At 43.5% G+C, this 72,089-nt stretch overlaps 1 protein-coding gene across 1 annotated transcript; it reads left to right on the top strand.

The window, feature by feature from the left end:
* The first annotated feature begins 19,811 nt into the window (after positions 1 to 19,811).
* Positions 19,812 to 59,277, top strand: LOC147616736 (mediator of RNA polymerase II transcription subunit 7b-like). Its single transcript, XM_086777801.1, has 5 exons — positions 19,812 to 20,037; positions 20,609 to 20,678; positions 58,225 to 58,391; positions 58,764 to 58,837; positions 58,918 to 59,277. Exons 1-5 carry the CDS (start codon positions 19,900 to 19,902, stop codon positions 58,982 to 58,984), a joined length of 516 nt encoding a protein of 171 aa, XP_086633927.1. The 5' UTR covers positions 19,812 to 19,899; the 3' UTR covers positions 58,985 to 59,277.
* Positions 59,278 to 72,089: the final 12,812 nt, after the last annotated feature.

The following is a 72,089-nucleotide window of genomic DNA, read 5'->3' as shown; positions in this document are numbered from 1 at the left end:
AAACTAATAAGACACCCAAAAATGCGAGCCTCAAAATACAAGAGTGCACCCAACCATGATTGAGCAGACTGCACAATCATGGCCCCCATCCCCGTGACTACATAATCACATCACATAATCACGACACTAATTTGCCACATCACTAATCATGATTCCATGTCATCAATCACACCTCAAAAATCATGGTGCCACATTACCAATCAGAATGCCTTCATCACCAACCATGCCACCCAATCATGCCGCTGACTACCACATCATCAATCATGTCTCTTATGCCATGTCGACAATCATGATTGCTAATCACGCTTGTGATTGGCCACGTTATCTATGCATAATCACATCACCACGTGACTGCACAATCACAAAATGTTATTCTCCATGCACAACCCCAAATCTTCACCATTGATACTTCTTCCTGTGCTTTGCTGCTACAAATGATTAAAATCATGGAAGTTCTCACGCCGTGATACTGCAATTTGCTAAATCACAATCGTGACTATGAAAACAAAGACATGTATTCATTTCTCCCCCCTCACATAGTTATGTGCTCACACATAATTCTAACATTTAACCTCTAACAAGGGACCATGATGCTCCTACCAATCAGTGTGGACCTATTTCAACATCATGGTGGCAAGCAAAGATACCAACCCAAATCCACTATACGAGGACCTAGGGTCACCCATTTCCTCGGGAGGAAATGACAAAACCCTAAGAAGTGTCCCAAGGGAAATGCCAAGTAGGTCCACCAAAAATCAAGCTATCTCAAACCACTCATGGACCAATACCATGGCATAATCCTCAACCACTCATAGACAGCAAAAAAGTTTACTTTCAATACCATTCACCTAGATGCATGCAATCGGTGAATGACACCAAGGTAAAAGAGAAGCTAGAGCAAACATGGCATGGGAACCCAGCAGAGGCTATGCAAGGCAAGATCAACACAAAACTCTATGCACAGTTTCTCGCGTGCTCCCACAATAGGGCACCAATAGGGGCATGGTTACAGGTGCAGATCGATCCAATTGGCCCATTTTAATGATAGAAAAGCTTATTAGGGATCGCCTCCAAACCTTCACAAAATTCTAGATTTCTTTGACATTTGGCCCCCACTAAGGTCAACAACAGTGGCACTGAGTTTGCTACCCTCAAAGATCCCAAGCTGGAGAAGGGTTATAGGGTTGCCTCCATGATCATGCAAGTGAAGCCCATAGACATGTATAATAGAGTGGATATATACAAGGTCTATCGCTTACACAAGGGTGAACAAGATGATTGGACATGCATGCTCCAAAGGGATTTCACATACTACCTCAGGAAGCATAGCAATAAGGTGGTTCCATTACCAGAAGGTCAGCCACCAGGAGGACTTTTGGATGCTTGTTGTTCTAATTTCATGTAAGGTGGCCACCTTGGAATAGGAAGTAATGCAAAGAGACATGGCAGAGGGTGCAATAGGATGCAAAGAAGTTGGTGGAACAACTTGTCTTAAGCTTTTTGGAACATGCACCAACAAAGAAGAGAGTAAAGGAAACTCCTAGATGACCCCTTTCTATTTCCCCGCCCACTTCCACTCATGTTGAAGGACACAAGAGTATTGCAGAAAAGCCCCCATACCTCCACCACCACCTTCTCCAATCCCGCAAGAACCTACCACTCTAGAAGTGTACGAAGAAGCCACTAGACCCAGCATGCATCTCCAAGAGTTAGATGAGTGAAGAACAAAGCCAACATCATTGCCAACCTCTACCACACCATCAAGTTCCCTTTGTCCCTCCTTGAGATTTGGTGGACCCATTCGAATTCAAAGATATGATTGCCCAAGTCCAAACTCAAGCCTCTATCAAACCCTCATCTTCCAAGAAGCATGCACGAGAGAGCATTCAAGTTAGTTCTGGTAAGGAAGAGGTGGATACTACAGCTAAGCGCCAAAAAGCGAGCGACAACACATAGCAAAGAAGAAAGCTTCAAGCCACTCTACCTATAGCTACTGCTATAAGATATGGATGCCATAGCCAAATGGGTGGTAGTCCACGAACTGGAAAAGTGCCTTCTCCAGACGAAGTATAACAAAGTGAAGGAATACCTGCAAGGAGAGAAGGAAGATTACGAGATGGAGGATACATCTCTGACCTTAACATCATTTCTTCCCAAATGATGGAGCACAATTTTCATATGCAAACTTCTGCCATGAAAGCATAACAACAAGGTGGCTCAATGTGCAAGTGATTGGCAGAAATGGATCAGGTCACGAGAGGCAGAGCAAAGGCAAAAGGATATCACAAAACCCAACCATGCCCTCACCCAATATGTTAAAGAACTTCTCGAGCAACTAGAATCCTAGAGGCAAGAGGTGATTGAAGATCTCGCCAGCAGACGCAAGTGCAAATCTAGGTGGACGGTCTCGTTAAGAAGCACAAAACTAAAGTGGTGGTAGAGCTACAGGTTAAAGCACAAACACAAGTGCTAGATCTATAAACAAAGCTTTCTAATGCCAAGGATAATTGCAAGGCCCTAGAGAAATAGTTAGAAGAAAAAGACAGAGAACTCAAGGGCTATCGAGTCTGGGCTCAAAGCATAAATGGTGGCATTGGAAGGGCAGTTAGCACAAGAAGCAAATGATATTTATGAAATCAGCCACCGCTAAAACTATGAAATCCAGGTTAAAATGATCTCAAGGACACATTTCAAGGTTGACAAACCGAACGGATGACAATGTTGGATAGCTACCAAAAAGTCATTTCTCACCTAAATGAGAAAATACTTGATGATCAATGTGATAGAAGGCTTACAGGTAGAAATGGGAGTGCTCCACAAAGACAAGAATAACCTCATCCTATAAAATCTCCAGCTCTAAGATGCCACCAGCATAGGAAAATGGACATAGCCAGGGCTTTGGCTACTCATGAAGAACAAGCTACCACCCTCCACCTGCGTCCACATAGGGAACCTGTTGCGGCGATCAAAGACTACAATCGAAGAGGATGATACTTACTACAAGCTAGTGGATAGGGCACCCCCATTTGTTGACCTTCCAATGGTTCCCCAAGCCCCTCATAAAACATTTTCCCTCTTTTTTACTTCACTAACCCTCTCTTTGTGTCATTATAACATTAACCTAAGTGAGTAACTAACCGAAGGGGATCTAATGCTCATTCAACATAATACTACTCGATATGCCAATCTAACCATCATAACGGGGGCCCTCAAAACTCGACGAGGGTCACTCCATGTATATTTAGCCCTCTTACACCCTATTATCCTTAATTTCAGGTCTTAGTGCTAGGTACTCATTGCTAGGTACTCATTGCTAAGTTTAGCAACAAGGGGGAAGAGCCTCTAGAACTAATGAAACCATCTAACATAAATTTCTTTATAACTCCCCTTCCCAAAATACGCATAGAACTTATTAACAACATTAGTCTATGATTTCGAGCAAGTGCACATTGAGAACCCCTCATTCCTTAAAAAAGAGGATTTTCATGCTCTACATGATTTCTTTATCACAAAGAAACCACCATTGCCTTCCAATGATGGGGATAGGGATAAAAGGGAAGAAGAGGAGGATAACATCTATCCAATGTTTAGTCTAATCACTTTTTATCTATCTAACATTTATGATCACAAAAGTAAAGATGATACTAACACACCATTAACTACGAGATACTTTCCCTCTTCTTCTTTTGATTTTCGTGCTAACACTCTCGACCCTAAGGAACCATGGCTAGCCAGAGGCCAAGGCCCGCACTCTGCACCACGAACAAGATGCGGGTGGGTTCTACCTTCGATACCATACTTGATCTCATGGCTATAGAATATGAGTGAATCATCATGAGCAGGAATCCCCTGCTAATAAAGCCTCATCTAGTGCGACAAGCTCTCTTAGAAATCACTCCATTCGACCCCACCACTCCAATCTCTTAGAAATCACTCCATTCCCACCACTCCAATCTAAAGCAAAAGCCTATGTAACAGGGGTCCATCCAACTATTGTACCATACCCTTTAGTGGGTGAGATAGGCTGGAAACAAGAGAGCTAGGGAAAATGGATCACCTAGAATCACTGTGGTCCAATGTAGCCAAAGGATCAAGTCTTGCCAAACCGTGCGCTGGTTGACTTGCTTGAGATAAGAATCATCACATTTTTATCACCCATGCCTACAAGCAGTGGTGGTGATGCAAGCATTTAATCAAGTCATGGGGCGGTTATAAAGAGATACTTGGCTATCCTGATGGCCAAGTTGAGATCAACAACTTTGGTATCCAGTAGGCTTGTAGATTACCCTTCCTCACCATTCAAAGAATATATTGATCTATACAAAGCATTTCCAAGGCACCTTCATATTGACCCACTGTTTATGCCAATCAAATGAAGGTTTACTACTCAGGAATTTCGCGAAAGACATGCTCTTGATTCTCACTTGATCTACAACTTTCCTTACTTCGAGCATAGCTTCTTCGATACATTGAACCCAACAAAGGCAGATCATGCTTACTATTGTCCATGCATGGCAAGCAATCCCCCAATCCCGCCATCGTAGCTACTCTCAGGTTCTTGAAGTTAATCATTCTTCTGTGATTGAAATTCAAGATGATTATGCCCACAACTATAATAGGGAAGGCATGTGCTTTGACCTTAACAAAGGGCCCTCAGAAAGCGTCATCATGTACTACTATCATCGCCTCCACTACCTACCCCCTGATACATGCATACGACATTTGAGGATATGATTGACACAAATTTATGGAGGTCACTCCTACACCACACCCTTTGTTTCTTTCAAACCAAAAAGAGCCACTATAAGGAGAAATATCTAGGGCAATAAGCTCCGCACAAATAGATTCTGATGAAAAAAGCAATGTATGCTTCCCTAATATTCAAGGAAAGGATTCAAAAAGAAAAAAAGTTGATTCAAATCCAAGGTAGAAAAAACCAAAAGATCTATTCTCAAACAATAAGGGTGATAGGAAGCATATATTGCTACAGAATCTCTATCAGGTAAGAGGGGATGTTAACCCCCCACCATTTTGGGTTAACTTAGCATCTCTCCAATACATAAAAGAGACAACACAATAAGTGTGATGAAACGGCACTTGAAACATTGTAATTATGAGAATGGTTGGCAATACTACAAAACTATATGTCTTATAAGCTTGTAGTTCATCTTTCATTAAGTTTTGAGCTCCCAAGTGTGAATAAGGGCCAATTGTATAAATAACAACATTCTCATAATGCAAGACACAATCCTTCTTTGTGCCAATTGAGTCTAGTTTTATCTCCTTACTCTCTGGTTTCTATGATGTGTGAGAGAGAGAGTTGAGAGGAGAGAGAGCTACATTCTTGGTGCAAGTTTCTCTTATGATTATGTTATTGAGTTTGAGAGTAGTAGAGAGGAGTGAGTGTCTTTATATGGATAAAGACAACCTTATGGTAACAGTTTGAGGGGGAGGTAAGAGAGTGGAGCAAGTTATAACTAGAAAAGCTTGGAGTCTATAGAGATACAAGCTTAGACACCGGCAAGTTCCCCACGATAAGTTAAGGTAAGCATTGTCCGTTGCACTATGAGAGGGATGGCGTAAAGGTACTATACAATTGCAATCCCTACAGAGCAGGAGAAATCCCTACAAATAGAGTCTCTATAGGAGAAGTACACCATCATCGATGCCTATTCTAAAGATGGGTTCCATCTACCATACAAAATGTAGTCCTACATGCGGGTGCTTAATGTGATCCCTCTAGCCTCTTCTATGCATGGTGCCCCTCTCCCTCCTACCCTCTCTTTTTGATACACGTAGATGATTCTCAAATCAGATGACAGCATTCTTTTTGTGACTACTGGGGGGATACTTCACATCTGGGAGGTATAGCCAACAACTTTTTATAATGTAACATCTCATACCAAAGCCTGAGTAATAGATTGCATTAAACTACATCCTAAGAAATATCTTGGGCTTGGAATTTGGGTATGTTTTTCATTATCCTCAGAGGCATGGAGAAGTACTTGATTCTACATCCAAAATAATGGGTCAACTTGAGTCCACTCGCACTCAACCTGTCAGTGTATCTAGTTTGCCATGAATGGCAGTTTTATTATTCTATTAATAGTCTTGTAACCAACACTAAATGCAAGAAGTAATATGAGAATATCATCTTGTTCTAGTTCTATCACTATGCACATTATGTTTCTCTTTGTCTTAGTATTATCTTTCATACATATAGTTTAGAAATTTGTATATTTCATTCCCATGCAATTATGTGCCAATAATAAAGATATTTCTTTCCTTACAAACATGGCATCTTATATAAGAAATTACAGTGAAAAACTCTTACAACTAACCATAGTTTTAAACTGATTATTAAGATTCAAAAATCCAACAATGGTTGAGGAATTGATAGAGAAATCAGTAAACAAAGGAATGAGCTTGGTCCTATAGATGGTTGGGAAAATGACAAGGAATGCCTCAAAGCAACCACAAATCTCAAATAACACTAACATGGTTTGCTATGGTTAGACAACAAAGTGGTAAAGACCATGGATCTAAGCATCATCAAGGGTGCAAGATCATAAGTCAAAAAAACCAATCGGGGGACAAATTGGTATATACTTAGTGGGTAAGAACCAATGATGAAGAAGCAATCCAAGAATTACCCCCACTAGGAGGACAAATAGGCAGCTAATGCCATATGTTGTAAAATCTATGTAAAGACATTGTCTAATGTTGTAATGGTTTGTTGTACCAAGTACCCTATCTTGCTATCTAGCAATCCTAGGCCCAAGTTCACAATAGACAAGTTGTATGGCCATCTCAGACCCGTGCCCTATCCGATTGAAGGTGGACATCAATGTTATAAAGGTATGACCTAATGTTATAAAGGTATGACCTAATGTTGTAATCATAAGTTTATTATACCAAGTACCCTATCTCATTGTTTGGTGATCTTGCCACTTTGCCGCTGATGTGAGTGTTATCCAAGCTCTTGTTGTTTTGGTGTACTCCTTATGAGTTCCAAGCCATCCGCCATTAGTTCCAAACTCGCTCCTTCGCGAATACCCCACTGTTGTATTTTAATCTCTTCAATAATTAGTTTAAAACTATGACTGAAGATGAGATATCAATTCATTATCCATGTCCATCATGGCTACTTTTACTCTTCTAGTCTACCTGCTGCTAACATAATGATCCAAAAGATTGGCTTATCTAATGGTATATGTGTTAGATTCACAGAAAGAGGTGGTAAACATTCCTCACCTCTTTATCAATTACATTACCAACATATCTTTAGGACTTGGTCCACTATATCATCCATCATGTTCATGCCTACTCCTTGAACATGAACGAGATACTCCTTGGCTTCTCTTGCACCCTTTTTGGAATAGTAGAGCCTCAGCTATGTGAGCAATCCTAGGGGATACTAGACTAAGGTTTGGAATTAGGTTCAAAACCACCAAAATGCAAGTTAACACTTGGCACATGTTGTGGGTTGCAAGTGGACCAAAGAATGGACCCACAATTTTGGACCAGGCACTTCTACATGCCTTCGAAGATTTTGAAAAATATAACCAGGATCATGAAACTTAATTTTTTTATTGGGAAGTCGTTTAATGTAATCCACTAGTAGGGGCCTCAATATGAACTGTTGCATAAGAAAAAAAACTACTGTTGAATAAATTGGGGCAAATTAGTTCCCATCACCCTTGACCTTTCATTTACACCTCCCAAAACTTCACCATCCATTTAGTCATTTGACATGAGAATATGCTATGGATCAATGAGAGAGAGGGTGGGGAGGGAGAGGAGTAAGCATAGAAGAGGCTAGAGGGATCACATTAAGACTACATGGTATGGTAGATGGGACCCATCTTTGGAATAGGCTTTGCGAGGCCAAACTACTCCTAGAGGGATTCCAATTGCATGACATAGTTCTTGATGTAATTATAGGGATGCATGAGGCTGCCTTTCTAAGCTATCAATCAGGCTTAGCCACCCACTCCTTTTGTTGGTGGTTAATGGTGCGTGTTATCACCTGAACATGGACCTTGGATAAATTATTTTGGAATTCTTGGCTGACTTGTACATTTCATTTAGAGGCTACCTTTAGCTTCTTGATGTGTCCCACCACTACCTACTTCTCAAGCTTGGCATTCTCTTCCATCAACTCTTGATGGACATAATCAGGGCGGCAAGATATGATCTTGGAACTCCTGGATTGGCTTAACATGTATTGTTACCTACTCTTGAAGGATGTGCACATCATCTACATGTGTTTGATCTAAAATTGACCTCTTAAACTGAGCCACAACTTCCCTATACTTGGCATGAGGATAGAGAAGTTACATACTCTTGAAGGATGTTGACATCAACATCTACATGTGTTTGCTCTAAAATTGGCCTCTTCAATTGAGCCACAACTTCCTTGTACTTGGCCTTGAGCCATCATGGCTTTGTACCTCCTGTTCGAACTATGGATCCATCGAAGTAGAGCCCGGTGTGGGGTTTCTTTTAGATTTATTATATTTGATTGGTCTAGGCATAACGAATTCACCAGACCCAGCCCAATGGAAGATTCAGCTAGAACCACCACCCAAAGATATGCTCGTACCATCACCCAAACCATCATCTCGATTCCCTGTAATCTATAATGACCTTCCGATTATAGCAACGGGCTGATCCTACATAATGGCTTTCAACTTCTCCATATACTGAGAGAAGGAATCTTTTAAAGCTTGCACATTTATCTCCTCAAGGGATCCACCTCAATAGGAGAGAAAATGTATCCTTCCACACTATATAGATTCTCCTTCATGTTGTTGTTCCACCACTTTAGCTTCCAAGTTCATAAGTTGCCATTCAAGACTTGGCATTATAAACCTATATGCATACCCTAGAGCTTTTGCATTGTCTTTGTCAACTCAAAGACATGGCCGTCTAGCAGAGCAGAACCTATGTTGTGGCTAGTAGGGCTAATGTTGACATGTTTTTTTTACCTCCATTGTGCATAGTCATTGAATTTTCGTAATCTAGCCAAGTCCTTAGACAACTTGTCAACATAGTCACTACTCACGTCACTACTAGAGCGTCATTCAAAGACATGGCCCTCTAGCACAATGAACGTATGTTGTGGATACTTGAGCCACTACTGACATGTTTTTTTTAACCTCCATCATGCATAGTCACTGAATTGTCGCAATGTAGCTAACTCCTTAGACGACATAGCATAATAGATTAGGTAGTTAGAACATGCTTGGATATAAATTGGGTATGAAAAATCCACAAACTAAATAGAAATAGAAATCCACAACTCCTTAGACGACATGTCAGCATAATAGATTAGGTAGTTGGAATATGCATGGATATAATTCGGGTATGCAAAATACACAAACTAAATAGAAATAGCACCTATAATCACAACGGATGTCATCCACTTCTCATGCAACCTCTTTGCTTCTTCTCCTTCTTTTAACAAATTAATAGGAGAATCCAAAACCACCATTGGTTTAGATAGTAAACTTGGTGCCTGCTCCATGTACACCTCCTTTTTTAGATATTCATTAAAAAAGGAGGACTTATGTCCATTAGCCACACCACTTCTCATGAGTAGCCAAGGCTACTCCATACGAATGGTAGTCAATCTAGCTATGTGGGTGAATGTCTCCTAGAAGTTGAATCCCTCAACCTTTGTGCAAATCCCCCTTCGTCACTCATGAGTCATGCCTTGTTTTTCTCTAATATACCATCAGATTTGTAATTAACCTTCCAAATGCACTTGGTGCTCATGACATTGTGTTTCTTTGGACAATCCACAAGATCCCAAGTGTTGTTTCTCATAATGGACTCATACTGACTTTAGATCCCCCCTCCTCTAGTTTGGATCTACATGTGCTTCCCAAGTGTTGTTTCTCATAATGGACTCATACTAACTTTAGATCCCCCCTCCTCTAGTTTGGATCTACATGTGCTTCCTCTAAACTTTCTCTCTCCTACACCTTCATTATCTCAGGGTTATCAAGGCCATATTAACAATGTGTGCTCTCTTCTACTTCTATTCTCTTTGACTAGAAAACATTGCTGACTAATCATCCAAAGCAATGGAAGATTTCCTACTTTATCCTATTATTGTCTCCTCAATGGGACTATCATCTTCGTCTTTAGATTTCACCTCCTATGAAACGGGTGTGGGCCTCCCCTTCACCATTGAAGCAAGAGCTTGCAAAATTGTATTTTGTGGGTTGCATTGGCTAGGCTACATCTTTGTTGATGGATAAAGTAGATGATAAGAGCTTCCTCCTTCACCTATTGATGGGGATGTTCCACAAACACCATATTATGGTTAGCAATAATCTTCCTTACCTCAAGATTATATAGTTAGTAACCCTTGAAATGTATACTATACCCCCTAGGAAGATACACTTTCTGCTTTTAGAATCCCATTTGGTCATTGATGAGTATGGAACATGTATATACACTCATATCCAAATGTTCTAAAATATGACACCGAAGGTTTTTTACCCCAGAGTAAGCCTATGTCATCCTCTTTATCACCATAGTGTAACTGCTATTGACTTTAGTGTTTGTTACCTTGGCCAAGAAGGTATTCAACAATCCTTTCCCCTTTAGCATACTTTGCATCATCTCCACAACATGTGGTTCTTGCATTCCAACAACACCATTTTTGTTGAGGAGTATTGAGCAATGGTCCTCGTGACCCCATGCTCCTTGTAGTAGGCATTGATTCACCTCCCAATATAAATTCTCCACCCTAGTCTATTCAAAACTTCTTTAACTTCTTTAACTTCTTTCTTGTCTCATACTTGACCAACTTATGCCATAATTTAAACTTTCCAAATGCATTTGCCTTCTTTAGCTTCTTTCTTGTCTCATTCTCGAACAACTTATGCCATGATTTTCCAAATGCATTTGCCTTATCCTCCTTAAAAAAATATACCATCTTCCTACCAAAATCATTGATCAGTAGAAAGGACCACCCCTAGTGCAGTGATATGCATCTTACCACAAAAATCTCCATGTTCAAGCTTTAGAGGAGACTTAACTCTATTGCTCTTCTCTTGAAAAACAGGTGGTCAATGCTGCTTGCCAAAAAACAAGCTTTGTATATATTTGACATCTTTGAAAATTCTGGTACGTGTGTTGCCAAAATTCCAAACTTCTACATCTCTTTCAAGCCCACATATGTCAAGTGCCTAAATCTACCTACTTCGGCTACCTACATTGGCTTGGGTAGAAAAGGCTGCACCTGGTACCTCTCTTAACAATATTGCCGCTAGTATCCAAGATGAATGCACTAACCCAATAAAAGTGAACCCTTAGATGTCAAGGTCCTTTCCATAGCTATAGCAAACCCTTAGATGTCACGGTCCTTTCCATAGCTATAGCAAACAAAGAGTAGATTCTACTTCATATATTCTATTTGTTAATACATAGAGGACATTAGTAGTATCACCATTTCTTTACACAAAAGAAATAGTACATTCGCCTTTTGTTGAGCATTTGGCATCATTATCAACAAATAGCAAGATAGACTCCCTTAGTCGCTATAGGGAGTTATATCAATACTTTTAATTAGTCATGTGTTGGGACACTCCATTATCAATGATCCGTAAATCATGGGATGCTATTATAATGCTCTAATTCCACTTTAGCATATTACTTAACTCCTTCTGTGCCATTCTTCTTATCTGCTTCCCGCAATTTACATTTGCTTGCATGTAGCCAGGCTTGTTACATTAGAAGCATTTCCAGAAGAACATGGGTTATCAGAGTCCTTTCCCATCCACAACCACCAATAGGGGAGCTTGATAGAGGTGATGTGATTGAAGACTTGTAGAGCAACATGTAAGAGAGAGAGAGAGTGTGTAAGAGAAGGTGGTAAACTTTGCATGTTGATGATTTTGGGCAAGGGATGCTTGTGAGAACACATTAGAAAGCACAATGGAAGGGAACACAAAAAGATTGCATGGGAAGGAACTCTCCTCATCAAAAATCTCAATAAGCGCAGCTAAATTACCGAACATAGAAGAGGTACCACATGCTTTCCATAGGTGCACCATAATTGATGAAGCATAATGGAACAGGTCGTCCAGGCAAGGAGGAACGTGGATCCAATTTGATGAAGAGGGATTTACATGAGAAATCGAGCACGTGCCAAAATAAATCTTAGAAAAACTTAGAAGGTAAACTTTAGTGAAACATTCTCTAAAGTTAAGCACTAAAGTTATGCCCTTATATTTTGCATGACTCTTTATGTTTCTTCACCTCTACATGAAGTAATTAATTAAGGAAACAAAGATCACTTTTTTTACCACATGCTTTCCATAGGTGCACCATCATCGATGAAGCATAATGGAACATGTCACGAGGCGTGTGAGGGGGAACATGGATCCAATTTGATGAGCTGGGATTTGCATGAGAAATTGAGCATGTGATCAAAACAATCCCAAAAAACCTTAGAAGTTAAACTTTGGTGAAACATTCTCTAAAGTTAAGCACGAAAGTTAAACCCTTATATTTTACAACATTGCTTCACTGTTGTGTGAAGTAATTTAATTAAGGAAACAAAAGATTTTCGTTGCTTATTTTACTCTTCCCTTTACTTTAGCACTTAGAGCCCTATCCCCTGTCACTAAGAGAGGAGGAACATGTATCCAATTTAATGAAGAGGGTTTTGCCAGGCGAGGAGACATGTGGATCCAATTTGATGAGAAGAGGGATTTCCATGATAAATTGAAGCAATCTCAAAAAACCTTAGAAGAGGGATCCAATTTGAGAAGAGGGATTTCCATGATAAATTGAAGCAATTTTAAAAAACCTTAGAAGTTAAACTTTAACATTCTCTAAAGCTATGCACTGAAATTAAACCCTTATTAAGGAAATGAAAGTTCCCCTCTTTTTTATTTAAATGAGTTGAGGAGAGCGGTCAATTGTGTGACAACGGAGTGGGGTAGTGGGCGGTACACCTATTCATGTTACATGTGTTGGGCGCATGTGCTCGTATGTCGACGGAAGGTCAACTTGTGGGGGTTTGCATGCTTAAGATGGCATGTCTTTGGCAGCAAGGGGTGGTAGAAACTGTGAGCGAATGGGGGGACTGGGAAGTTGATAGCCCATAAGAGATAAAGCGGCTCTGTGAAGAGGAAGGTGGTGAGAGTGCGAGGATGAAGAACGTTGTGGATTGGATGAATGCAAAGCTGAGTGCACAAGCCCAGATCGAGGGAAGAAGGTATGCTTGAAGGTCAACCCTGAGTTGATAATTAGGTTGGGCTCTTTTCTATGTGTAGCGTTATTATCTTTTGTCTTGGGAAAGTGCTTGCTCTACTGTTGAGGTGGGCAAGTGGCTCCAAGAGGATATCCTGCACGATAAGATAGTCTCCAAAGTGTTTTACCTGGGTAAGGGTTTCTTTAATGTGCTTTTTGTAAAAGGACCGTCTGTTTCAGAACTATTCGCGCGAAAGGCCCCCTCTTCATGCAGCAAAGGCTGGTGCATGTGTTTCCATTTGATCCTTTGTTTGATGTTAATAAAAGCCTACAAAATGTTTGTCCAGTATGGGTAGAGATAGTTGGGCTTCCTCCATGGCTTAGGCCAGCTCTTGGGGATATTGTATGCTCATTGGGTCTGGTGTTACACCTTCCAAATGACGAGGCTGGGGGTAGACAAGCTAATAGCATATGCATCTCTTGGAATACTATGATTGAAACCCCGAAAACTATTGAGGTTGATTTATGGGATTTGGGAATATTAGAATTGCATCTAAAATTTGGTCCTTTTCTGGGAGCGTGTTTTAAATATGGGGGAGCCAAAAACTGTGTAGGACAGCCACATGGTATACTTCAGGAGGAAAATGAGACAAGTCAAAATAATGCTAAAAAGACTAATTTGGTTGATAACCAGGGGAAAGAAGTAAAAGGTAAATATAAATTGCAGGATGGGGGAGGAGGTTGATATGAAGGGGAGTGGGTTAGAGTAAAAGGGAAGACTAGTGTTAGGCAAGCCAAAGAGGAAGCCAGAAAAAACCATGCTACTCCTAGGGGAGAAGGAAAAGAAAATAAACCTCAAGGTAGGTTGAGCCCTTTAATGTACTCCAATCCTTATAGCCCTCTGAGAGAAGAGGATAGTGGCACTTCTTCTATTCAAAGGTTTAACTATCAGGTTAAGGAAGCTTGGAAGGAGATCCAGAAGGAGGAAATGTGACCAAGGGAAGGTGAGGAAGTTGATATGGTACCCAAAACTGCTCTGCCGTCGTGAATAAGTCAGTAGAACTCTCAGGCTGTACATGGAATATCAAATGGATTAAGGATTAAAAAAAAGAATGCTTCTTTTTGGAGGTTAATTAAAGAATGGGGTAATCTATTATAAGAACATGATCTTTTTGGTAATATTCTAAGGCGAGATAGATTTAGGGATTAGGTTGTGATGTATGGGGGGGTGAAAACTGGGTATAGAGGTGTTATGACTATAGTTAGAAATGATCTTAACCCCATTATTATAGCCAATCATCCTAATGGTAGGATTATTGTGGTAGAAATCTTGGTTAGGGGGGAAAGAGTTTGGTTTAGTAACATTTATGGGGCTCATAATCATAAGATTAGGAGTGAGATGTGGAATTGGATTGCCAATTTGAACATGTAGGTTCCTTGCATCATTTTGGTGATTTTAATATGGTTGAGAGACTATTAGATAGGTGTGGGGGAAGTACCATTCTAATGGGTCAAGAGAAAGGAAAATGGGAGGAGTTGAGAGGTAAACTGAAAACAGAATCTTTCTCTAGGATAGCTTGTGGAACACTTGAGAAATTCAACACATAAATTCAACCATGAAAACACATGCTTTGCAGGTTTCAACAAAATCAAATAAATTAAACAAAAGCATAGCAAACATAATACTTAGCTCCAAGACAAACATGCTGGGTGCAATCTTCCCCCCCTCCTTGTGTGTGGCCTTTCCCACACAAGAGTATTTTTATTAGCTTTCAACCAAAAAATAGGCCATAGCCCCCAAAAATATACAAAGTGTGCTTTTAGAGAGCACGACACTCTTCCACAACAAAAATAGAGTGTCCCGAAAATTGGGGCTAGGGTAAAGCCTTTAGGCTTTAATAAATTCAACATTATAAATGTATTTTTTCCAATGTATCAAAATGTTAAAATCAACTACTAAGGTTACAAGCTACGCTTGTAAAAATAAATATGATGCGCATAAGAAACATTCTCCTCGACATTATTCATCAATCCTCGTAATCTTCATCATCTGAAAATATAAGCCCAATTAATAATTAAATTAATCCCACAAATATTAAACAGGCAGCACAAACCATCACCAACTCATGACTACCAGGCGTAAGTACCCCAGGAATCACCCTGCCATACAAACCTAACTGAAATAATCATAGACAGTCCCAAGCATACGTCATATACCGCATGTATTAATATTTATAGTGGTGTCACCCACGATATTAACCTCGCCGGCATGACGAAAGAGTAACCTAGGCGTCCCCAAATTACTCAAGAGGGAAAAATAATATTCTTAAAGAGGACTTAAAATATATTCTCATGACATCCCTCTTGCTTGAGTTTGCAATTGCCCTCAATTGCAGGTTTGCTAGGTTTGAAAAGAATGAAGGATCTCAGGAATGTCATGAGAATATATTTTAAGTCCTCTTTAAAATATATTTTAAGTCCTCTTTAAAATATATTCTCATGACATAAACTGGGATTGGTTGATAGTTGGAATCTAGGGGATTAGCCTGTAATACATCACTTCTTCCTCCATAATTGACAAAGTGTTCCTCAGCCATCAAGCATCATGGGTCCCTCATACTCTGAGGGTTTTTATAAACTCTAGCACTGCCATCTCCAACCATATGCCCTGTCAAATGGATCATGGAGGAAGTTTGCTAATGAAATGCAAGGAATCATTAGAGCTATTGGCAAACTGAGGGCTGAGGAGAGGAGGCAGGTAAGGAAGAACTGTGTAATGCAATTGGAGAGCCTACAAAAGAAAAGGCAAGTTGATGAATTCACTGCTGAGAAGACTAATCTATATTTTAGATGCCGATTTGGATTAAAACAAGAGGATGATAGGTGTGTTAAAGAGGAGAAAAACTGGGCAAAATGGAAATCTTTCAATAATAAAAGGAAACCAGAGAGCTACCTCTTTAGACTTGCCAAAGGGAGAAGTAGTAGGAAAGTGGTGGGGAGAATTTTAGATCAGAATGGACAACAATTGGAGAATGTTGTGCAAATGGCAAGAAAATGGGTAGAGTTCCTGGGTTCCACCCTTAGCCTGAAGGAGGACTATTCTCATAGGAGGTTTTAGGCAGAAGATAAATTGCTAGGTCGAATTAAGCATAGTGTGGACCCTAACAAGGCTAGATGGCTAGAGAGGGATGTTGATATTGAGGAATGCTTGGTAGCTCTCTTGAAATTGGGAAGGGACAAAGCTCCTAGATGGGATGGTTTGTCTATGGAATTCTTTATTGCTTTTTGGCCGTCCCTGAAGGATATTGTTGGGGAAGTATGTAAAAAGGCCTTCAATTATGGCAATTTCAAAGAAGGTTTAGTGAATTTAATCCCTAAGCAATTTGCCTGCACAGTAGGTTTGGTCATTGGAGCCCTATCACCATGTTGGAGAAGTATGTAAAAAGGCCTTCAATTATGGCAATTTCAAAGAAGGTTTAGTGAATTTAATCCCTAAGCAATTTGCCTGCACAATAGGTTTGGTCATTGGAGCCCTATCACCATGTTGATTGTTATCTATAAAATCTTGGCCAAAGTGATTATTCTCAAAATCACTCCTGTTTTGCAAGAAGTCATTTCTAAGAAACAACATGGGTTTATTAAGGGCAGACCAATATATGATAATATATGTGCAGCCATGTTAGGGAGAGATGTAGTCCTTAAAACCTAACAAAAATGTATCATGCTGTTTGGAAAAGGCCTATGGTAGGGTGCATTGGTCCTTTGTTGCTGCAAGAGTGATGGAAAAACTTGGATTTGGAACTAAAATGGTAGCATGTATTTACACTCTGACTTGGGGTGGGCATTCTAATGTTCTATTAAATGGGAGGGTGATGGGAGGTTTGAAGTAAATAGACATATGAGGCAAGGATGCCGTCTTGCACTCCTCTTATTTGCTATTGCTTCCCATCCCCTGGTGGTGTCTCTAGAAGATGCATGTAGAAATGGGAGCCTCAATGGTCAGAAATTGAGATACAGTGAGCAATTTGTTGTTTTTGAAAGTTGAGAATAATAATATGAGACAGGCTCTAGCTATCATACATGACTTTGCTGTAGCCTCTGGATCCAGATGTAACATTCAGAAATCTAGAATCATAAGCTTGATTGAGAATAGGGATTTGAATTGCAGAGGTGGGGGTGTGAAGTGGTCCAAAAAGGACAAATTGTTAGACTTGTGGGAATCCCATTTCGGGTTAATGTTACAAACAAATAGATGATTGACTAGGCAATAAACAGATCCTTAGAAAAGTTAAAGAAGTGGGAGGGGATTAGAGTTCCTTTTCATAACAGAATAGCAATATGCAATGCTGTGCTGAATGCTTATATTATGTTTTTATGTCATGTGATGGAGTTTGGAAAGAGTCATTGGAAAAAGATAGTGAGTCCCATCAAAGACTTTTTATGGAGGAATGGCAGAGCTACCAGAAGAGTTCCAATGTGGTTAGCCTGGCACAAGCTATTTGTTCCAAAAGGGGAAGGGGGCATTGGAATTTTGCATTTGCCAACCCAAACCCTTGCAAGGGTTTCCTTGCTTCTTCCCAAATGCCTTCATCATCAGGATGATACATGGTCTGTGCTGCTGAGAGAGTTAGTAGAATTATCACTGGTTCAAACTAAAGGTAATTGGCAGGGATTGGGATGGAATGACAAACTATTCTCCTATACTCCTTTGAAGTTGACAGGTTCCCCTTTACGCAGGATGCTATGCAAGAGGTGGAAGGAATGCTTGAGTCTTATGGCTTGGGATGGGGGATGTAGAGCATCATGCAACTCTATGCTTAGCTTGGGGCTTTGGGGGACCCATAAATTTAACCCCCCTTTAGGCCTACTTGATACCTACTCAGCAAGGAAGTAGAGCATCATGCAACTCTATGCTTAGCTTGGGGCTTTGGGGGACCCATAAATTTAACCCCCCTTTAGGCCTACTTGCCTACTCAGCAACAAGGAAGTTGAATAATAAAGGCTTAAAGAGGCTAAATGATTGTTGGGTTTGGACAGTAAGGTGGAAGGAGTTGGGACCAGCTATCACTGGAATTTCAATTGTCTATTAGGGAGAGGGATTTAATGGCTCATGTGCTTGTTCATATCCACATTGGGTGGTTTTCCACTACTGATGCAGATGAGTCATGCTGGATTAAGGACTAGGCTTGGTTTAATGGGGCTAAACTGGCAAAAGGTAAAACTAGAGACCTGTACACTGAGTTGAGAAAAGGAGAAAGCAATGTGGAATATTGTAATAAGATTTGGAGGGTGAACTGGAGTTCTAGTTGTTGGAAAAAGAGATGGAAGTTGATGTGGGAAAGCCAACTATCTGTTAAGTTTCAGGTCTTTTTGTGAGAGTATGTATGTGGGCTTTGCCCATTGGATCTAAACTGATATAAAAGAACTTCACTAGTGGATGTTGTCCTAGGTGTAGAACTGCATTGGAAGATGGCAAACATACATTATGGGATTGCCTAGACATCAGAGGTGCATGGGGAAAAATTAGAAAGTGGGTTGAGCAGTGCTTAGGAATTCAGGCTCATTGGGGTGATTGGATCTTAGGGAAGCGGGCTTTCAATGATGAAGGTACATAAGTACTTTTCAATATTATCAGAGCAAGCTGTCTGTGGGAAATCTAGATTACTAGGAATGCTATTGTATTTCAAGATGGATCTCTTATTGGACTTGATTTGATAGATGTAATGCATAAATGTGTGTGTATGTGTTGGTTTGTAACTTGTGTGAATAAGCTGGAAAAAGAGGGGATGAGTCAGCTAATGCAGAAACTTTAGGTGAGCATCACTTGATTTATGTATCTACTTGGGGGAACCTTCAAGCATACTAGGGTAACCTAACCCATGATTCATATCTTGTAGGTTAGTATTGCTGAGGGTTTGAAGACCAAGCTACCCAAATTTGGACCCAAAACCAGAAGATGGTACCTTAAAGAGAAACAAGTGGATCATACTTTTGTTGCTTTCATAGAAAATCCTGTGGGGACCAAACCTACAGTAAAAAATTGATCCAAAAAGGGGGACATATTGGAAAAACAAATCCCTAGAGGGTGTAACATTGAGGCTATGATGGAGGCTTGCATCATGTTGGGATATCAGATCTCTTAGGAGCAATCCAGTTTTCTTTTGAAGGATGATAGAGACTTTGTTGTGTAATTTACTAAATGAAGTGAAATGTGGTAAGCAATGGGTTAGTTTGTAGTTTTGGGGCAGCAAGTAGTTTTGATGGATGTAAAAGACATAGTTGTGAACTCAGCTTTCAGTTAATATATACTAGTACTCAACCCGCGCGTTGCTGCGGTACGTAAAAGACATTAAGATACGAAACGCAAGAATGAAAGTCGGAATACGAAGGGCCAATCGAAAGAATTGGAAGCCAAAATACAAAGGGTCAATCGAAAGGATTTTTTACTCTTATTTTAAAAAAATCTAGAATTTCTCTTTTCTCTCGTCTCCTTATACCTTGGTTGTTCATGGTTAATATGTAATATATAGATACTTATTATTTAAAAAAAAAAGGAAACGAAAGATTTTTTGTTCCTTATTTTACTCTTCTCTTTACTTTAGCCATCACTCTCTGAGACACACTTTCTCTCTCTTACACGCACACACTGAGCTTGAACGCAAAAGCCTCTTGTTTGCGAGAGGGATGGCGACGTCCTCTGCTTATCCTCCCCCGCCTCCCTACTACAGGCTATATAGGGACTACCTGGATGACCCGGACTCTGCTCCTCTCCCTCCACCTCCTATCGAGGGTACCTACACCATGTTCGGGGCCAATTACACAGTGAGTCATGCCTGATCTCTTGTTCTCTTTGTGCTCGTATCCGCGTATGCGGAGTTTCATGCCCTTCTTCATAGCATTGGTCGTACGAACCTTTTATACATACGATGGTCGTATACATGCTTTTTTTTGCGCTGAATGACCTCAATCTATGCAAGGGAATCGGTGTTATTCTGAGCTTATCATGGCATTCAAAATCAAATGCAGTTTACTATGTAAAAATTCTCTTATTCAGTTTTGATGCCATATAAGGTTGCTTACACATAAGGTCTGTGTACATGGGGTCTGCTTTGGGCTGCACCCATATGTTTATTTGATGTACATTGTTGAGCGCTTAGTGGTAGTTGCTCGGGAAACACCTATACTTGCTCATGCCCAAGCTCAACACATAGGTGTCATTGTGTTTATGCCATATGGAAAGCTGGCTATGTGGTCATTCAATCTCCTTGGGATTAGTTCAAGCTGTAAAAGGCCATACGCTTCTTGGAGTTTGCAAGTTCTTGTTCCATATCTTTTTTCTTATTGTTGGCACCTTTTTGTGAAAGAAATTTGAAACCTTGACCTTTATGTGCAGACAAATGATTTGCTTCCAAGCTTAGAGGAGCAAGGCTTGCGTCAATTGTACCCCAAAGGACACAACGTAGGTGCGCTTCTGGTTATGTTTCATCTTTTCAAAAATGTGCATCTTTGTTTTGAATTTAAGGGTTGTAGCACTTACATATTTTGAATTATTGTTGCACATGCTTTTATTGGATATATAAGGATGTCTTGGCTCAAGTTTATTTTAGGATTCTCCAAACTATATTGTATTCATGGCTTAGAGAATCTTCTCTTGTCATGGTTATTTTTTTGTTATTTACATAGCTTCGTCTTTCTTCTGGCTTAAGGGTGTAGATACTACAAATTGAGAGTGGTTACGGGGGATGAAACTTGCCTGATGCATGCTTTCAAACCCTTGTTCAACCCCAGCTCCATGTGTTTTGCTAAGGCAGTGAGGAAACTTTGAGGCAAAAGAGTTGGGTAATTTGTTGGGAAGCTCTTGGAGTTGTCAATTGCTGCAAGATCAGAAAATTTGTCGATTGTGAATTGTGTGCTTGACAGAGAGCTACAAAAGAGCGGATTTCCTAAGCATTTTTGGAAACATCCCATTCCCTTACTTTTTCAGGGGCGAGGCTAATTACGTGTGCACTGATTACATATCCCAGATAGTGAATTTCTTCTACTCCAAATTCACTCTTTTTTGCATTGATTTAGAGCTCATTGTCTCGCAATCGTTGCAAGACCTTTTTAACATCGTTCTCATGCTGCTTTGCAGTAGCAGAAAAGATGAGTATATTATTTAGAAAGATGAACACACACTTTCCTATGAGCTCCACAAAAACCTGAGACATCATCTTGTTAAACGTCGCCGGTGCATTGGTGAGGCGAAATGGCATCACCACAAACTCGTAGTGGCCACATTCAGTCTGAAGGCTGTTTTTGGAGTGTCAACTAGAAAGATCCGAATTGACGATAGCCACTCTTGAGATCTATCTTTGAAAAGAACTTTGTACCATTGAGTCGCTCAAGGATATACTCAAACCTGGGCATTGGGAACTTGTTTTTCACTGTGAGCTTATTGAGTGCCCTGTAGGCTACGCATAATCTTGCGTCAAAGGGGTTGTTGGTTGAACAACAGACTGTTGGCCATGGACATAGATCAAAGCACACATTCGGCTCCTTTTCTGATGGCTCTTTGGGCCTTGATATATGAGATGAGTTGAATACCGGGGATGCTCCTATCCTCGCAATTCAAGACAGGCTCATCGACAATTGTGAACGTGTCATGCCTCCAATTAGGAATGGGTACATAATTCCTAAGCCACTGAATGTCGAGAATCATATCAGACCCAAAAAAGGTGATACAAAGAAGTCTCGCTGAAATGTGGCCTTTTGAACCTTTAATTCAAACTGTTGAGCCTTATGGGAAATGTGAGTGTGAACATCGGGTGTGAACCTGTCCATGTCTAGATGATGGGCTACGTGTCAGAATATGCAGCGGAAATGATAACCAAACTTGGGTAGACAAGAGCAAGTAGAATGCAGAAAATAGACAGCACAAGAAACACAGAGAGATAGGTGTGTAAACTCTACTCTATACACAAGATCCCGCAAAAGACTGAATGAGGAAGTGGTGGGGGCATGGGGCCTATTTATATGCCCCATGTGAGCAGTCGGCCAGCATTGAAGGGCCTCCACGACTGCATGAGCAGTCGGCCAGAAATGAAAAGGTCCACGACTGCATACATCTAGTCGGCCAGCAATCCAGAAGCCCACGAATGATGTGTGGGCAGTCGGCCAGCCACAGGACTGCAGATGGGACAGTCGGCCAACCACTAAGTGCTCCTGCCAACCTCTGGCATCCCTCCACACCACTGGAAAAAACGGAAAAAATAGGGAAAAATACGGGGAGTGAGGAAAAATGATAAAACACCTTATACAGGGCGGGCACACCCACAACAGAGGCCCTGGTGTATAAATATAGACAGGAGATGACTTCTAACACCCCCTCTCAGCTCTTGGCCTTGAAACCAACCCAAGGGAGCTGGAGTGCCGCCTGAGCGTAGCCTGAGGTAGAGACTTCGTGAAGAGGTCCGCCGCGTTGTCCTCCGTCGAACAATAAAGTAGCAAGATGTCACTAGCCTAGATCTTCTCACGTACAAAGTGATACTGTATCTCTATATGCTTGGTCCGGGCATGGAAGACCGGGTTCCGAGCAATAGCTATACAACTCTGGTTATCGCACTGGATGATTGTGGGCTCCTTCTGTGGAAACCCAATCTCGCCTAGCAGCCTCCGCAGCCACACAACCTCACAAGCAGCACCACAAGCAGCCGGGTACTCTGCCTCTGTCGAAGAAAGGGCAATAGTTGGCTGCCTCTTGCTACTCCAAGAAACTGCTCCTGAGCTGAGGGTAAAACTGTATCCTGAAGTAGATCTCCTCATGTCCGGATCTCCTCCCCAATTTGAGTCACTCCAACCTTGGAGCCTGACTCCATTCCCTCCTGTGTAAAAGAGTCCCAGATCCTTCGTACTCTGTAGATACCGCAAGATCCGCAATCCTGCATCCCAATGAGTCTTCAATGGTGTCTGCATAAAAGAGCTCAATAGTCCCACGGAGAAGCTCAAGTCCAATCTGGTGTTCAACAACCAGATCAATGAACCAACCAACTTCCGGTACTGCGAGGCATCAACTGGCTCACAAGGATTAGTAACGGTTAACTTTGTGTTCGGGTCCATCGGCGAAGTAATAGGCTTGCAGTTCTCCATCCCAAAGGCCTCAAGCAACTCATGAACATACCGCTGCTGAGAGACGAAAAACCCCCTCTGGGTTTGCCAGATCTCCAATCCCAAAAAGAAGTGGAGTAAGCCTAAGTCGGTCATCTCAAACTCCTTTGACAAGGCAGCCTTCGTCACTCTAATGTGCTCCACATGACCGCCAGTGAGAATGAGATCATCCACATAAAGGATGAAAAGCCGCGTTCCCGAAAGAGATACAGGTTCGGATCTGCAACCGATCTCTGAAATCCAGTCTGAATAAAGAAGGAATCAATCTTCTGATTCCAAGCCCTGGGAGCCTGCTTAAGACCATACAAGGCCTTACGTAACCTGTAAACCATCCCTTCAGATCCTGGAACAATAAAGCTTGGAGGCTACTCAACGTACACCTCCTCCTGCAGGTTACCATTAAGGAACGTAGATTTTACATCCATTTGATACACGGGCCACCTCTGAGAAGAAGCAAGGGCAAGAATGGTCCGAATCGTGAACATCCGCGCTGTCAGTGCAAAGGTATCCTCGTAGTTGATGCCTAGCCGCTGAGCATAACCTTTAGCCACAAGTCTGGCTTTGTGTTTGTCCACCGACCCATCAGACGCATATTTGGTTTTAAAGACCCATTTGACACCAATGACTGACTGCTTCGACGGCCTCGGTACCAACTCCCAAGTGTTGTTCTTCTCGATGGCATCAAGTTCCACCTGCATGGCTTTCCTCCAAGTATCCTGTGAACCTGGCCAGTCTCTCGGTCCTGTAGAGCAACTGAATGCTCCTCAAATTCCACCCAAAAGCCAGTCTTGCATACTTCATGCACTGACAGAAGATGAAAACCCAGAGCAGGGACATAAAGAACACGGGAAGCATGCTTGCCCCCCTTGCCATCGGGAATAATCTCCATCCGGCCCTCGCTATGTATCGGAATAGTGGAGTTATCACCAATAAAGATGCGACCTGATTGCCGTTTCAGATCCAGAAAGAAGTCACGGGATGGAGTCATGTGCTTGGAAGCACCACTGTCAAGAATCCATTCCTGGGTATCCTTTGCGGTGAAGCCAACTGCCTCCTCGCTCGAAGATGATGAAGCATCGGAGTCCACCATCTCTAAGTGCACAAATGCCGGAGTCTTTTCAGCTTGAGGCTGAGGAATCAGCACTCTTCCCTGTCCGCTTAGGGCACTTCCTCCAATAGTGGCCTTTCTTGCCACAATCATTACAGGATCTTTCGGCCTTCAGCTTCTCTCGTTCTGAATCAGGCTTCTTCTCAGAAGACTTCTCCGGTGAAGCCTTCCCTCTACCCTTTTGTAAATTCAGCATTAAATGCTCAAATAAATCCTAATAAATGCTGTGTTTTTCCCCTAGCAAGCTGGGGAGGCAGGCGCTTGCTTCTAGAAGGCTGGGCATAGCCTTTGCCCACAATCCATGGGCTGGGCAGCCCCATACTTGCCCTACAGCCCTATGAAGGCTGTAACCTCCTGAAAATAGCCTTATTCTTGCCTTAGGACTGTCCTACAGCCCTTCCATGGCTGGTGGGTCCAGCCTGGGCCTTCTTGGCCCTCATGGGGGTGGTTGTACACCATTCCCATGCCCACACTCAGCTCCGGGGTAGCCCTATGGGCTGGCCCCTTGTCCTAACCATTATCTACTCAGTGATCTGGCATCCGGTACCATACCAAATACACAGAACCACTGACATCATTCTAGAGGGAGACTCATAGCGCGGACTGGCACTGTTTCATGTGCAGGACAGTGCACATCTGACCTTGGACTCATGTGCAGGACAATGCACACCTGACCTCGGATGACTGAGATGGATCCCTGGTTGACTCGTCCCGGACTGGGCTCACATGGGACCAGTTCACCATCCCAGATCCTGCACCTTCTGTACAGAAATGTCTACGTGGCATCCAAGTGCGGGATGCACGTGACATCCCCTTCTGCTTAACTTGACGGAAGCTGCATAGCCTCCAAATAATCCGTCAATAGTGCCGGATAGTCTTCGAAAAATTCTTTGTCGAGCCATACCGCTTCATGAGTTCCTCGGTCCTGAAACTTCGTGAGGAACTGTCTTAGTCTTCGGCCTGAGCCATGCTTGAAACGGTGCAAAAGGATCTGTTCTGGAACCATTACTTTTGCTTCATCAACAATGTCTGGTTCCGCTTCGTCTTTGACCTCTGAAGGGAGTGGACCTGCATATGGCTTTAACCAACTGACATGAAATACATCGTGCATAGTCCAACTCGGAGGTAGCTTTAACTGCATAGACACCTCATTAATCTTTTTCTGGATGGGAAATGGTCCGAAGCTCCTGAAAGACAACTTTGGGCATCGCTTACCCACCTGTTTTAATCTTTGCTTCATTATCCGAAGATAAACCCAATCTCCTTCCGAAAACTTCATATCCCTTCGGTCTGTATTGGCCTGTCGAGTGTAGACCTCTTGTGCTTTAGCCAATCTGTCTTTTACTGACTCTAGGATCTCCTGGTAAGACGTCGTCACTCTGTTCGCCTCCGGTACTGAAGACGAAGTCCTGGTTAACAACGACTGGAAAGGTCTTCCAAACGCTGCCTCATATGGAGTCCTGCCAATAGCTGAAGAAAAAGAGTCATTAAAAACAAGTTGAACTAAAGGCAAAAACGATTCCCACTTACCTTACTGATCGTGGACATAACACTTCAGCACATCAAAGGCCAACTGGTTGTATATCTCTGTCTGGCCATTTGTCTGTGGGTAGAATACACTGGAAAAATTCAACTTAGTACCAAAATTATCAAACAATGCCCTCCCAAAATGACTGGTAAACTTGGCATCTCAGTCTGACACTATGGTCCTAGGAATCCCGCCAATCGGGTACCAATGCCGAATGAATAACTGGGCAACATCCTCGGCGGTCACATTGGCCCTGCAAGGAATAAGTATAACAAATTTGCTAAACCTATCAACAATAGTTAAGCACTGCATATTACGCTTACTCGGACTGGGAGGCAGGTTTGTGACAAAGTTCATCGAAATGTCCTGGAAAGGACCCTCAGGAATTGGCAAGGGCTGTAACAACCCTATCTTCTTTCCACGAGGAGCTTTCACCTTTTGACAAATGTCACAGCGTTGTACATATGTAAACACATCACGCCTCATCTTTGGCCAATAGTGTTGCCCGTATCAGAAAATGGCATGGTTCTGTGGCATCCAATGCCTGTTCCCACTGAGTACCAAATTCCTCGGAATCCGCGTACGTGTGCTTCATGTCCTCTAGTCTTGTACTAACAAGGTCAAGTCTAGTGGTCTGAATTGTAGATACTTGTCCCTTCCTGCTCAAAGCATCGGCCACTGGATTGGCCTTTCCTGGAAGGTACTCAATCATACCACCGAACTGCTGGAATATCTGACTCCAGCGGTGTTGTCGATCACTCCACTGTGCACTTGGCATCGTCTGAATCCAGCGCAATGCCTGATGGTCAGTGCAAACCTCAAAGTCACGGCCATACAGGAAATGTTTCCAATGTTTCAAGGCCTATATAAGTGCTAGGAGTTCACGATCATAGTCTGAGTAGTTCTTTTCGGCGGGCAATAACTTACGAGACATGTAAGCTACTGGATGACCATTCTGTTGTAATACACCTCCAATTGCGATGTTACTCGCATCGGTGATCACTTGAAATGGTTCGTCCCACGAGGCAAGGGCTAAACAAGGCGCTTCTGACAAAGCTACCTTGAGGTTCTGGAATGCCTCCAACGCTCGTGGAGTCATTCGAATCTTTTGCCTTCTTGTTTTTCCTCCCTTTAGCAGATCGGTGAGATCTGCCGAGAGATCCGAAAACTTGTCGATGTGGGTGGAATATGCCTGGCATATACCCACAAATGATCTAATGTCATAAGCTGTCTGAGATACTTCCCAGTTAACAATCTCGGCCACTTTAGCCGGATCAAGTCGAATGCCTTCAACACTAATTATATATCCCAAGTAATGCACCTGGAACATATAAAATTCCGACTTCTTTTCATTGACGTAGAGCTCGTTGCTTTCCAGCAACATAAGGACTTTCTCCACATCAATGTCATGCTGCTCAACTGTAGCTGAAAATATGAGTATGTCGTTCAAAAATATGAACACACACTTTCCAATCAAATTCCGGAAAATACGCATCATCATGCGATTAAATGTAGCTGGGACATACGTCAAACCAAATGGCATGACCACAAATTCATAGTGGGCCCGTTCTGTAGTACGGAAGGCTGTCTTGGGGATGTCCCCCTCTACAATCCGTACCTGGTGGTACCCACTCTTTAAATCCAGTTTGGAGAATACCTTTGCTCCATTCAGCCTCTCGAGAATATAGTCAATTCGAGGCATCGGGAATCTGCTCTTGATAGTCAGCTTGTTGAGTGCACGATAATCGACACACAACCGGGAAGACCCATCTTTCTTCTTGACAAACAAGATCGGTGTTGCAAATGGCGACACGCTGGGGCGGATGAAGCCAGCTTGCAACAATTCTTGGAGTTGGCGGTCCAACTCCGATTCCATTGCCTTAGAAAGGCGATACGGAAACTTGCTCGGGGGTTCCGAGCCTGGGAGGAGGTCAATCCTGTGATCCTCCGGTCTAGACGGGGGGAGCTGGGGAGGGAGGCTGTCCCGAAGAAAAATCTTCATGAACTTTTCATGGAGAACCAAGTACTTCTCGGAAGCACTGGCCACCGTCTGGGCTGTCTGGATGTAAATCATCGCACACTGTACGCCTTTCCTGACTGCTCGCTTAGCCTGCAAGTGGCTTATGAGCGGAAAGTTTGGAATACCTGGCTCACACTTAATGGTCACCGGGGTGTTAGACACATTCCGATTGATCTGGAACGTGTGCTTGTCCCACTTGACATCAGGAAGAAACTTGTGAAACCACTGGATACCCAAAATTATGTCTGCTCCTACAAGAGGGGCAACCATAAAGTCACGCACAAACTCTATGCCCCGAATCACTAACTTAGCACCTAGAGCTTCATACTTGACGCTCGTTGTCATACCTGTGCTAAAACCCTCAACCTGTTTGTCCACCGGAGTCAGCTCGAAACGGGCACGCCTAGCGGCCTGTTCTGTGACCACATCCTCCGTGCTGCTGCTGTCAAACAAGACAACGACTCTCTGGCCACCTATGTAGCCAAAGGACTTGAGCAATTCGTTGCGCTCATACTCCTGGTCATGGGCGCCCTTCTGCTTATCTTCGAGCTCTTGGCTAAGAATTGCTCCAACTGAAGCACCAGGGTTTGAAGAACTAGGGTTAGCCGCTGGGGTCTGTGTGGGAGCTGAGCTCACCACGGAAGCTGTGGAGGCGGCGGTGGTCTTTGGAGGCTTCTTCGGACAATCTCGAGAAGTATGTCCTTTTGTATGACAAAAGAAACATCTACCCTCCTTCTTGTACTACTGAGAAAGCTCCTCACAGCACTCAACTTGCCACCTGTCTTGCCTGCCTCCGCTTTCTGGTCTGGAGTAAGCTTTGATGCATTGTTCGAGTTCTTGGAGCCAGAGGCTCCCGGGCTCTGTCCTGGGGAAGACCCCGTCTGGTTCTGGCTTTTGCCCCCCGAGGTGTTAGCTCTGGGAGAAGCCGGCTGGGAAGTCTTGGGCTTGCCACCATTGTGTTTCATTTCTGCACTCTGCGTAAGCGAGAGTGCGTCCTCAAAGGTGGCTGGCCTAAACATACGCACCTCCCATTGGATTTGTGTGTCCAGGCCATACAAAAACTGCCCTTTCTTGTCCGTGTCAGATAAGCCTAATTGCAGACATAAGGTCGAAATTTTATTGGCAAACTGAAGGATTGGTTGCGCGTTCTGACGCGCTCCCCTGAACTCGTCTTCGAGTCGCTCAAGGTAGTGGGGCGGTGGAAACCGCTGCTTAAGGTCGCGGACGAATTCGTCCCACACATAAGCTGCCATACCTGCTCTGGTGTGGGCATGAGCCCACTGAGTCCACCAAGGAATGGCCTCACCTTCCAAGTACCAACTGGCTAAGATCACTCTGTCAGTATCTATTTTCCTAACTGCAGCAAAGTAAGCTTCAAATTGATGTAACCATGAATAAAGAGTTGTGGAATCGAGTTTACCATTATACTTACTGAAATTCATTTTCTCGGGAAAATGATTCGGGGGCACCGCCGGTGTCAATCTGGCGTCCAAAACTCTAAGGTAACGCTCGTGTTTCATGCGTCACATGGCGTCGTCTTCTTGTTGTCGGATCTCCAATGCACGCATCTGCAACTCAAGCAAGGAGCTTGGCTGCGGGCTGTGACCCCGCGAGAGGGTCCCTGTGACGAGGATCTGGTATCTGGGATACGGAAGGAGAGGGAGGAGGAGATGGAAAACGCGACGTTGGGAACGCTCCTCCAGAGCCAAGATCCGCGCCTTCTGCTCATCCAACTTGGCTGTCTATTTTGCGAGCGAGTGCTCGCATCATGGGCTAGAACATTTCTGTGACATTCAAGCCGGGTGCCCTAACTGGGTTGCGTGGTGCACTCTGGTCCCATGGTTCTGGTTCTCTCTCGTCGCCGAAGCTCGCCATAGCCAGAAAATGCAATTCCTTTCCGAAACGCAATCTGACCATCCACTATCTGTGTGGGAGACTTCGAGAGGCTAAAAACCAACCGTCCTTCGAGGAACAGGAGTCACTCCGAAAGGAGTAGTCCACCGGCGTCTAAAAACCAACCACACGAGCGAGAAAAAATTTTCTGGTTTTCTTTGCTGAATCTTTGTCCTTGAAGTAGGCTCTGATACCACTGTAGTATGCGGAAGCTCCGGAGAAAGATCGGTACTTCAAAACTCAAAAATCAGCACTCTTTTTGTGACTGAAATTAACGCACAAACTGAAAGGAGATGTGCAGAAAATAGAGAGAGAAGGAGGAGATGGACAGGACACAGTATTGGGTCCCAATTACCCTCTGTAGGGCCCCCACCACGGATGGTGTATTTGCTTTATTAGAATGATGTAAATCTGAAAACAAATACAGAATTCTTGACCTTTTCTTGGCTGGGAAAACCCTGCCCTTGACCTCCAGAAGTCCACCCCTTTGCTTAGCAATCTCCTTGGCTTGTCTGGCCCTTGATTGGCTTGAGCTCTTGGTGAATACTGAGATGAATGATGGGATTGTGGACCTCTCCTATTTATACTACTCTTCAGGGGCAGTCGGCCAGTATAAGAGTAGGCGGCCAGCATCATATTCCCACGACTGAGTAAATTCAGCATTAAATGCTCAAATAAATCCTAATCATGACTCACGATTGTGACTTAATCTCTCTTCATTACTCTTAATTATCATTAATTACTCTTAATCATTGAAGGGACACCAGTGAAGGGTCACACCCGGTCACATGGGTCATCACCAAAGGACACATCTCTTCAAAGGGACACATCTATTGATCAAAGGACACCTCTCTCCGTTATAACTATTCATTCAAGAATCACACCCTTTCATCAGGGATGTGCCTCTTCATTTGTACCTTTTCAGGCCCTATTTGACAAGGCCTTGTGTCTCAATGCAAACAACATAGCTTTCCGCTCTTTGCCTCATGTTTACTCAAGTATTTAAGCATTAAGATATTTTGATCATGTTTAATTAAGCTAAAAGCTTAACAGTGGTATTAGAGCTAACAAACTCCAGCCTATAGGCCTATAGGATGCCCACAGTCAAACCCTAACCCTAAAAATCAGAAAACCCTAACCCTAAAAATCAGCCAGCCCTAATCCTAAATCAGCCTTAGCGAGTGTTGTATGGAAGAACTAGAGAGAGTGCCCCTTTCAATTTTGGCCCCTTTGCCCAATTTTACCTGATTTATGATTTTTTCCCCAATATGCTCTAAGCCTCTTCTACAAAGAAAAAAAAAATGATGGGTGGCGAGCTGTAGCGGCTAGCTTCACCACTAGTTTGTGGCCTTGACACATGCCTGATATGGCTCCCTCTCCTAGGCCTCGAATGCGGCTCGCATGTCCCTTTAGGCTGAATCGGCTCTTTCTAACAAGCGAGGCTTCCCAACCTTAGCCTTTTACATTAAGGCTTTTACAAAAGCCTCCCCACAGGCTATGTAAGCAGCCCGCCCACCTCAATAGGCCTCTCACGCACCTGCGAGCTACATTTAAAAAAAAACATCGGCCAACCTATATAAAAAAACAGAACAACGAATAGCCAAAAAATAAGAGAAAAGTGGCGAATCGGCCAGCCTCTCAATAGCCATGCAGGACCAACCGTCGCTGCACTTGCAAACGACCAATGAAAAAAAAGGAGCCTTCGTAGCAAACCGCTCCCCCTTTGCAATGCGGCCAGCCCAAAGAGAGAGAAAAAACCCACTTGCATCATGAGCCTGTGCTTCTACATGAATTTCAAAACAAAAAAACGTGTGCCCCAGCTTGTCACATACACAGCACAAGTTTCCCCAAGTCTTCATTATTTGCAGCTTTTGCTTAGTGCCCGACTTCTGTAATACATGCATTCAGTCGGGCTTCTTCAAACACACATCTCAGGCTTCAGGATGGTCTATAACAGCATCGCCAGCTTGCAACCTACCCTTTCAAGTTCACAGTATGCCTCTACCTCACCCGCCTGCTGATGGTTCTCACTAGGGCCCAAAGGCGTCAGTACCCACAACCCCCAGAGCCTCAACTTGCAAAGTCTTCATCTCAGGCTACTACTAGTATGGAGGACAAACCCACCAGCCTGGCAATCCAGCTCCTGTAAGATCTATGTCTAGTGCAATAGTGGGCCTTATAGGTGTGTGCTTCATTCGAGTTTTGGTCTCCTACCCTTTTTTTTTTTGCACTTCTTGGAGTCTCTACTGCAAGGAATTCTTCACATATACCAATATTGTTATGCACTTTTTTTTGTATATAGGTTGAGGAGCAGGGGCCATGAGTAGTTCATAAATAATGGAATGTCTATGACATGGCTAAGGATTCTTATTATTAAATATGGATTTACCATCTTGAATCCATGCTTTGTTTTATAGATTGTGAAATCCTTATAGAGCTTTACGTAGCCGCTCAGTATAGCTTGTGCAGATCCACATGGTTATATGTGTCTTTGGGTTTCACTTGGATTATCATGGTAATAACCACCCGGCATGATCATGGTTATACCTATGAGCGGGTTTCCCTTTCATTATCATGTTAACCACCTTGCATGCTTTTTCCAACTTTTGGTCTTTAATGTAGGCAAACTATATTGTGTTATTGTTGACTTTGTCTCTAGTTGGCAGATGTCTTTACAATCCACATGCTTTTTGCTGAAATATGTGGGCCTCTCCCCTTTTGGCAATTGTAATGCATCTCTTAGACAATGTTATGTGACCAAGATAGGTAACTTTTTTACCATTAGGGGGGTTATTGTACCAGTGGATTGGCAATAGGCTTTGCAACAAATGCATCAAGAGTTTCAACAACAACTTCAAGAGTCCATGGCCACATTGGCTTCTCAGATCCAGCAGTTGCAAACGGATCGCCATTCTCATATTAGTTTTGTGCCAGCAGTTGACATTATAGCATTAATACCAGACAATGAAGACAACACTTCCCTTGAGGTGGAAGGTGATGATCTTAAGACTCTTTATCGTCTTTTGCAAGCTAGTAAAACAAAGAAATTGAAAGTTAAACCCCTAGAATCTTATGGAGGACAACGCAATAAGTGTACACTTAACAATGGCTTTACAAACTTCGCCTGTATTTTGACTTGATGGTCCTTACTGATGCCAAGAAGATTACATTTGCTGCGTCCTTACTTAAGATACTGCCTTACTTTGGTGGCAACGATGACAACATATTGGAAAAAGAGTTATGACGTGGGAAAAATTTGAGCGGGTCATTCGTAAGCAGTTCATTCTTGCCAATGCGGATTTTCAAGCTCGAACTCGTTTACGCCACTTAGACCAAATTGGTTCTTTGGCTTCTTATATCTCACAGTTCACTAATCTGATACTAGAGATTGATTCTTTGTCCCCAACGAATGAGCTTCATGCCTTCATTGAAAGTTTAAACCCTACTTCTTACCGATGTGCAAAAGTACAACCTTGTTGACCTTGCTACTGCCATTCATTATGCCGAGCGTGTAGCGAATCTGAATCCGAATTCTCAAACATCGGCCTCTCAAGGTTATTATGGCAATGGTTTACGTATGACTCGTGAAGGTTATCAATAATTCTCATTGGACAACTTTCAATTCCAACCCAACTTCCCTTGGCAACATTTGCAGCAACCTCGTTGACAAGAAGGGTCATCTTTTAATCATTCTTAGCGTCAATAGTTCCTTCAACCACGTGCAGACGTGACCAATCTCGCACTCCTCGTTCTGCAATAGCTTTGCCTTCTCGTGAACAACAAAAGATTGGATTGTGCACAATTTGTAATAGCAACAATAGATGGTTTGAATGCCCTAAACGACCCAATGCTTATCAAAACCATAATGTGGAATCTTCAACTTCAAAAGACTATTCCGATAATTCAAAAGAAAAACATGCAGTAGCTGATGCACTTCATGTTAGTCCTAACCTTGATACATATATGGCAAACTTTATTGAGTGAGTTGATGACAACATCAAGGATTCTTCCAGCATGACTTCGGAAGAACAACAAGATGATGTTGAAAAGACCTTGGATTCTTTATCTCAAGATGATGAGTCACCAATGATGGACTTCTTTGAAGACACAGAGATTATGAAAGCGGATATAACACTAGTTTCAAACTTACCCACATGGGATGACAATTGATATTAAGCAAGAAGATAAAGTTTTCAACTCTGCAGAGAATTTCAAGCATTCTTCTAACAACTTGGATGAGTACTTTACTGCTATGAAGTGGAACACTTCACCAGATACTATTCAAGTATCATTGAGAGAATTCATGGTTGAACCTTCAGATTCTTCTACATCGCAACATAGCCAAGTCAACTTCAAGCCCAACATTTGGAAGCAGAAGACATTAAAGAATGATGCTACAACTTGGAAGTTGGGATTTAGTGTTTAAAGCACGATAGCAAGACAATAGAGAAAACGTCTTCAATATTTCTCAGTGCAAGCTTCACCACAAGCATAAATGGCCTAATGACGAAGATCTTTAGCAGAAGTCTCTTATTTAGCTGGAGTTTTATTTTAAGTGGGAGAAAATGTCACGATTGTGACTTAATCTCTCTTTATTACTCTTAATTACTCTTAATTATCCTTAATTACTCTTAATCATTGAAGGGACACCAATGAAGGGTCACACCTTGTCACATGGGTCATCACCAAAGGACACATCTCTTCAAAGGGACACATCTATTGATCAAAGGACACATCTCTACATCTCTACGTCCAAAGGACATAACTATTCATTCAAGAGTCACACCCTTTCATCAGGGATATGCCTCTTCATTTGTACCTCTTCAGGCCCTATTTAACAAGGCCTTGTGTCTCAATGCAAACAACACAACTTTCCGCTCTTTGCCTCATGTTTACTCAAGTATTTAAGCATTAAGATATTTTAATCATGTTTAATTAAGCTGAAAGCTTAACATCCCCCCTGTACGAACAAGGAGGACAAGTTGGATGGAACCAACTATGCCCATTTGGAAGCTGAATATGCGGATCTGGTTCATCCATAAGGGTTTGTGGGAGATTGTTGAGGGCAGTGAGAAGAAGCTTGAGCGTTCTCAAAACTCGAGGCGGTGGACCCAGGTTCAGGAGGATGAATTCCTTGCGGAATTACAAGACTGGAAGGATCGTGATTCGAAGGTACACTTAGTGCTTGTGCGGACCATTACGAAAGAGGTCTCACCGGCTGTGGAAACTCTTACTAGTGCACATCAAGTTTGGTCCAAATTGGAGGATCTCTATGTCCGAGATTCATCAATGCAGGTAGTTACTTTGCAAGGGCAACTCTGCGGTCTGTTATTTTCTATTCGTAGTTCTATGTAGTCGTTCCTTATGAAGGCCAAGGTTATCCATGACTTGTTACTGGCTATGGGTGATGCCTTGTCCTTTGCTCAGTTGGCGGCACTTATCCTTGACGACCTCAGCTTCCTTCTCTTGGAAGAAGAGTCCATGCTCGTTTCTCAGGGTAAGATCAAGGTGTCTCTTAATAGTTCAGATCATGCACTTGCTTTCGTATAGAAGAAAGGTTGGAGTCGGTGCTTTTCGTGTGGGAAGAGAGGCCATTTGTCTAAAGGACTGCTTGTTTAAGAAGAAGGACAAGACGAAGGGCAAGTCTTCATCTCAGAAGAATGGCAAAGACACAACACAGGACATTGATACAGATACTTCTAGTGACTCATCTAGGGCTCCTAGGGCGCTTTCGGCTCGGGAGGACTAGGATGGTGTTCTTCTCTAGTATACAGATAGTTTTCCCCATGTGCTTCTAGCCAGAGGAGGCTTATGGACGGGAGAGGGGGCTGTATCTGGTGCATGGGAACCGTGAGTAGGAGTTCCAAGCATAAAAAATCCAACAGGACAAGGTCAACTTTGGTGTAGCGAAGACTATGGACAACATTTGTTCCAAGTTCATTGTTCGAGGTTTTGGGACGTGATGTGTTCACAGTCCATTGTTAGGAGGTACTGGGTGCAGTGTGTCCGCCAGCTCATCATTCTATTGTTGGAGTTCACTACACATTGGTGTGGAAATTCGGAGCTAAGCAAATTTCTTTGCTGTTCGTGGTGGCATTGTGTTTCAAGGAATCAGATTGGCAGGTGCTCTCTCCGAGGTGATTCCGGTATCTGCAGTACCGAGGGTCCATGCCTCTAGTACCGTTTTTGTCATCTTGGAGACAGTATCGTCGAGTTTCACAAGCTGCTGAGATCTACGTCCCTGTCAGGCAACATGAACGTGGGTGGAGTGAGCGTGGAATGACGTGCACCCGCCACCAAATCTATGGCATGATATGCTCACCTCTTGCTGTTCTGTAACATTAGCACCCGTGGACCGTCATTCTGGTCAAGGGATTGAAGCGACCAATCAAGAGGTCTATGAGTTGCTGTCGTGGGAACGCATGTGCTCTCAATGGGCGGAGAGAGATGGCGCGGCCGGCTAACTGTGACAACATTGGGTAGAGCAGGAGGTGGAGACATGAAGCGAGGGACACCTTCTGCTAAAAGAATTTTATCTTTAATATTTTAAGTTCCTCTTTCATGTGAATAGGATAGATCTTGGCTATCAGTGGGCTAAGACTCCAATATTATCTTGTGAGTACTCTTTACAAAGTTTTCAATCAAAGAGAGAAAGTGTGTGTTTTCAAACTTTGTAAAGGATTTAGACATTGCTTTTGAGCTTCAAGCCAAAAGTAAGATCCATCGTCTTCATTAATCATGGCTTCTTAAGCAAAAATCGATAAATTTGAAGGAGAGGGCTTCCACACCCGACAGACGAAGGTCAAATTCACCCTTATGAGAAAAGGGATGTGGCAAACGGAAAACAGAAAAAGTCAACAACTCGAGAAGGAGAAGTTGCTTGCTAGTCAAAGACGAGAAGATCCTTGCTATCATAGCCTTGGGACTAAGTGACTCATTTATCCATCATATTGATGGGTGTAATATATCACACGAGGCTTAGGTACATCTTGAAACTGTGTTTGTTGCACAAGGAAAGTGCTCCAAGTTTAGGCTTCCTAATAAAGTTTTTTGAGCTAAAAATGAAACCAGGAAATTCCCTCTCCTTACATTTAAACTCAATGAAAAGTATGCTAATATAATTGACAAGTATCAAAGCTATCATAGACGAAGACATCACAATTGCAGTCTCATTTAAAAGTCTTTCAGATGAAGAGTATGGTAATATTGTTACGACTCTTACAAATCTACCAACATCAAAATTGGTGGATATTGAAGCTTCCCTCTTAGAGGAGGAAAGAAAGATCAAGTAAAGAAATTTCAGCTCCAATTATAATGAAGGGGAGACTTATTTCACGAAGCAGAAGCAAAAGGGCTACACCAACACTAAGAATTACTCCAAGGGCTTCACCTACAAAATCAATAATGGATGTGGATTTTGTGGTAAGAAGAATCATAAGGAAGAAAATTATTTCTTGAAGCAAAAGACCAAAGCTTTGATTGTTGTAGACAATTAAGAAGAAGATAATGAAGTGGAGGCCTTACTAGAAGAGGCCAATCTTATGGTTGACTTAGATTGGGTATTTTAGGCTACTCTTGCTACCGAGGACCTGTTAACCTCATATTTGACAAGCAACCTCCAACTAGGCTTTGTATTAAACCTGTGGGCATTAGATCTCTAACGTATTTAGATATGTATCACTTGATAGAACATATGTGTATCTAGCATTGTATCAATCTCTAGGCATTAGAACATCTGTTGTAAGGGAGATGTTGGAGATAACACATGTTCTCCTACTATTTATCATTGTACGGGTTCCAAAGTTAGAGGGTAGTGTATAGCCATAGCGTGTGAACACTCCTTATGAGTGTAGTAGCTTATTTATGTGTGTTTATGTGTGAATAGCCTCTTAGACTTGGATATGATATTGTGCAAGTGTCTAAGAAGTTTTCTTAGGGAGACTTGGTTTAGATTTGATTGAGTCAAAAGATAAGGCTAAAAAGCCTATAAAAGCATATATTTGGTGGGGGTTTGAACAATTAATCAAATCATCATTGAATCGTGCAATTTGCTCAAATGTAGGCTTTGGAGGATGAAACTCCATCGTGGGTAAGAGAGAGAGAGAGAGAGAGAGAGAGAGAGAGAGAGAGAGAGAGATAAACCAAGTTGTAGAGAGAAATGAAAGTCGATTCCATGATGATTTGATTGATTGTTCAAATCCCCACCAAATACATGCTTATAGGCTTTTTAGCCTTATCTTTTGACTCAATCAAATCTAGACCAAGTCTTCCTAAGGAAAATTTTTAATTACTTGCACAATATCATATCCAAGCCTAAGAGGCTATTCACACACAAACCCACATAAATAAGCTACTACACTCATAAGAAGTGTTCACACGCTATAGTCTATAGCCATAGTGTTCACACGCTATGGCTATAGTCTATCCTCTGACTTTGGAACCCGTACAATAATAAATAGCAGGAGAACATGTGTTGTCTTCAACATCCCCCTTACAATAGATGTTCTAATTTCTATGGATTGATACAATGCTAGATACACAAATGTTCTATCAAGTGATACATATCTGGATACATTAGAGATCTAATGCTCATAGGTTTGATACAAATCCTGGTTGGAGGTTGCTTGTTAAATGTTAGGTCAAGAGGTCCTTGGTAGCAAGAGTAGCCTAAAAAGCCCAATTTGAGTCAACTATAAGATTGGTCTCTTGTGGTGAGGCCTCCACTTCATCATCTTCTTCTTGATTATCTTTAACAATTAAAGCTTTGGTCTTTTTCTTCAAGAAACAGTTTTCTTCCTTATGATTTTTCTTACCATAGAATCTACATCCATTACTGGTTTTGGGTGAAGCCCTTGGAGTAATTCTTGGTGTTGGTGTAATCCTTTTGCTTCTGCTCCGTGAAATAAGCTCCCCTTCATTGTAGTTAGAGCTGGAATTTCTTTGCTTGATCTTTGTTTCCTCCTCTAAGAGTTGGTAGATTTGTAAGAGTCGTAACAATATTACCATACTCTTCATCTGGAAGACTTTTGAGTAAGACTGCAATTGTGATGTCTTCGTTGATGGCAACTTATATACTTGCCAATTGTGTTAGCATGCTTTTCATTGAGTTTAAATGTAAGGAGAGAGAATTCCCTGGTTTCATTTTTAGCTTAAAAAAATTTATTAGCAAGCCTTAACATGGAGTAGTTTTCTTGTGTACCAAACACAGTTTCAAGATGTATCCAAGCCTCATGTGATTTATCACACCTATCAATATGATGGATGAATGAGTCACTTAGTTTTAAGGCTATGATAGCAAGGCCTTCTCATCTTTCACTAGCCAAGCAACTTCTTCTTCCCGAGTTGTTGACTCTCTCTCTCTCTTTTGTTTGTCACACTCTATATCCTTTTTCTCATAAGGGTGAATTTGGCCTTCGTCTGCCAGGTGGGGTGTGGAAGCCTTTTCTTTCAAATTTATTGATTTTTGCTTGAGAATCCATGATTAAGAAAAAGGATAGATCTTACTTTTGGCTTGAAGCTCAAAAGCAGTGTCTAAATCTTTTACATAGTTTGAGAAAATATACACATTCTCTCTTTGATTGAAAACTTTGTAAAGGGTGCTTACAAGATAATACGGGAGTCTTAGCTAGTGATTGCCAGGGTCTATCTCATTCACATGAAAGAGCAACTTAAAATATTAAAGATAAAAATCTTTTAGCCCAAAATTAATGCAGGTCAATATTTCTTCTTCGTGGAATGTTCCTCCAATTAATATTGTTTGTCCCGTAGTGAGTCCTGTGAAGACTTTTAATTCTCTTTTCTTTATTCTTTTTTTTTCTTCTTAAAAATAAAAACCTTGGAAAGGCTTTTTATTCTTTTTTTTTTTTTGGGATTAAAAAAAAACTCTATTTCTCTCTCTTTTAAAAAATAAATAAAAAGGGATAAAAAATCTTATTTAGAAGGTGTTGCTCGTTTCGTGTCTCCACTTGCTGCTCTACCCAGCACTGTCACAGTTTGTCGGCCACGCCATCTCTCTCCGCCCGTTGAGGACACATACCTTTCCATGACAATAGCTCATAGACCTCTCCTTTGGTCGCTTTGACCCCTTAACCAAGCTGACGGTCGACTGGTGTTGATATTGCAGAACAGCAAGAGGTGACCATATCGTGCTGTAGACGTGGTGGAGGGTGTATGTTATTCCACGCTCATTGCACCAATGTTTGTGTCGCCTGACGGGGGCGTAGATCTCAGCAGCTTGTGAAACTCGATGATACTGTTTGCAAGATGATGATAATGGTGCTAGAGGTTTGCTAGCCGCTTTGACGTGCTTTGTGGGCTGCGATGGCTGCGCTAAGCAATGGACTATGAGACTTGAGTGGTGCTTAGAAAGAAAGTCTCATAAACGAGGCTCTTTCTTTGTTAGCGCCGAAGAAGAAGCTCATAAGCCCTTGTAGTTATGGTAGGTAGCGTTGAAGGCTGAGGATGCCACGATATTTTAAGGCTCTGATACTAATTCTAAGCTTATGGGGTTAGCTCAAGTACAGGCTATGGAGGATGAAACTCCATCGAGAGAGAGAAATGAAATGAAATGATATATTAACGTCTTCAGAAGGCCAAAATGACCTATGAGACCAAAAAGGTTACAACAATTGGCACAGCCGGCTGGCCTAGCTTCCTAGAATAGAGTTACCCGAGAATCTATTTATCTGGCCAGGGGATCTGATACAATGTCTGTGTAAGAAAAGCTAAAAACAGCTAAACAACTAACTAAAACTGAAACAACTATGAGGAAAAGTAAGGTACTAGGAGCTCCTAATGGATAACATCTGGGAGGAAAACTCCAGCAACGAAAGTAAGCATCATATACATCACTATCCAAAGATGTCTCTCATCGGTCGATGGCGGATATCCTCATTGTCCTTCATGGTGTGTACTCTGACTGGACGTCTCCCATGCCGTGCTAGTATGGTCCTGATCCTCTGTTGTAGTCTCCGCTGGTGTCGAGATGGGCCTCTCATCTTGGGGCGCCTGGACCGCCCCAGCTCTATAGCCCGATCAATCACTGTACCTCTGGTGCGGCTATACTCTGGGGCTAGCTGCAATGCCTGCTGGCTTGACTGCTCAATCTCTGGTCGAAAGAAGTATGTAATCTGCCTCTGTAGGTGTCTCTCCCTCTCTGATCCCCTCCCTCTCAAGAGACTCTCTCTATGTCTACGTAGCTCCAGCAAGGATAATCGGAGGCATCTCTGATCCTGGTATCTCATGACTCTAGAAAGTGGTCCGAAACCCTCTCTGAACAGGCAGTGAAAACGGCCTCGTATCTCATAATATACTGGACAGTGACATGTGTAATGTAATTCTGTCTCTGGCTCCATGTGGCACAGCTGCTGACAAATCCTGGCCTCAGCTGGTACTCCTTTGAATCTACCAGTCTCAATCTCTAGCTGGTTGTGAGGATGTGCGCATTTGACCAATAGCACACCGTATCCCATGAGAAAGATGAGTATCCATGTAGCTGGGTCTAATCACAAACCCATCCTCCGTGAGCTGGAGAAGATGATCTCTATAGAAAGCCATCTTCGTATCAAGCTCGTGTGTCGGCTGTATCCATGTCCTCCTAGTGTCCAGCTGAGTCAAGTCCTGCCTGATAAGTCTGGTAATCTCTGCCCGTGTGAGAGGGAGGGAGGGTGCATCCAGGGAGTACTGAAATGGAGGTAGCCTGTCCATACTAAAGCCATGCAGTTGGAACCAAGCTGTCGTCTGTGCATACCAATACGATCCGTCTCCCTGTGATGCCAACTGTCGTGAAGACTCTAGGGCTAAGCGAGCATATCTGTCTCTAGGGAGAGCCCAAGTGCTATGTATAAAGGAGACTGATCTAGTGAGTGCGTCTACTACCAATGGGGGGGCGGCCATCTCTGCACGGATAATATCATGTGGTACGGAGGCCTTGGCCCTAATCATCCGGGAAATCATAGAAACCAAGGGCTTCTCCATACATCTCCATCCATCAGTGCTACCAGCTCGGCTGTGGTGATCCATTGAGGGTCCCCATATCTCCACTCCATACAGCATGGCTGAAGTGACCAAAGTGTCAAAGAGACAGAGCTTTGTTCGAGGTTCCTGAAACTGAACCTGCGAACACATCCTCTCTAGTCTCCCCAATGCTGCATAAGCTCTGGTCAATCTGGTCTCTGCTGCTCTCCTCAAGGAAAATAGTGGGCCACTAAAAACCACACCAAGGTAAGTATATGCATCTGTATACTCCACTGTCTCTTGACCATATGTAAAGGTGGGTACTGACCTCCTAACCCACTGTGCTGTGGTGTTAAACACCATCACCTTGGTTTTACCAAGGTTAACAGACAATCCACTGTCCTGTGCAAACGTGTGCAATGCATCCAAATGACGCTGCATCCCCTCTGGAGAATCTGAGATCAGCACAATATCATCAGCATACAATAACAGCGGAATCCATGTCTCTACTAGCTGTGCTCCTCTGTCACCCTCCCGCTCTACATAGTCCGAAACCTCATCCACATACATCCCAAATAAGGTGGGAGAAAGGGGGCAGCTCTGTTTCACCCCAATAGTGGAGTGAACCATCTCAGATATACCCTGAGTAGTACGTACCTGCCCCACAACTGTCGTGTATAAAGCCATGATTCCCCAAATCAGCTCTGTGGGCACTCCCATCTCCTGTAGTCTGCGCATCAGTCTGGCTCTCCGTACTGTGTCAAAAGCTTTGCGGAAATCCACAAAGCAATAATAAATTCTCCCGCCATATAATCTGCCCTCCTCAATAATAGCTCTGAGTGTCAAGATATGGTTAAGAGTGGAGAAACCTCTCCTGAACCCTACCTGCCCTGATGCACGTATACCCAAGAAGCATGGGATCCCCTGACTTGAAGATAGGCACAATCGTGGACATATTCCAAGTCTCAGGAAAACCCTCACACATGGCTCGGTTAAACATCATAGCAATAAGCTCTGCAAGCATATCTCTGGCATGAATAAAGTGTTCTGCTACCAAACCATCATGATCATATGCTCTCCCAGTCCTCATCCTGTCAATAGCTTTCCTTACCATCTCAGCAGTAAAGAAAGCACATGTCTCTGGGCATGGCTCCGATGGGTTTGGCAGGGGCGGCTGTCCTGGTGCTGTGTACAGGGATGCTGCATACTCACCCCAAATCTCTGTGGAGGTAATGGCTGGTGATGGTGAATGCTCATGGAATAGTCTCCATGCCTCGCCTGAGTCCTGACTCATAAATAATTGATACAAATCCCTCTCTAACTTCTGTCGCACTAGGTGCCGGAAGGTAATCCTTGACTGTCTGTGAGTGGTAACACCCATGAGCACCTCTCTCTGTAATCTGATCCTCATCTCTCTGCACTCCTCATCATACCAGCTATTCTGGGGCATGTTCCCAGATCGTCTCCGTGTAGGCTGACTATGGGGATATGCCTCTGATGCTGCAGCATGAAGCGTCTCTATCAATATCTGAGTGAGCTCATCTAATGGCCGTCCCGGCTCCTCGGCACATAAGCGTCTGTATATCTCATCCGTGTACATAGTGTCAGTCTCCCTCGTAAAGGTATAACGAGTGTGTGTGGAGACCTGTCCCAATGGAGCGGTGTTGAACTGAAATGTGAGAGTGAAGGACAAGATAGCATGATCCACTGCTATTCCAACCGGCCTAGTGCCTACCATAAAATCCTGAAAAGAGGGAATGAGATTGGGCTGAGCCATAACATAGTCCACTGTACTAGCACCATGCCGATGTGGAAAGCTAGTGAAACCGCCCGATGTCGGGAATCTCTGTAGGCCATTCAAGATGGCCAATCCATGTGCAGTCCCCATGTCTATCAAATACCGGCCATACACTGTATGTTCCTCATCCTATGAGAGTCTATATAGGCCCATATCCCTAACATCAAGCTCCCTCAACATCTCCTGTGAGGTATCATAAAATACTGTCTGGTTATGGGCGGTCCTGGCATTGAAGTCCCCCAGGAGAATGATGTCACCATCCCTGGAGAACTCCCAAATGTCATCATCCAAAATAGAAAAGGGAGACTGCCCGCTAGGTGATGCATACAGTGATGTACTAGGAGCAAAATAGCATATAGCAATGTAGAGATATCTGCCGGTCTCTGCCCTCACTCTAACCCACATGTACCTAGCTTGCTCATCTCTGCGGACTATATGTATCAGTGGCTGTAGCTCCTCTCTAAACAATACTGCCACTCCTCGTGAGCCCCGTCCTCTATGCTCTGAACGAGTCTCCTGTCTACAAGTTGTCTCCCATCACTAACATGTGGCATGGACTGTCCAGGAGCCTGATGCGTCTCACAATAGAAGATGATGTCCCTCCCAGTGAAACTATCCTCAAAAGCCCCTACATCAAGGCGTAGAGATCCATTACAATTCCAAGTAGCAACTTTGAGTGTAGTCCCATAGGTCTCGCGCCGTCATGAAGAGCGCCTCTCCATAATCACCACTCTACCATCTCTATAGAAGGCCACTTTCCCTTTCTCTCAGGCTGTCCTTATCTCGGGCATAACTTCTTTCATGTGGGCAAGTTGCGAGAGTGTGAGGTCATCTCCAAGAAATATTCCCGTCTTCTTGAGTGTAGGACTTCTCTTCAAGAAGTCCTTCTTCGCTTCCATGGAGGGGAAACGAATGATAAGTGCTCTCTCCTTAGAAGATTCGCCACTACCTTCTCTCTTCTTTCCCACTCTCCATGCCTTTGTGTGCGTGGCTTCAATGCCCATCATAGAGAAGAGCTCCTTGGTTTTCCCTTCCGCATCATCACGGTCTTTTAGACCGGACACTCGTACATGTAAGGCCCGGGTCTTTCTCCTTTGCTCCTCTTCAAGGGTCATCATGATGATGGTGGGAGTGGGGATGGGTGGCGATTCTTTACCTTTCCCTTTCTTGGCGACCTCGATCCATTTGTCCGCCTCGTCCATCTTCTTTTGTGTCTTTGTGATCACCTCCACCCTGAACATGTCTTCTCTTTATGTTGCTCCTCCTCCTCTCGAATGATCCTCATTTTTTCCTTGATGGTATTCAGCTCTTCAATAAAGAAGGGCTGAAATTTTCCATCCTCAAGCTTGCCTTTTGAAGTGGCTTCCAACTCTTTTTTGAGGGTTGAGATTTCAGCCGCTTGACTTTTAGCATGCAATTTGGCCGTTCCTCCTTTAAGGCTGAAATCTCAGCCTCTTGTTTGGATGTTCTCTCTTCGAGCTCCTGGATTTTGTCAAATCTCTTCTCGATTTGGAGAGGCGGTTTATGATTGCAGTAACGGAAGAGTCGATCATCTTCTTGTTTTCTTTGATAATTGTGCCGAGCTTGTCCTCCACCTTCAAGAGCTCCTCTTTAACTCCGGTCTTGGCCATGACTTTTTGCAGAACTTTCCACAGCCAATGGACTGGAAAAAGAGAGAGAGAGAGAGAGAGAGAGAGAGAGAGAGAGAGATAGAGAGAGAGAAATGAAAGTACTCAAGGAAAAGCAAATTGCACGATTCAATGATGATTTGATTGATTGTACAAACCTCCACCAAATACATGCTTTTATAGGCTTTTTAGCCTTATCTTTTGACTCAATCAAATCTAGACCAAGTCTCCCTAAGGAAACTTCTTACACACTTGTACACACTTGTACACACTTGTACAATATCATATCCAAGCCTAAGAGGCTATTCACACACAAACACACATAAATAAGCTACTACACTAATAAGGAGTGTTCACACGCTATGGCTATACGCTACCCTCTGACTTTGAAACCCGTACAATGATAAGTAGCAAGAGAACATGTGTTGTCTCCAACATATGCTGGTTGAATGTTGAAGAGGATCTTCGCACAGGCCTTGGGATTGTAGCACAATAAAGTGCTGGTTGGTGAATGTATGCACAAGAAGCTGTCAGAATATGCAGCGGAAATGATATCCAAACTTGGGTAGACAAGAGCAAGTAGACTGCAGAAAATAATCAGCACAAGAAACACAGAGAGATGTGTGTAAACTCTTCTCTATACACAAGATCCCGAAGATACTGAATGAGAAAGTGGAGGAGGATGGGGGGCAATATATACAAAGCCCATGAGGGCAGTCGGCCAGCACTAGAAAGGGCCCACGACTGAGCAAAATCCCCCGACTACTGAATATAGCAGTCGGCCAGCATCAAATGCCCCACGCCTGGACAGAACAAGTCGGCCAGCACTCCTACAGTCCACGACTGATACAGATGTAGTCGGCCAGCTTCAGAGTGCTCCTGGCATCACCTGGCAGCCCTCCAGCCACTAGGAAAAAATGGAAAAAATAGGGAAAAAATACGGGGAGTGTGGAAAAATGATATACGGGCGAGCACACCCACAACAGAGACCCTGGTGTATACAAATAGACAGGAGATGACTTCTAACACCCCCTCTCAGCTCCTGGCTGTGTAACCAACCACTGGGAGCTGGGTGCCGCCTGAGCAAATCCTGAGAGCGACTTCGTGAAGAGGTCCACCGTACTGTCCTCCGTCGAACAGAACTCCAGCAAGATGTCATCAGCAACGATCTGTTCACGAACAAAGTGCCTCTGGATGACCATGGGTTCCTCCAGTGGAAGCCCAAACCTGCAATGTAACCTCCTCCTGCTCCGTAGAACTGCTCCTGGGCCTGAAGTAGATCCCCTCGTGTCCGGATCTCCTCCCCAAACTGAGTCACTCCATCCGCGGAGTCGGACTCCATCCAACAATCCCCCTCCTGTGTAAAAGAGTCTCTGATCCTTCGCATTGTTGGGTATAAAGTCCCAGTTTCGCCTCCAGACCTTGATCATCGCGTAGCTCTTGTCGAGAGCTTCGCGGCCATATATTTACTTGTACATTTGGCCCTCATTTGGGCCTTGTAAAGGCATTCTTTGTATTTGGTCCGCCGGGCGCCCCATAAGTTGGGCGCCCGCCCATACCCTTGTATTACTATAAATACGAGGTCTCCCTTGAGCCTCAATAAGACATTCAAGATATTCTTGAGCATTGTGTGAGTTCTCTCTCTCTCTCATTCTCACTCTTCTCTATCTCCTCTGCACTTCCTTGGCTAAGGCTCTTGTGTTTGAGTCATTCTCCTCCAACAACTGGTATCAGAGCTATGGAGGGAAGCTGTATGCAGAAGCTATGGAGTTAGAGGTGTCTTCCACCACTTGACTACGGGATCGTCAAACACCTCCCTTTTTATCATCAAGATGGTGCGTTTTTCTTTCTAGAGTGCTACGTTTTTTTTTATTCTCTCCCTCTGCTGCCCCCTTGTGCTGCGTTTTTTCTCTCCCTCTGCTGCCCCCTTGTGCTGCGTTTCTTCTATCCCTTGCTGCCCCTTGTGCTGCGTTTTTTTTTGCACTCCATTGCTGCGTTTCTGTGCTGCGTTTTTGGTGCTGCGCTGCTGTAAACAGCAGCGTTTTCTGTGGTCTTGTTCTCTGCCTGCTGTACGGCTGCCATCAGCAGCAGCTAGGGCTGCAGCCAGCAGCCCCACGACTACCAGCAGCAGCCAACGCTGCTGCCAGCAGCCCCACGACTACCAGCAGCAGCTAGGGCTGCAGCCAGCAGCCCCACGACCACCAGCAGCAGTCCGGGCTGCAGCCAGCAGTCCCACGGCCACTAGCAGCAGCCGTCTTTGCCTCACGGCCCTCCAGCAGACAGGATCTTCGAGCAACACCAAAGACAGCAACTTTCTGCCCCTCGGCGAGTTTACATCGACATCCGGTGATTCTCTTCCGCCGTCACCTTCACTTGAAGTTGTTTCATCAATCTACGAGCATCCTACAGTCAACCCATATCTGGTACATAACATCTTGCTATTACTTACTTTCTGAAGTGTCAGTTTGATAAGTCATGGCGTCTACAAGTGATCTTAAGGGTCTACTAGAGATTAAGAAGTTTGCAGGCACTGGGTTTGATCTTTGGAAGGTGAGGATTCAGAATATCCTCTATCTGCGGGAATGTGATACTGCACTTGAGCAGTTCAAACCCGCTGCTATGACAGATGATGAATGGGGAATCCTGAACAGAAAGGCCGTTGCCTATCTCCAGATGGCTGTTGCTGATGAGGTTCTTGTAGACCTCAAAGGGCTGACAACAGCCTATGCCGTCTGGGAGAAGCTGAGAAGCACCTATGAGATCACCACGCCAGTGAACCAGGTACATCTCATCAGGAAACTCATGAATATGCAACTTGATGATTCTAAGAATGCAGTAGAGCATATTACTACTTTCACAGGGGTGCTTAATCAGATGCAGGATTCTGGATTGCCTGCTTTTGATGATAAGTTGAAAGCTATCTTTTTGCTCACTACTTTGCCTGACTCTTGGGAAACACTTGTGGTGTCACTTGGGACAAATCCCAACCTAACTTTTGATGGAGTCAGGGGTGCTATTCTCAATGAAGATATCCGGAGGAAGACCTCAGAGACTAGCGGTTCAGCAAATGTCTCACGAGGAAGGACGACCAAGCGGGGAAATACTACTACCAATTCAAAGGGTAGAAGCAAGAGCAAGGGCCAGCAGTCTGATGTTACATGCTACCAGTGTGGTCGTAAAGGCCACAAGAAGCCAGATTGCAAATTTTACAAGATGGAGCAAGACCGGAAGAAGAAATCCAGTCATTCAAATGACAAAAAGAAGGAAAAAGAGAGTAATTCCAGCAAAGCAGAAGAGTTTGAAAAGGACAAGAGCAAGGCCAATGTGGCCTCTGGTGTTGTCATAGAGGAACTGTCTGACTCAGATGATGTGCTATGTGTTTTTTCTGCACTTGATGTTCATAACTTGCATGTCACAGAACCAGATGTTATTCATGCCTTGATGTATGAATCTGATGTGCTTTCACAGACTTGGATTATTGACACAGGTGCCGCTTTTCATGTAACTCCTATCAAGGAGTGTTTTGCAACTTTCACTGCAGGCTCCCGAGGAAAGGTGTTCTTGGGGAATGATCATGCTTGCAATATTGAAGGTATGGGCACCGTGAATTTGACTTTGCAGGATGGTAGTGAGTTTGTGCTGCCAAATGTGAGGTATGTGCCTAGTTTGAAAACCAGTCTCCTATCTGTGGGCCAGCTTGATGCCTTGGGATACACGGCCATATTTGGAAATGGCACATGGAAATTGACCAAAGGCACAAGGCTGATTACAAAAGGATGCAAGAAAGGAACATTATATAGCCTTCATGGTCAGGCTTTGTCTGGTAAGTTTATTGCTTTTGCAGAGGTACGCTCCCACATGGAGCTTTGGCATAAGAGACTTGGCCACATGAGCCATAAGGGTCTCTCCATTTTGTCCTCTTTGAACAAGTTTGATGCAAAAGGAAGCAAGCTTGATTTTTGTAATGATTGCTTGTATGGGAAACAGAATAGGAGTTCTTACTCCTCTCGTGCCTCTCGCAAGGCTGAAAAGTTGGACTTGGTCCACTCTGACATATGCAGCATGCCCATTAAATCTAAAGGTGGTTCAAAGTACTTTGTGTCTTTTGTGGATGATCACTCACGAAAAGTATGGATCACTTTGTTGAAATCTAAGGATGATGCTTTTGCTGCATTTCAAAAGTTTTATGCATTTGTTCATACTCAAACAGGAGTGAAGATTAAATGCTTACGCACTGACAATGGGGGTGAGTTTGTTAGTACTAAATTTCAGAAATTTTGTGATGATAATGGCATTAAGAGGGAACTTACACCCCCCTATAGTCCCTCTTCAAATGGTGTGGCTGAAAGGTATAATCGTACACTGTGTGAAAGAATTCGATGCATGCTGTCCACAGCTAATCTCTCTCAGGATTTTTGGGGAGAAGCCTTGAAAACTGCAGTTCATGTTTGCAATCGATCTCCACACACAGCTTTGAAAGGTGGAATCCCTGAGGAGGTTTGGTCTGGCAAACCGTCCTCATATGCCCACTTACGCATCTTTGGTTGTGATGCATATGTGCATATCCGCAAGGAAGACCGGAACAAGCTTGATGCTAAGTCCGAGAAGGGCACCTTCGTTGGCTACGGTGATGAAGGTGAGATGGGCTACCGTGTGTGGTTGCCATCAACCAACAAAGTGGTTCGCAGCCGGGATGTTGTATTTTATGAGGCAAAGCTGCTCCGTAATGTTTGTGCCTCTCATGGTGATCAGAAAAAGGTCAAATTTCAGCAAGGGCAGCCACCCATTGATGCTGAAAATGAGCCCCAGGATGCTTCACAAAGGGCTGAAGATAATGAGTCCGTGATATTTGAGCCAGAAGAGGTTGGACAGCCGCTTCATGCTCCTGGAGGTGTAGGGCAGCAACCCCTATATGCTGAAAATCAGGCTGTTCGTGAAAACCCGCAGCCTTTTGATGCTGAAATTATGATTCCTCCCGATATTGACCCCCAACCAGCCAATGATCATTGGGTACGGAGGTCTACTCGCTTTCGGAGGGAACCTCAGCGTTTTGATCCCTCTTTGCAACATGTTTTGCTTACAGATGAGGGTGAGCCTCTTACTTTCAAAGAGGCTAAGTCTTGTGAACTCCGAAACAAGTGGGAGCATGCTATGCAGGAGGAGATTAAGTCTCTACATGCAAATGACACTTGGGACTTGGTTGAGTTGCCCAAAGGAAGGAAGGCTATTCCTAACAAGTGGGTGTACAAAGTCAAGACAGTTGACGGCCAGCCTAAGTATAAAGCCCGCCTTGTTGCTAAGGGCTATGCTCAGAAGGAAGGGATTGATTTTCAGGAGGTCTTCTCTCCTGTGGTCAAAATGACCACCCTTCGTGTTTTGTTTGCTCTCACTGCTGTTTTGGATTTAGAACTGTATCAGATGGATGTAAAGACAGCTTTCTTACATGGTGATTTAGATGAAGAGCTGTATATGAAGCAGCCTGAAGGCTTTGTCATTCCTGGCAAAGAACATCTGGTTTGTAAGCTGAAGCGCAGTCTCTATGGGCTGAAACAAGCCCCGAGGCAGTGGTACAAAAAGTTTGATGCTTTCATGCTTAACCAAAAGTTTAATCGTAGCCATGCAGATCATTGCTTGTATACTAAAACTGATGCAGATGGCAGCCCAGTGATACTTGTGCTGTATGTTGATGACATGCTTCTTGCAGGGAAGAATAAGAGCATTTTGGAAGCTCTTAAGGACCAGCTGAAGTCAGCTTTTGCTATGAAGGACTTGGGTTCAGCTGAACATATTTTGGGTCTTCGGATTAGACGGGACAGAGCACAGAAGTTGCTTTTCCTCTCACAGGAGAAGTATATCCAGAAAGTCCTTGATAGATTTAACATGGCTGATTCTAAGCCTTTGGGTGCTCCATTGCAGCCCTATGTTAAACTATCCAAGGATGATTGCCCAAAAGATGATGATGCAGCCAATACTATGCGTGGGATCCCTTATGCTTCTGCTTGTGGATCTCTTATGTATGCTATGGTTGCTACACGGCCAGACATTGCTCATTCAGTGGGAGTAGTCAGTCGTTTTATGTCCAACCCGGGCAAAGCACATTGGGATGCTATAAAGTCTATTTTGAGGTACTTGAAGGGGACACAGAAGAAATGCCTTATGTATGGTAAAGGTCCACTTGAGGTGCAGGGTTATTGTGATTCAGACATGGCAGGTGATTCTGATACCCGCAAGTCTACTAGTGGGTACATCTATACTCTTGCAGGTGGTGCTGTTTCTTGGTGCTCTAGACTCCAGAGGATAGTAGCACTTTCTACTACTGAGGCCGAGTACATCTCCGTCACAGAGGCTTCTAAGGAGGCCATTTGGTTAGCACGCCTTGTCACAGAGTTTGGATTGCCAGAGAGGGCTCCGGTCCTTGGTTGTGATAGCCAGAGTGCCATATACCTGGCTAAGAATGCCATGTTTCATGCTCGTACCAAACACATTGATGTACGGTATCACTTCATCAGACAGGTGCTAGATGATGGCTTGATCAGTTTGGTCAAGATTGGCACTCATGAGAACCCTGTAGATGCTCTCACCAAAAGTTTGCCAAAAGCACAGCTTGATATGTGTCTACAGCGGGTGGGAGTTACATAGCTTAGAGGAGCTTCACTGGCCCTTTAAGTGGGAGGTTGTTGGGTATAAAGTCCCAGTTTCGCCTCCAGACCTTGATCATCGCGTAGCTCTTGTCGAGAGCTTCGCGGCCATATATTTACTTGTACATTTGGCCCTCATTTGGGCCTTGTAAAGGCATTCTTTGTATTTGGTCCGCCGGGCGCCCCATAAGTTGGGCGCCCGCCCATACCCTTGTATTACTATAAATACGAGGTCTCCCTTGAGCCTCAATAAGACATTCAAGATATTCTTGAGCATTGTGTGAGTTCTCTCTCTCTCTCATTCTCACTCTTCTCTATCTCCTCTGCACTTCCTTGGCTAAGGCTCTTGTGTTTGAGTCATTCTCCTCCAACACGCATGTCGCAGAAACCACAGGAAACGCAATCCTGCCTCACAAAGAGACATCTGCAACCAAGAGCTGAACTGCCTCATCAGGAAGCTCCCGTCCAATCCGGTGTCCATCAACCAGATCAATGAACCATACAGCTTCTGAGTCACAGAGACATCACACTGCTCACAAGGATCAACACCTGTTACGGTGCACAAACAAGTCCTGGAAACCTTCTGAAGACCACGCAAGGCCTTCTGAAACCTGTCAACCACCCCCTCTGAATCCGGAACCACAAAGCCTGGAGAAACCACCTCCTTCTGCAAGTAAGCACCTGCCACCTGCCTGGCTTTCCGAAAGGTCCCCGTGGAAAGAACATCCTCAACTGCTGGAAGTTCTATGTCCCGAACACGACGAGACATCAGAGCATAAGTGACCTGTTCAGCTTCCTCTGACTCACGAACACAAGAACTACCAACATCAGTACTGGAAAGTTCCTGCCAACTGCTGCCATCTACTGGTACGCTATCCACCATCTGGTCTCGGAAAGCCCACACCTGCAGCGTATCCACACCTGAGTAGCCATTACCACAGTGCCACTCATCACAAACCTGAGGACCTGGGAGAGAGAGTGCTGAAAGCCTGTAAACTCCATTCTCCACTCCGCCTTCCCAAACCACTTGGCCTGTTGCTTTGTCCCGGAGAGCAACAAAATGCTCATCAAACTCCACCCGTACGCCAGTCTTGCACACCTGATGCACTGACAACAGATGAAAACCAAGTGCCGGAACATACAACACCTGGGAGGAATGCTTCCCCCCTCTGCCATCATTGGGAACTATCTCCATCCTGCCCTCACTGTGAACTGGGATAGTGGACGTATCCCCAGTAAGAATATGACTAGAAAGCTTGCAGAGATCCTGTAAACCGGAACGGGAAGGAGTCATGTGCCTGGAAGCACCACTATCGAGAATCCACTCCCGAGTATCCGTTGCGGAGAGTCCTCCAATCTCCTCCCTGCTTGAAGAAAATGAAACATCGGTGTCCATCACCTCCAAGTGCACAAAAGCCGGAGTCTTCATGATTGCTGAGGAATCTTCTCCCTTCTCGGTCTTCCGCTTGGGACACTGCCTCCAGTAGTGGCCTTTCTCGCCACAATCATTACAGGTCCTCTCTGCCTTTAGCTTCTCGCGGTCAGCGTCGGACATCTTCTCAGAAGACTTCTCCGATGAAGCCTTCCCCTTGCCCGAGTTACGGCCTTGCGACCGTTGGCCAGTAAAGGCCTCCGAACCTCCGCTGTGAGGAGGTTTCGTGAAACGTTCCTCCAGGTCCAAGACCATTGGCACAAGCTCCTCCCAAGTAATGGTGCTGAGCCTGCCACTCGTGATCAACGAGGAATAGAAAGCGGAATACTGACCAGGCAAGTGGGAAAGTAACGTGATGGCCATATCTTCGGACGATATCTCTTTCCCAGCTTGAAGGACTTCCTGCTGAAGGGCCTGCAGCTTGTTAATGTGTTCCCGCATCGTCGAAGACTTTGCAGGGTTCATAACCCGCATCTGCACTTCCAAGGATATCCGCTTCATTGGTGACACCCTGTTGTACAAAGAAGCCAAGTGCTCCCAGATGCCTCTCGCCAGCGTCATGTGCTTCACATGGTTGATCACCTGTGGTGTGCAATTGAGGAATATAAACGACCGGACCCTGGCGTTGACACGGTCCCACATTTGTGCCTGTGCCTCTCGGTCCTTCCTCGTCGATAATAACTCCCCTTCCTCAGCTTCCGGCCTTGGCACACCTTTGATAATAAAATCAGCAAGATCATATGACTCCAGAACTGACTCCATCATGACCTTCCAGATGCCATAATTGGACCCGTCCAACTGCCGATCCACTGGGAACGTGGGGAGAGTCGGAATCTTCACGTGCTTCTCAGCCATCTCGATTAAATCTGCCATCTCGGAGAGTAACCTGAAAGGGTGGGTGGGTGGGTGGAAAAAATCTGAAAATCAGAAAATATGCAAGTGGCTGTCCAGCCCCTTTGCCCGCCTTCCTCTTGCACCTTCTCTTCCCGTTCAGCCCGAAACAGTCCACCAATCAGCAACCTATTGCTCCCCCTCTTGCTCAGAAAAACGCCCAAGATCTCCTAGAGCCTAGGGCTCTGATACCATGTCAGAATATGCAGCGGAAATGATATCCAAACTTGGGTAGACAAGAGCAAGTAGACTGCAGAAAATAATCAGCACAAGAAACACAGAGAGATGTGTGTAAACTCTTCTCTATACACAAGATCCCGAAGATACTGAATGAGAAAGTGGAGGAGGATGGGGGGCAATATATACAAAGCCCATGAGGGCAGTCGGCCAGCACTAGAAAGGGCCCACGACTGAGCAAAATCCCACGACTGCTGAATATAGCAGTCGGCCAGCATCAGATGCCCCACGCCTGGACAGAACAAGTCGGCCAGCACTCCTACAGTCCACGACTGATACAGATGCAGTCGGCCAGCTTCAGAGTGCTCCTGGCATCACCTGGCAGCCCTCCAACCACTAGGAAAAAATGGGAAAAAATACGGGGAGTGTGGAAAAATGATATACGGGCGGGCACACCCACAACAGAGGCCCTGGTGTATACAAATAGACAGGAGATGACTTCTAACAGAAGCCGGAGGCTCTAGGCACACATAACTGCTTGTAGAATGCTTGTAGACTGATTTATGATGGAATGATTTATGTTGTGGTCTAGGTGCATGCTTATATATAAATTTAGCTACTGGTCGGTTCACTTCAGAGGCTGTCGACCTGCTCTAGACAAGCAAAAATGCATTTGATAGCATTATGCTTGCGCATCATTTCCAAAGGTGTCCCTTACGCTGGCCGTGTCATGTGCACAGTGTGTATCTACGGTGTGCTACATGCACACAAGACTAGTTTCGAGGTTTGGGGAAGCTTGGAGCTAGGCAGGCTGATTGGCGAGCTGAGTTAGGGATAGACTAACGGGCGGGCACCCAAGTATGGACGGGCGGGCGTCCAAGTGTGGACGTTCGATGACCGGCCAAGAGCCTATAAAAGGGTGGCCAAGGTTAGTCATTAGTTCATAGAGTCTCGCGTGTCTTTGTGAGAGCTCTATGGTCAGGAGCTTGGATCTAGTGTAGACGTGCACTTGCTTTATGCAGCCGAGGTCGGCAACAGTCTCGAGGCCCGCAAGGGTAGCTCGGTGGCAGTATGGGACGTCACGAGGTAGAGATTGGTCGGTACGTCCATCTAGTTAGCTCAGCTCGTGGCTCGGTGGGGACAGCTCATGATTCCTTGTAGCCAGGGGTGGGCTTGACGTTCCTCTTGAATTAGGAGAGGGCTTGCCCATGGCTATCAAGGTTGGGAGGTGAGTCAGGCCTGCACCCCCTTCATGTTTGTTTGGTTTGTTTGCAGGTTTCGAGTCTTGTATCAGGAGCGTTCTACGAGGTGATCCTATGGGGATTTGACAGGCCGACTGGTAGGAGCTGCTTGATTGCATGTTTGGGTGCCCATGTGGTTGCCGATTGCTATATGGAAGCATCTGCAAGCTGCTGACTGGGTGTCCCTGCTCTCCATGATGCCTAGAAGGTGGCCGACTGGCTTAATAGAGTGCTGGCCGGTGACATTCTTTGGGGAGGCGGCATAGGGTTCTTAGATCCATATGGAAGGCAACCCCCATAGTGAAGAGTGACACATGCAGACGCTCTATAGCTTTGGAGACTGACTTACGTAGCTTGCGCTTGACATGTCCCAAATTGGGGCTCACAATGGGGCCACGACATACGACAAAATGTTCCTAAAAAGGTAATCCTATTGTACAAATGTTGCACCGATGTAGAGCCAGTGTCACATAGCACTCCAATGCAAGGTGCATGTGACATTTGCTCTTGCTTATCTTGGCGGTGGCAGGTTAATGGCTTCCAGGTAGTCCGCTAGGTGATGGGGGTACTTCGGAAAGAACTCTTCGTCGTGCCATACTGCTTCATGGGTATTGCTGTCCTTAAACTTTGTGAGAACTGTTTTTGTCTTCGACCGGATCCATGCTTCCATTTGTGGAGGAGAATTTGTTTTGGCTCAATAACTTTGGCTTCGTCTACCACGTCTGGTTGTTGCATATTTACAATATCTTGCAAAGCTGGACCAATATAGGGCTTCAACCAAGAAACACGGAAAACATTGTGCATAGTCCAACTGCCTGGAAGCTTAAGTTTCATGGAGACATCACTGATCTTTTTGATGATAGAAAAGCTGCCCACATCTGACGCCTTTGCTCTGCACCAGTGTAGCCTCCGCCCATTGTCGCTCGCCATCAGTAACAGATTTTCACACATGGTAAAAATGTGCAATTTGAGCTCATGTTTTATTTTAACAAGGATTTAGGACTTTCAGAAATTTGGGCCAAATTGAAGCCTATGCGTTTGGAAAAAAACTTTGGGGCTTGCCCTCTACATTGAAATCAACTTGGGGATCTTCTCAAATATGGAGAAATTCTTGGAATTGGAGATCCTGCACCATCAGGGATTTGAGGCTTTTCCAAGATTGAGCCTACTCATGCATCAAATTGAAGCCACAACATCGACAAAAATTTGGGGTTTTTCCCTTACAGGTCTCGATTTGAGCAAATCTAGGTGCTTTGCCTCGGCGCCCGAGTCCAAAATGATAGCCCAAGTATCCATCACTTGGCAACGCCGACGGAAAAGGTAAAATAATCTTCATCGGCAAAGCATCGGGAAGTTTATATTTGATTTTTTTTCTTGTTTTGAGTCGTAGGTTCTCTACCCGGAAAGTCCCCAAAAATCTGAATATTTTGAGTCATGGGTTCTTTGCCCTGGAAGTCTACCAAAATATGAATATTTGTGTTTCTTTTTGTAATGATCCATCCTTCCCACTTTACCCTGGCCGCTTGCGTTTGGCTAGGGGAAAAAGCGAGAGAAGACCTAAGCTGTGGTCCATCCTTCCCACTTTACCCTGGCCGCTTGCATTTTGGCTAGGGGAAAAAGAGAGAGAAGACCTAAGCTGTGATATCAAATGAAAGGCACTATTTGTCTTAGTGCAAACAAGTAACAAAGAGAGCAATGCAATGGAAGTCTTGGAAGCACTTCGGTTGTATATGCACTTAGACAAATGGTGCCTTTCATGTGATATCACACCGTAAGTCTTCTCTCTCTTTTCCCTAGCCAAAATGCAAGAGGCCTACACCAAACACATAAAAGAGAGAAATGCAATGGAAGTCTTAGAAGCACTTTGGTTGTATGCAGCCGGGGTTGCCAACTCCATGTTTTGGACATTCAGCACCTAAGAATCCTAGCTCTTGATAGGCAACTTGGGTGAACACATAGTTGCAATGAAACGCGTTTCATTCAGTTTGAATGAAACGAAATGTTTCGTAAACGTTTCATACAAATGAAATGCATTTCATTCGTGTCCACTTGGGAACTATACGATTTAAGTGTTTTTTTACCTAGATTCTTTAGTTTTAACTCGAAAACATGTTTTAATGCGTAAATGATGCATGTTTAATATTGTTTTGCAGGGAAGGCAACATATTTTTTACATATTATAAACTTATATATAAATTTTGGGGCCTGCAACCCTCCTGTTTTGTATGAAACGTTTTTGAAACGTCTCGGATTTGAAAGAAACGTTTATGAAATGCGTTTCATGAAACGCGTGGCAACTATGGGGTGCACAATTCAGTCTGTTTTTCAGAGGAAGATTTAGGGCTTTGCCCACACGTTAGTTGCAACAGTGTATTCGCTTGTAGGATATTTCGTGTTCATTTCTTACATAAGTTGCCTAGGTATCTCCTGCGTTTTAGGTGTGTGCATGCAAGTCCTATGTTTTTATCTCCGTTCTTTCTCTAAGAACCAAGTGCAAGTAGCCTTAAAAGGGAAATCTGTGCAAGATGAAACTAATGATTTTACCTTCCTGCAGATTACAAGAAGGAGCTGAAATCATTAAATAGAGAGTTGATGTTCCAGATGCTGGAGCTAGCTGATGTGCTGGTGGAGAGACCATCACAATATGCTCGCAGGGTGGAGGACATATCTCTCATTTTACGAAATATGCACCACCTTCTAAACTCGATAAGGCCTCATCAGGTAGTTTATCAAAAGCACTTTAGATGTATATGGTCACAAACAAGTTTGTGCTTGTGCATGTGCATGTTTTGATAGGGCACCAGTCATGCTTTCTTCCATGATTATGATCAGATATCCTAACCTAATTGCTAGTGTTTGAGAAGAAAAATTGCGTATCGGGCTAGTGTCATAATCCCTTGCAAAGCATTCAACCTCTCCATGCTGCCTGAGTGGATGCGCCTGGCCCTTCCACTAGACTCCAACGGGGCCAATGTGATCTCACCCAATGCCTGGATTTGAAACTATAATTTATCTATCCATTAAATTTTTTTGGTATTTGTATGTCTGCAATGCATGTGGGAAGAGAACACTAAATGAGAGGCTCTGGTTCAGGCAAGGGCGACACTAATCCATATCCTAGAGATGCAAATACAAAGGAGAAAGCAAGCCATTGAAGACATAAAAAGGTGATGGTTCTTGCTTTTGTGGCAGAGCATTGGTCTAGAGGACCTCTTTGAGGGCGTTTAAGAGTATTTTTTCTGTTCAGGAGGAGGGAGGAGGCCCGTGTCTTATTGGAGGACTCACTATCATATCTAAAAACGCAGTCAAGATGAACAAGTGAGCTACCTTTGCCTTGGGGGACATGCCTAATGTGTAGGACTCCCTTACCCTGTTTGTGCAGCTTATGGTTTTTGTGTTAAAGTCAGGCTTTTGTATGTACCCTTTTGACATTTTATGTTGAGGCCTGCCATGTCCCTCTTGTCTGCAAGTTACCTTTTTGGCGCTGTACTTTTTCAAACAGTAGTAGTGTATGCATCTCAAACTGTGGCTCCTAATGAGGGCTTGGATCTTTATGTACAGCCTTGTCAGTGCATGCACAGTTAAAAAACAATTTGGAATGCTGTAAGAGTGGGAGGGTATATTAGCTGAATGTTTCTCAAGTCTGTAGTGGTGTCATGGTCCTAAATTAGTTGATTGACAGATTGGCAAGGGTTGAATGGATCAAGCGAGTAGGTTAACACTTTAGGCAGGATCATGGAGTGTGAGATAAAGCAGTAGTGTTAAGAGGGTGAGCAATATGATTGATAGCAACACTCATGGTGGCATACACACCATCACTCGAGAACTCGAAGCGTGAATGCAAGTTTGAGGCAAGTTCTCGAAGAAAGGCTGGGATCATGGGTTAAGCCTAGTAGTCTAGAAACCCCAATGGTGTTTGTTCATGGGGGAACTAATGACTAGGATGAAGATTGAGTGTGCACAAGTAGGTTTATATTGGGGCTTTTAGAGTTGTTACTATATGTGAAGGGCAATGCATTGTGAGTGTGATTGTCTATTTCATGTATATGTATATATATATATATATTTCTCTCTCTCTCTCTCTCTCTCTCTCTCTCTCTCATAAGGGAAGATGGGTGTACTGCTGCTTTCTGGATTTCTGCAAAGCTTTTGATAGTGCCCCGAGAGCTCGTTTTCTCAGGAGATTCGTTGGTGAGAGGGAGAGTGCGGGCACCCAGAGGTATGTCAGAGGTGATCAGGAGTACTATTGGGGTGAAACAAGGATGCCCACAATCACCAACTCTCTTTGGACTCTCGTGTCTATGTTGATGAGATTGAGAACTTCATTGACAGATTGGTAGGGGCTGGATCTACACTGGCTGATACACTAGTACCCATGCTCCTTTATGCGGATGACATTGTCCTAATTTCATATTCAAAGGAGGGATTGCAGAGGCATTTGGATGCTTTGGGGGATTTTTGTGAGGAGTATGACCTCAAGGTGAACCTGGGAAAAACTAAACATACCTATATCTGGGCATTACTTTCTCAGGACTGATCTTCACAATGATGCCAGCAGCACAGACACGGATGGCACGCCGCACGTGTGCGTGCAGCTTTGGCTAGGCTTAAGAGGCAATGTGTCGAGGCCCACTTCCAAGAAACAAGCACAAAGATGTGGCTCTTTGATACCTTGGCCACTCCCATAGTATCTTATGGGATAGCTTTTTGGGGACCAGATATAGGGCAGAAAGATTGGCGAAATTTAGAGAGGATATAGATCTTGATGTTGTCCAGGATGATTCAGAGCAAAGGTACCACATGAGATCATCAGAGAAGCAGAGTTTGGAGCTGCCCCCTTGGTAGTGGATGCCCTTTTCTAGACAGTGATATACATACACTGGGTATACACACTAGGTAGAGACTGCCTCCCCCAATTAGCCCTAGAGTCCTCAATGAGATAAGAGACACAGGGAGCAGTTTGTTCATGGTATGCTCACGCGATGAGATGGTTCGCCTCACACTCCCTAAGCATTGATGGTCTACCACCTTTCCAGTATAGCTGTGATGCTGTCACGTGCATCCCGCACTTGGATGCCACATAGACATATCTGTATAGAAGGTGCAGGACCTGGGATGGTGAACTGGTCCCATGTGAGCCGAGTCAGCCAGGGATCCATCTGAGTTGTCCGAGGTCAGGTATGCATTGTCTTGCACAGGAGTCTAAGGTCAGGTGTGCACTGTCCTGCACATGAAACAGTGCCAGTCACTGAGTAGTTAGTTAGGGTTTGCTTTTAGAACAAGGGGCCAGCCCATAGGGCTACCCCGGGTCTTTGTGTGGGCATGGGGATAGTGTGGAACCACCCCCATGAGGGCCAGGAAGGCCCTGGCTGAACCCACCAGCCATGGAGGGGCTGTAGGACAGCCTAGGGGCAGGCTAAAGGCAGACATTCAGGAGATGCAGCCTTTGCATGGCTGTAGGGCAGGTAATGGGCAGCCCATACAAGCTGCCCAGCCCTCAAGATGTTTGCAAAAGCATTGTCCAGCCATCCAGAATCAGGCGCATGATGCCCAGCCAATTAGGGAAAAAAACGCAGCATCTTATGTGATTTATTTCAGCATTAAATGCTGAAAACTCAATCGTGGGACATTTTATGCTGGCCACCTTTAGAACTGGCCGACTGCTATTGTTGGAGTAGTATAAAAGGGTGAGCCCACAATCCCATTATCTCATCTCATTTTCTGACCAAGCTCAAGCATAAAGAGGCTAGACAAGCCAAGAAGGTGCTAAGCAAAGGGGTGAAGGACTGCAGGTCAAGGGCAGGGAATTCCCAACCAAGAAAGGTCAAGGATTTTTGTATTTTCTTTCAGATTTACGTCATTCTAATAAAGCAAATACACCATCCGTGGTGGGGGCCCTACAGAGGGTATTTGGGACCCAATACTGTGTCCTCTCTCTCTCTCTCTCTCTCTCTCTCTCTCTCTCTCTATTTTTCTGCACATCTTCATTCAATTTGTGCGTTAATTCCGTGGCGAAAAAGAGTGCTGATTTTTTGAGCATTGAAGTTACTGATTCTTCTCCGAAGCTTCCGCATGTTATAGATGCCCCCTCTTGCCCCTCACGCACCACGAGATCAATTGCCTCATCCGCACAAACTTCACTCAATTAGACATCTGTATTACATGGCTAGACTCTCAGGAGCTGCCAACCGAATCTTGGTTCTACAGTAAGCATTTTCTCAAGCTCACACCAGATGGATTCATACGGTGGCCACACTACCTACAAAGACACATGTCACATGCCATGAGGATGGCGATGGGCTAGATTAGAGTCTCATCACACTTGCTGAGAATAGAGAGGGGCTTTAAGAGGAACAAAGGATCCGTCAGATGTGTACCACTACTGGGAGGTATAGACAGAGGAGCAGTATATCTACAGATGCCCAATATACTATGAGATTCGGGGCCAATACCATTGCTTATTCACGTTGGGGTTTGGCTCACTCTCCAGGGTGATGGATTACAAGGATCAGCGTTGCAGACCCACCACCGCCTTACTCAGACCACCCATCAGCGAGGTGTCACTATTGAGAGAGCATGAAAGATCCAACGGGCCCAACGTCCATGCCCAGCTAGCTAGGTGCAGACCCGCGACACAACAGCTCCAGACCACCCGAGACATACTTGAGAGATATCAGAACCACCTCCCTCTAGCAGTGGATGTGTCTCACCTCATAGATGTAGATGTGGATGGCATGGACACACCAGCTAGATGACGTACACATGCCCCAAGGACCATAGCCTTGGGGCTTTAGGTAGGCAGCATTATTTTGTCTTTTTCGTATGTTTACCAGTTTTTTGTAACACATAATCTTTGTAATCCCTTATGTCTCATAGACCTTATGGCCTTTTGAAGACGTTTACTCTCTCTCTCTCTCTCTCTCTCTCTCTCTCTCTCAAGATAGGGCATGTTGTACATGAAGCTTCAATCATCTCCCAAGAAGTTTGCATGTTGAAGAAGTGTAGGTCTAGCTGCTTGAAGGCTTGACATTTGGTTTTAGGGTTCAGATCCATCTTGTGGGGATTGTCTTCTTTGATTGTGTGTGTGTGTGTGTGTGTTGGAGGAGAGAAAGAAAGAAAGTTATATTTAACGTCTTGACAAGACCCAATGGGTCTATGAGACCAAAAGTGATACAATAGTGTACATGTAATCTCATCATGGTACAAAAGAAAACAAAGACTAGAGCTATAAGCTGGGATTGTCAAATTCAAGAGAGTTCGAGAGAGAGAGTCATATTAACGTCTTCAAAGAACCCCAAGGGTCTATGAGACCATGAGTTGGAGAGTGCTTGAGTGGAGTCTTGGAGTACTGAGATTCGTGTACTTTGTTGCTATGGATATGGCTCCTCCTTGTACGAACAAGGATGACAAGTTGGACGGAACCAACTATGCTCATTGGAAGCTGAATGTGCAGATGTGGTTCATTCACAAGGGTTTATGGGAGATTGTTCAGGGCACTAAGAAGATGCCGGAGCGTCCTCAAAACTCGAGGAGGTGGATCCATGATCAAGAGGACGAATTCCTTGCGGAATTACAAGACTAGGAGAATCGTGATTCGAAGGCGCATTCAGTGCTTGTGCGGAACATTACAAAGGAGGTCTCACCAGCTGTGCAAACTCTTACCAGTGCTCATCAAGTATGGTCCAAATTGAAGGATCTCTTTGCTCGAGATTCGCCGATGAGGGCAATTATTTTGCAAGGGCAACTCTACGGTTTGTTATTTTCTATTAGTAGTTCTATGCAGTCGTTTCTCATGAAGACCAAGGTTATCCATGACCAGTTATTGGCAATGGGTGTTGCTTTGTTCTCTGCTCAGGTGGCTACACTCATCGTCACCAAGATTCTCCTGGAGTATGATGTGGTTTCTCGAGCTTTGCGGTGCCAAGTCACCACTCTGTTGGATTTTGATGACCTTAGCTCCCTTCTTTTGGAAGAAGAGTCCGTCCTCGTTTCTCAGGGTAAGATTAAGGTTTTTCTTAACAGTTTTGATCAGGTACTTGTTCACCTTTTTAGGCAGTTGGCTGAATAGACACCCAACATAAAAAAAGGGTATTTATTTATTTATATGGGTTTTTTGGAGGGGATAGTGGGGCAACTAATGAGGTAGGGGTAAATAAAAAATATATGTCGTTGCTTCTTATGTGGAAAGAGAGGACATGTGTAAGGATTGTTTGTTCAAGAAGAAGGACAAGACTAAGGGCAAGTCTTCATCTCAAAAGAAAGACAAAGACACAACACACGACAATGATACAGATACTTCCAGTACCTCGTCTAGGGCTCCTAGGGCGCTTTCGGCTCGGGAGGACCAAGATGGTGTACTTCTCTAGTATACATGCAGTTTCCCCCATGTGCTTCCAGGAAGAGGAGGCTTGTGGGCAGGAGAGTGGGTTGGTAGCAGCTCCATTATTTGGTGCATGGGAGCAGTGAGTTGGAGTTCCAAGCATTAAAACTCTGGCAGGACATGGTCATCTTTGGTGTAGCAGAGATTATGGACTGGATCTGTTCCGAGTTCATTGTTCGAGGCTTTTGGGACGTGATGTGTTCTTAGAGTCCACGGTTGGGGATGATGGGCGTGGTGTGTCGAGCAGCTCATCATTTTATTCTTGGAGTTCACCGCACACTTGTGTGGGAATTCGGAGCCAAGCAAAGTTCCTTGCTGTTTGTGGTGGCATTTTGTTTCGAGGAAACAGGTTTGCGGGTGCTCTCTCAGAGGTGATTCTGGTATGTGCAGTATTGGAGGGTCCATGGTTTCATTTGGAAAAATTCAATTTAGTATCAAAGTTAGCAAAAAATGCTCTCCAAAAATGACTGGTAAACTTGGCATCTCGGTCTGACACCATGGTCCTAGGGATCACGCCAATCGGATACCAATGCCGAATGAACAAATGGGCAACATCTTCAGCGGTCACATTGGCCTTGCATAGGATAAGCATAACAAATTTGCTAAATCTATCAACAATAGTCAAGCACTGGGTATTACGCTTACCCGGATTGGAAGGCAGATTCATGACAAAGTCCATCGATATATCTTGGAAAGGTTCTTCGCGAATCGGTGAAGGTTGTAGTAACCCTATCTTCTTTCCACGAGGAGCTTTCACTTTTTGACAAACGTCACGCTGTCCTTTCTTGTCCTTGTTAGATAAGTCCAATTGCAAACGTAAGTTTGAAATTTTATTGGCAAACTGAAGGATCGGTTGCGCGTTTTGACGCGCTCCCCCAAACTCGCCTTCGAGTCACTCAAGGTAATGGGGCGGTAGAAACCGTCGGTTAAGGTCGAGGACAATGTTGTCTCAAACATAAGTTGCCATACCTAATCTGGTATGGGCATGAGCCCACTGGGTCCACCAAGGAATGGCCTCACCTTCCAAGTACCAACTAGCCAAGATCACTCTGTCAGTATCATTTTTTCTAATTGCGGCAAAATAAGCTTCAAATTGATGCAACCAGGAATAGAGAGTTGTGGGGTCGAGTTTATCATTATACTTAGTGAAGTTCATTTTCTCGAGAAAATGACTTGAGGAAGTTGCTGGTGTCATTCTTGCATTTAAAGCCGCAAGGTATCTTTCGTGTTCCACGCGTCGTCGTGCGTCTTCTTGTGTAGTAGCATGGGATGCTGCCTCACGGTCTTCCATCGGTCGAATCTCCATTGCTTGCATTTGCAACTTGAGCATCAGGCTCGGTTGCAGTTGTAACCCATCAGAAGGGTCATTTTGTAGAGGATATGGGATCTGGGAAACGGAAGGAGAGGGAGGAGGAGATGGAAAAAGAGGGATTGGAGAATGGGTGCGCTCTTCTAGGGCCAAGACCTACGCCTTCTGCTCTTCCAATTTGGTACCGTGTTCTGCGATTGCTCGCATCATCTGCTGGAACATCTCCTGTACACCCATGTTTGCCGTCCTCCCAGGACTACTAGGTGCACTCTGTTCCGAAGTTTGTCGTTCTCTCTCTTCGTCGTAGCTCGCCATAGCAGGAAAATGCACTTCCTTTCCGGAGCGCAATCTGACCATCCACTATGCATGTGGGAGACTTCTGGAGGCTGAAAACCAACCGTTCTTCGAGGGACGAGTCACACTGAAAGGGGTGGTCCACTGGAGTCTAGAAACCAATCACACAAGCGAGAATTTTTTTTCCTTTTTTTTTGGGTTTTTCTGGCTGAATCTTCACACTTGAAGGCGGCTCTGATACCAATGTAACATGTGGAAGCTTCGTGGTTGAATTGGTAACTTCAATGCTCAGAATTTAGCAATCTTTCATGACGAATATAATGCACAAAACTGAAGTCGATGTGCAGTAAATAGAGAGAGAGAGAGAGAGAGAGAGAGGGAGAAGAGGACATAGTATTGGGTCCCAAATACCCTCTGTAGGGGCCCCACCATGAATGGTGTATTTGCTTTATTAGAATGATGTAAATTAAAAAAATAAAGATGGAATCGTGACTTGCACTTTCACCTTGGTTGGAGCTTTCCTCTTTGGCTGTCCTGGCCCTTGGAATGCAGCAACTCATCGTGAATAATGAGATGCTAATCTTGAATTATGGCTGGGCTTTTTATACTCTCTCAGGCTTCTAGTTGGCCAGCACTGTTTTTCTCCATGACTTGTTTTCCAGCATTTTATGCTTTTAATAACTTGTTTCACACCATTAAGGCTGGCCGCCTGGCCGCCTTGTGGACTGCCTTGTCTACTGCAGGTAGCCCCTATGGCCTGAACTGGTTGGCAAAGGCCATCAAGCTGGCTGATAGGCAGCCCAGGCCCCCTAGGCTTGGCCGCCTTGCTGTCGAGGCCACCTTGGGTGTTGGCTGACAGCCCATTGGCCCTTACTTGGGCCTCTTGGCCCTCTCTAGGGTGGGCCTCAAAGACCTCCCCATGAGAAATGCAAGGAGTTTTACCTCCTTTTCTGGGGGAGCCAAAAGGGCTGCCCCCTCTTCTATATGCAACCTAAATGCACCTAGAGATGTCCGGCACCCAGTCGCAAACAAGATACTGAGATCATTTGACATCATTCCAGAGGGAGACTCACAGTATAGAGTGACATTGCTTCATGTGCAGGACAATGCACAGCTGACTTTGGACGCATAGAGTGGAACCGTGGTTGACTAGTCTTGAACTAAGCTCACATGGGACTACTTTCCACTCCAGGTCCTGCACCTTCTTGTTTAGATATGTTTACGTGGCATCCAAGTGTGGGATGCACGTGACAGTAAAGAACATATTCTTAATGGTTTGCTCCCAAATCTTCAATTCGGAGGTGGTCTTTTGCCGAAGAACATGCTCCATGTTTGCCATGATGAGTCGTTGCTTGTTTTTCTTTAGTAGTTAGCCCACAAACCCTAACTCTAGACTTCTACATGCTTCCTAGATTGCCTAGAACCATGCTAGGCTAAAATCTAGACTTTCTAGCACTATACTATGCTGAAAATGAGCAAAAACGCTAATTTAACGCAAAAACACAAGCCCTAATTTATCCTCAAACCCTAAAATGCAAACCCTAGCATTGACTCAAAGCTTTTCCTAGGAAGAACCTAGATGCTCTGATACCTATTACCAATGTAACTTCAGTGCTTACCTCAATGGAGATTAACGCAAAAACAAAGTTTAAGTTGTTGACGAAGTTGTAGCCCATGTGGTTGAAGGTTTCGATTGGGATCAAGGGGGTTCTACCCCCAAGGGTTACCCGAAGGCAAGACCATATTTTCATAGAATTTGGAAATGTACATAAATTCCTGTAGTTACCAATGAGGAACCAAATTGACCTCTTGCAATACTGCTTCCATATATACAATGGACTAAGAGATAAGTAGGATATAGCCACCCTTGGAGTAAAGCACTTAAAATAATGAAAACCTAGAGCACCCTTCAAGGAGTCAATGCAACACCAAGACACAAGTGATACCAATCTCATGGCAAGGACAAAGTGCAAGTCAACTTTCCATGGACATAACAAGCCTTTAGAGGCCTGTGCAGCTGAATCCCTTACAAACCCTCAGAGGATTCTTGTTACAAGACTCAATAATTTCATTACAAAAGCTCCCCTAGAAACCTACCAACCCTTTTTGTAGTCAGTGACCCTCTACTCCAAGGATTCTTGTTGCAAGACTCAATTCCCCGTTTTAAACCATTTCATTCCCCATCCCATGTATCCAGCATACATTGTTGAGCTTTCGAAGGATACATGGGAATGCCATACTCACTTTGTTTAAGGCATTGATATTGGTAGTGTGGAAATGAAGTCTTATTTTGAAACTAATGCCATGCATATCAAGTTTTTGGGACACCTTTTCTTTGCTACAGAGACACAGTGGCTTCCTTCCTGCACGGTGCACAACTACCTTTGACTACTCCTTGCCCCTAAATACAACAATGAAATAAGGCATGTGTGCTTATTAAACACCCGCGCATGCACGAGTGCTCTTTGAGCTTTCATTAAAGCTCAGAGATCTGAGGTATTTCAATCATATGTGAGCATTTGGTATTTTGAGTCACAAAGATCTATGGCATTACTTCTCACAACAATGAAATAAGGCATGTGAGCTCATTGCGCGTGCTCTTTTAGCTTTCATTAAAGCTCAAAGATCTATGTTATTTCGAATCATATGTGAGCTTTGGGAATTTGGAATCACAAAGATCTATGGAATTTTGAATCACACGTAAGCTTATTGTGCTCTTTGGGATTTTATTAAAGTTTGATAGATTACTCACATGTGGTTGCTTTGCGCTTGCTCCTCGACGTCTGTCACTCGCATGCCTCCTCGACCTCCTGTCACTCGCCTGCCTTCTCGGTCTCCTGTCACTCATGCTACGCACGTGCCTTAAAGAAAACCTAAAAGAAACCCTCAACTTGCCTACAATGAAAACCCTTAGAGTTCAAAACATGACCTAAGTTCCTTCCAAGTGCTAGTCTAAGGAAAATGGAGCCACTAACCTACAACCAAAACAAACAAAATATGGCTAGCTATCAAAAATGTGTTTTAAGTCACAAAGGTTGGAGAGAGGGGGGTTTGTTCGAGAATACCACACCAAAGAGTGTGGTGTATGAAAGTTAGCTTGAGGAGAAAAGAATAACATGTATTGAGAGTTATCTTAACTCTTCATGTAAGAAAGTGGAATATAGACATTGAAAATTCAAAGCTATTTTCTAAGATGATGTCTTGGGAGGATCCATGGTGGTTAGACTTGTAATGATATCTAATGAATAGAATATTTAATTATTTACATGATTTTTATTGGAGGACTTCAAACATGTAAAGTCTTTGTCATGGAATTAGAAATGATGAAATTTACACTTGCGAGTTTCACAACATTTACGTTCCGTTTTAACTCCATTAAACATCTAATCTTTGTGTATAAATTACATGAAATGGATTTGTAGTGTTGTAGGTTATTGTGCAATGCAATATTAATAAGTTTTGAGCTTGTTTCGAGTTTTGGATGTGTTAGATATTGATCCCAACCCTCCCTCTATTTTGTAATGGGTTTAATTAGCTCATTTTTTAAAGTCTTATGAGGAGAAGCGATGGTTGAGGACTTATTAGATTAGAGATAATAAAGTATAGATTTGCATTCTAAATAATAGAAGGGACTACTAATTCAAAATGCCACCCTCAACCCACTAGAACATCTAACATGAAAGTTGATTGTGGGTTTAACTTTATACATGTTTCTTTAATCACTTATCACTAATCACTCTATTATCACTTATCACTAATCACTCTATTAACACTTAAATATGCAACCAAACGCGTAAATATACAACCAAGCACTTAACCAACACATGGAATACTTAATGAGGCAATGACTATGGTAGTATTCAAGGAAACAAATAAGGGCTAATCTTTGCCAATTGGCTATTTTTAGGTTTTTTTCAAAAAACTTTTCTTTGCATCTTAAAATATTTGCCCAAATTTTGGCCATTTTGAAGGGTTTTAGAAAACATTCGCCCAATATTTGACATTTTAGGGTATTTTTTTAAAACATTCATCCCATTTTCTATCATTCAAATTTATATATGAGGAATAATTGCCAACCCACCTACACTTATATATTCATGGAGGCATCTTATTTTTTACCATGGTTGTATTTACACTCTTGAGTAGGCTTTTACTTCTCTATCCATTCTTCACATACAAATATAGACATTCTTATAATTAGTTGCTTGGTAGGTGTTTACATGTCTATCTCTTCTTCACCTCTATTAACACTCTATCCACACCAATCCACACTCATGAGGTTCCCAATGCAATTCAACTAAAATGGTGGGCTTGATTAGTTAAATGGTGGGCTAGGGATACTGTTAAGTTCTTGTTTAGTTATTTGTGGACTAGAATTATATTTTTGGTGGCTCAACTAAGGCATAATCTTACATGCGGTAGTTTTTCACGGCATGAAAAATGAGAGTTCTTCATGGTGCAAAATTATTGGGGTAATGGTTTATTGGGATGTGAATTATCCTCTTGGGACATCAATGAGATTTCTTCACAATGCAAATCGTTGGGATAGTGGTTAATTGGGATGTTGAATTATTCTCCTAGGACATCAATTTTTACATGATTTTTACCACTGTGATTTTTATAGTGGTGAAAATGTTGACCTTTTTAAAAGTTGGATCTACCTTTGATCAATATATTGACCTTCTTTGATGAAAATATTTTCATGCTAGTAAAAATGTTGACCTTTTTAAGAGTTGGATCTACCTTTGACGAACAATTATAAGTGAATGTCATTGAATTGAAGGAAATATATATGTGTAAAATCTCTAATTCATGATACTTTTCAAGTTCTCCTCCATCCAATCTATTAAAGTACCATATATACTTTTATAGGTTATGTGCACATCTGAGTTGTGTTCTTGTGGTTTGGGCCTTGTTTTTGAGAGAGTGAGTTCTTATGTCTATTTGGTAGAGCTTTTACAACATATGGCATTGGCTCAAAAAGTGGGTATGTACATTATGTACATATGGCATTGGCTCAAAAAGTGGGTATGTACATTATGTACTCAATCAGCTCCATTATAGACGGATTAGGTGAGGATTTTGAAGGTTGGAGTTTCCCCTAATTAAGTTGTGAGGAGGCAATAGAAAAATTTACATGTTGGTTACCCTTGTTGATTTAAATGTAAGTAGGTTCTTGCGGTTCCTTCATTTTGTGGACTGCTTGTTGCTACTGCTCTTAGCTTCCCCATCATGTGACTTTGGTGCTCTTGTTACTAAGGTTGGTGGTGGCGAGGCTTTGTTTGTATTGATTTCTTTTGCATCCATTATGAAGGATTTCTTGTGTTACAGCTTTGGCCTCCACACCATGTGAGACTTTGGTGCTAAGGTTGGTGGTGAGGCTTTGTCTTTGTTCATCCTTGAGCATGGAGTAGGTGCATGGGCACCCACCTTTTTAATTCGGAATTAGTGCCATTGCTATTGAAGTTTCTTCTTTTGTGCAATCTTAGGAGGTCTTGTGAATTTCTTTGGTATCCACACTTCAACATGAACTTCATATTATACCTAATCTTGTAACAAGTTCTTTGCAATCCATAACATTTGAGTAGGTAGAGGTTGTGTTTGGGCTCTTGTGGATTTCTATGGAAGTGATAGTTGATGCACAAGGATTTAGAAAGGGGTTTATAAAAGTGCAAGTTTTAATTTAGATCTTTTAGTCCCAATATGGGTGAAAGCATGATAAGGTGGACTGAAAACATATATCCTGGACAATGGTTTACAACCGGTTGTGAAACACTTTTATGCAGAGTTAGAGAATTAAAACATGGTTGTCTAATCTTGTTTCACATTTATTATATCTAAAGGGCACTTGATAAATTGCTAAATACATCTTATGATGATATTAAATCCACTAATATGGGTTGTCTTCAAGTGTGGAAGCAACCAATGCAATAGGGAGAAAGTGTACCACCTTATCATGCTTTCACCCATAAGGAAAAATTCCACGTTTTTTCAATAATGTGTCTTCACTTCACATATGATTACCAACCAGAGGTGACAACACCACCAAATCTTCAAAGTACAAAATTACCTTGTGTACATGCCATCACATTAATAGATAACCATCATCACTAAATTTTTTCAACTCACCATACAAAACTTGTCACTTCACAAATTATGGCTAAAACTTGGGGCATACTAAAATGCCAAATAGTTCCTTTTGAATTAGCTAGCCTATGGGCCTAATGCAGGTTTGATAAGATGAGGCTGATCAAGCATGAAGGGAACATCCCTAATGGAGAGAGTTGGTTGGTGAATAATCATGTGTTTATTGTGTTGCAAACCTAAGACATGCATGTAAACATAGTATATATTCTTGCATGCAAGAAATGGTTTGTGCTACATCTCTCTCCTTTGAAAATCTTGACATGTGTAGTAAGGTTCAGCCTTGATGTGC

Source organism: Cibotium barometz, chromosome 38, assembly GCF_041138505.1.
Source record: "Cibotium barometz isolate CiBa-2024 chromosome 38, ASM4113850v1, whole genome shotgun sequence".
Taxonomy (NCBI): domain Eukaryota; kingdom Viridiplantae; phylum Streptophyta; class Polypodiopsida; order Cyatheales; family Cibotiaceae; genus Cibotium; species Cibotium barometz.
The sequence above is the reverse complement of the archived record's forward strand: the minus strand, read 5'-3'. Positions and strand labels throughout refer to the sequence as shown.

What these genes read in the sequence shown, in the direction of transcription:
- LOC147616736 (XM_086777801.1), top strand. Translation starts at nt 19,900, where the DNA reads ATGGCGACGTCCTCTGCTTATCCTCCCCCGCCTCCCTACTACAGGCTA. An exon ending in CCCCAAAGGACACAACGTAG is followed by an intron (nt 20,679 to 58,224) that starts GTGCGCTTCTGG and finishes ACCTTCCTGCAG; the next exon opens with ATTACAAGAAGGAGCTGAAA. An exon ending in ACTCGATAAGGCCTCATCAG is followed by an intron (nt 58,392 to 58,763) that starts GTAGTTTATCAA and finishes GCTCTGGTTCAG; the next exon opens with GCAAGGGCGACACTAATCCA.